This window comes from Dasypus novemcinctus, chromosome 1 (genome assembly GCF_030445035.2).
Source record: "Dasypus novemcinctus isolate mDasNov1 chromosome 1, mDasNov1.1.hap2, whole genome shotgun sequence".
Taxonomy (NCBI): domain Eukaryota; kingdom Metazoa; phylum Chordata; class Mammalia; order Cingulata; family Dasypodidae; genus Dasypus; species Dasypus novemcinctus.
The window spans coordinates 77077285-77149373 of record NC_080673.1 but is presented as its reverse complement, the minus strand read 5'-3'; the positions used below and the strand labels follow the sequence as shown (position 1 = coordinate 77149373).

Sequence of the window (72089 nt, the reverse complement as noted above, 5' to 3'; positions counted from 1 at the left end):
ATAAATGTTTACAATTGTTCTTTCTTCTTGAAAGATTATCCCTTTTACTAATATATAGTGTGCATCTTTATCTCTCACAATAGTTTTGCATTTAAAGTCTATTTTGTCTAATATTAGTATAGCTACTCCTGCCCTTTTTTGATTATTATTTGCTTTTAAGTTTCCTTTCCATCCATTCACTTTCAGCCTCCTTGAATCCCTGGGTCTAAGTGGGTTTCTTGAAGACAAGATATAGATGCTTCATATTTCCTTATCCATTCTGCCAATCTGTGTCTCTTGACTGGTGCATTTAATCCATTAACATTCAGTGTTATTACTGTCAAGGAATTACTTACATTTACCATATTTTCTTTGGGTTTATATATGTCACATGTTGTTTTTATTTCTTTTTTTTTTGTCTTCTTACTTGTTCTTATACTCTCCTTCAACTCTCTCCTGTTTTTTCCTTTCAACCTGAAGAACTCCCTTTAGTATTTCTCTTTTTTTTTAATTATTTATTTTTAAAAAGTACATTAAAAAAATATGAGGTCCCATTTAACCCCACCGCCCCCACCCCCCACTCCCCCCACAGCAACACTTGCTCCCATCATCGTGACACATCCATTGCACCTGGTAAGAACATCTCTGAGCATCACTACACCCCATAGTCAATGATCCACATCATAGCCCACACTCTCCCACGTTCAAAAATATGGAACGCTTCACGAATTTGCTTGTCATCCTTGAGCAGGGGCCATGCTAATCTTCTCTGTATCGTTCCAATTTTAGTATATGTGCTGCCGAAGCGAGCACCCTTTAGTATTTCTTGAAGGACAGGTTTATTATGGACATATTCTCTTAATTTCTGTTTATCTGTGACTATCTTGAACTCTCCTTCATTTTTGAATGCCAGTTTTGCGGGATAGAGAATTCTTCTCTGGAAGTTTTTTTTTTTAAACGCATGTTTTATTTATTTTTAAAAGGTGCTCAGACTACATAAAATGCTACAGAAAAAAAATCTGTTTTTTCTTCCAAGGCAGCAGGACACAATAGCCTGTGTGGGCGTTCCCTTTTGAAATTCAAATGGGACCTTGGCGGCTCTCAACCCTCTTCCAGATAACCTCCTCCTCCCAGGGGACCCTAAATAGGCTCTTAGAAGCTTAGTAAGCACTTCCTACTGCATGCCTCCTTTAGATTAGTTGAAATTTTGATAGTTTTCAGCACCAGATTAGTCAATTGCCTGACTCTGCCTTCTCCCAGGCCAAGTTTCTCATCCCAAATTGGTTAGATTAATCAGGATACTTCAGCAGATTCGTCTCTTCCCTCTTCCTGGTGCCAATTCGAGGCAGCTGGTATGCTCTTCAAAGCTCAAAAGGGGGTCCAGGCAACCAAACCACAGAAAGGAAACCCCTCTCCACCCTTTGCCAGAACCATTCCACTCTTGGAGAATGCTTCTTTTGGCTGGGTGGCCAGCAGGGGTCTTTTTGCCTTGAGGCTGGTGCATAGCTGTCCTGCAGTTCCAGCCTCAAGGGCAATAAACTCAGGATTTTACCTTGAGCAATTTATTTCTTTGTCAAGCTCTCTCCAGATCAATGCCCTGAAACCTTCTGCTCTGTGGGTTCCCAAAATAGCTTAGTCCAGCAGGATCTTGACCCCACTCAGTCATTTTTTGTGAGAGATATGGTGAGTACACACTTAAACTGGCATCATCTTGCCCCTCCCTCTCTTCACGCTCCTATAGTTTAAGTTTACTAAAAGAAATACCATCATCCCACTGAGTTTTAAAGCAGACCTCATTTGGTATATTTCCTATACAAAGGATTTCTATTTCCTCTGATTTATTTATTAACAACCTATCACAATGTAAATTATCAGTATATTCAAATAAGCACATCAGAAAAATAAGCAAGGGAATTAGACATGGGCTTTGCTGGTCTTATTTTATTGGAAATTTTCCAAGGTTGCTTCATTAAAATATCTTCTTAAGGGGCTTTGTTCACTGCAGGAGAAAACTGAAATGAGAATTATGGAGTTTCCCACTTTAAAATATAATAAAATATACTGCACAATGATCCAAGTTAATATTTTGACAGATCATCAAGTGTAACATTTGAATTGTCTAGCTCATTTGATTATGTTGGATCTGATTATTTTATATTACTAATTTATTTCTTCTTCCCTGCCTTGCCGCTTGCACTCGCTTCTGCTCTCTGTGTCCTTTTGATACACATTCTTGTCTGTCTGATTGTCTTCTCTTTTCATCTTCTCTTTAGGAATCACCTGGAACTGATCCTGGGACCTTCAACATGGTAGAGAGGCACTCAATCACTCGAGCCACCTCAGCTCCCTGGTTTATTGTGTCTCTCATTGTCTTTGCCACTGCGTCTCTTTTTTGTTTTATCCTCTACATGGGAGAGGTCTCCACACGGCCCAGCTTGCCTTCACCAGGAGGCCAGCTGGAACCAAACCCAGGACCTCCATATGGTAGAAGGGAGCCCAATTGCTTAAGCCATGTCCACTTCCCCTGATTATAGTCTTATAATGCTACCACCAGTCACACTTTCTGTTTTCAAAGATATTGTAAAGAAAAAATATGTATATATGGGTGTATATACATATCCCTCTCAATACCCATGACATAACCCTTTCGGCTTTAACTCCATCATTTATGGCTTATTAAGATATCATTTGCTTAAAACTAGAGAAAGTAACTCTGGCTGACCCAAGTGAGAAATTGATTGAAGAAAAATTGGGTAACTTACAGAAATGGCATGGAAGTTTTAGCTGCTCCTAGGAAAATTCCCTAAGGCACTCTGCTGACTTGAAATTCAAATTCCTTGAAAGGAGCATTCAATTGTCTTGGGTCTGGCCACATGGTTATCCCTTGCCAAGGAGAGGGCAGGACACTTTGTCGGCCTGGGTCCTGTGGGGAAAGAAGCAATTTTCCTAAAAGTCTTTGATGTGCTTTTCAAAAAACAGATGAAAAGGATGTTTGGAAAGCAAGAAAAGAATAAGTCTCTCTGATACCTTTAATAGTGTTAGGCTAGAATAACTTTCCTCACAGAACAGGGAAATTAGTTATTTTGTATCATCTTTTGAATATGCACATACAAAACAAACCAGAGATATATAAGGAAAGTAATTGCCTAGTAACTGAGTTTGTAACATAACTGACAAGGGGTGTCAGAATATGTCTAAAACTGAATTAATAGGAAGTATACTCATTTTATAAATGAGGATGTGAAGGATTAAAAAGTATATGAGTAAATGTGTGTATAATAGATTTACCTAATAGGAAAAAGCCTCCTCATTTTACATTTGCTAATATTTATCAAGTGATATATGTCTCCAAGGAACTGAAAAATAGGAATAAAATGCTAAATGAAACAGAGCATCTGGGAATGGAAAGACTTTGAATTTATGTCACACAGGTTCTAGGTTTTCCCCAAACTTTTTGCCAGAGAAATTTTTCTCAAGGGTAGAAGTATGACATGAGAAATGGGAGCAAAACAAAAGAAATATTGTTATTGTATATGTAACCCAAGTTTTAATGTTTAAATAGACAGGGAAATTTATTCCAGTACTGGGAAAAAATGATTTTCTTCACAAATATCTGTCAGAATTCTTCTTGGAACTTTCTTTCAACCAGAAGAATTGACTGCCATAGTTCTGGCTAATCATTTTAGAAATATTTTAATAGTGAACAGACTAGGAAGATAGTGTCTCCTTCCATCATAAATGGCAGACACATGTACAGTCCAGTATAATGAAGTTAATGCTTCCTTTTGGCACAAAGTCTAAGCATTTTTACTGCCCACTATTAAAGACTTGGTTTCTCTAAACTTAGAGCTCCTTTCCAGTAATGCAGCCCACTGTGTGTGTACATGTTTTCTGGCCCTTTTTACTTCACCCTTTGGGAATGAAGACTCAGGAAACTAAAACACAGACACACAAATGTTGATATTTTGTCTATTGCTATTGTTGTGAGAAATAGTCTTCATTCTCTGACCCAGGAGTCTTGTATCTTCTGCCAGTATCCATGAAACTGTGGCAGGCTAATTTGTTAGCTTGTAAGTGGGATAATATCAATGATCTTTCACAATTCTTGACAATATCTTATTAACCTTTTTCAACATTGACATTTTCTTTATAGACATGGAAGCCAAAGCATTTATGGAGTACCTACCATGTGCCAACCGCTGTGTTAAGCTCTTTGTATGCATCATATAATTCACCCCTTAAATAACTCCCTGAATTAATTACTGTTATCATGATTCTATGCCTCAGCACATGGAAAAATTGAATTATATTAGAATTCTCAGAAAAAGCCATCTGCTTGTGGGAAAAGTGGCCATGGTGGCTGATGGGTACGGGGAATGGGAGGAAGAGATGAGATGTGGAGGCGTTTTCGGGACTTGGAGTTGTCCTGGGTGGTGCTTCAGGGACAATTACCGGACATTGTAAATCCTCCCAGGGCCCACTGGATGGAACATGGGAGAGTATGGGCTATGATGTGGACCATTGACCATGAGGTGCAGAGATGCCCAGAGATGTACTTACCAAATGCAATGGATGTGTCATAATGATGGGAGTGAGTGTTGCTGGGCGGGGGGAGTGGTGGGGTGGGGGTGGTGGGGTTGAATGGGACCTCATATTTTTTGAATGTAATATTTTTACAAAATGAATAAAATTTAAAAAAAAAACATATGTGGAACAAAACAGCTAAAAGAAAAAGAAAGGAAAAAAAAAAAGAAAAAGTCATCTGCTTTTTCATTTATTTCTTTTTGTGATGAATTCACTGATAGTCTTCTTGTGTAGAATGTAAGACCTCAAGGATCCATATAAAAATAAGCAGCAGTCACTAAGTAGATAAGTTTATGACAAAGAGGAAATTTCTGTTGCTACTGAAGGGAGGGAAAACATCAGAAGTTAGAGAAAAGGGTCAGAGACTGGTCACTGAGTGGAAATACACAGAAGAGGAAGAGAAAAAAATAACAAAATTGCAGTGGAGGGAAAGATGAGGAAACAGATATGTTAGATAAGGAATTTTTGTGAAATGCTATGAAAGCAGTTCTCCTCATGCCCACACAAATCCTCAGGACAGACTGTACAAAAGATGACAAAATCATTTATTTGACTATATTTCTTGAGGCATTTCAGAAAGTTTCTGATATTTACATATGGGTTTACATTCATATTGACATGAGGTTTGGGGGTTGTAGCGGTTTGATATTACTGATGAATTCCAAAAAGAAATATTGGATTATGTTTGTAAATTGGTCTTTTCCTCTGGGCATATGAGATTATATTGGATTCAGTAGGGCATTGAGTGCCTGCCCCTTGGTGGGTGGGGACTTGAAGATAAAAGGCATGACAAACGACAGAGTTGAGGGTTCTTAATGTTGGAGTTTTGATGTCAGAGTTTGATGCTGGTCTTAAGCTGGAGCCCCGAGAAGAGACAGAGCTGTTCGCCTAATAGTCTACGGTCAACCTTGTGGGGAAAACAGAGGAACTGATCCCAGAGGAACCCAGGAAGCCTGAACCCTCACAAACGTTGGCAGCCATCTTGCTCCAATACGTGAAAATAGACTTTGGTGAGGGAAATAAATTAAGCTTTATGGCCGGTTATCTGTAAGCTCTTACCCCACATAAATAACCTTTATAAAAGCCAACCAATTTCTGGTATTTTGCATCAGCACTCCTTTGGCTGACTAATACAGGGTTCATGATAACATGTTAAAACTGATGGGAAGCCAAATCAGAAGGGCTGGAAGGCCACAACTAATATCTGGAAAACGTACTCAAGAAAACCTGGACTTAAGAAAGGTTAAATATTTTGGTCAAGCTCATGATGTTACTTATGGTGCTACATGTTGGAAATGTAAAAATACTGGGTTCTTTCTAAAAAATATATTTTTTATTTTTAAAAGATACATAGGTCACACAAAATGTTACATTAAAAAATGTAGGAGAGGGGGAAGCGGACTTGGTCCAGTGGTTAGGGCGTCCGTCTACCACATGGGAGGTCTGCGGTTCAAACCCTGGGCCTCGTTGACCCGTGTGGAGCTGGCCCATGTGCACTGCTGATGCGCACAAGGAGTGCTGTGCCATGCAGGGTTGTCCCCCGCGTAGGGAAGCCTCACGCACAAGGAGTTCACCCCATAAGGAGAGCCACCCAGAGCAAAAGAAAGTGCAGCCTGCCTAAGAATGGCGCCGCCCACATGGAGAGCTGACACAACAAGATGACGCAACAAAAAAAAACACAGATTCCTGTGCTGCTGACAACAACAGAAGCAGACAAAGAAGAAGATGCAGCAAATAGACACAGAGAACAGACAACCAGGTTGGGGAGGAAAGGGGAGAGAAATAAATAAATAAATAAATCTTAAAAAAAAATGTAGGAGATTCCCATACGTACCACCCCATACCCTCACTTTTCCCACAGCAACAACTTCTTTCATTAGTGTGGTACGTTCATTGCATTTGATGAATACATTTTGGAGCACTGCTACATTGTAGTTAACACTCTCTCCCAGTCCATTCAGTGGGTTATGGTAGGATATACAATGTCTTGCATCTGTCCCTGCAATTTCATTCAGTTCAACTCCAAGTTCTGAAAATACCCCCATATTACACATCTTTATCTCTCTCCCTGCCTTCAGCAATTCCAGTGGCCACTGTCTCAACATCAATGATACAATTTTCTTCCATTGATAGACTCACAATAATTCAATAGTAGAATACCAGTAAGTCCACTCTAGTCCATATTTTATTCCCCAATCCTGAGTATTCTGGGATGGTGTTGCTCACTCCACCTCTTAATTGAGAGGGGGCTTCAATACCACATGACTGATGGATGGGACTCTCCTGCTTGCAGTTGTAGACTCTCTTAGTTCCTTGGTGTGGTGGTTGTCCATCTTCACCTCTTTGTTTGTTGTGCTGGGTGAGTCCAGTGAACTGGAGAGTAGGTCTTGCAACTCCACAGTGGCTCAGGGTCCAGCTGGCACATGGACAAACCAGAGATTCAAGTCTCTTGGAAATATACATACCAACTCAAGCACCAGCTACAGGTTCAATAAAAGGGACTGAAGAGCCATGTGTAGAGAAGCCACAACTGTGTCCAATTCTGTCATACTTGGAGGCAAAACTCCAAAGTAGGGCCCCACTGGCAAGGCACCAAATTCTGGAGCTATCTGCCATGACCATAGGACATGGGTGTCTTGAGCCTTCAGGAGCACCACTATTTGGAGTAGTATCTACTTTGGCTGTCTATGAGATCCTGCTGAGACGTGCATAAGCATTACCTCTCTGATGACCTCCCAACTCTTATTTGAAGTCTCTTAGTCATGTAACCTCAATTGTCTTTACCATTTCCCCCTTTTATTCAAGGTCTTTTTCCAGTTGCATCACCAGCTGGTGCTTGGTAGTAATCCCTCAGTGCCAAGGAGGTTCATCCCTGGGAGTCATGCCCCATGCTTGCGGGAAGGTAACACTTTTATATACTGAGTTTGGCTTAGAGAGTGGCCACATTTGAGCAACATGGAGGCTCTCAGGAGGTAACTCTTAGGCATCCTACAGCACAGGGTCAAGTTGAAATTTCAAGTGCAAAAGGCTCGTAAGCATAGTCATCAGTATCAAGGGTCTATCATTGGACCTACTCTAGGTACTAATAGGCAAGCAAGGGAAGCAAGCATGTGAACAAATAGTTTGTAAAACAATGCTTTTAGTAAAATGATGGTTAAATGCATAGAGCAGAGCTCATTGGTAGCATACAAGAACAAATGAACAAGTACCTCAGTGAAGACTTCTCAGAGGAGAAGTTCTTTAATAGGCTAGGAAGAAGGCCATTGACTTGTATTGGGAGGAGGATGCTTGAGGAAGAACTCAGAGATTGTAAATTGTTTTTGGAAGCCTGAACGTGAAGTTTGTACTTTAATCTACAGACAATTGGTCTTTACAATTAAAAAAAAATTAAGTGAACCCCCTTTTGTCAAAGTACATTTAAATGGAGATCTAATCTACAAATCAGAGTAAAGTGAAGCTTCTCAATATGAAACAGAGGACCAGGTACCCTGATCACTTAACTCCCCATCACCCCTAGAGGTCACTCTTGAGACTGCTCAGGGAGAATTCCTGTTTTAAGCAATTTGAAAACAGTTATTTCTAAAGCCTTTGCCAATTTTATTGTGCTGTCAAAGGGTAGAACATAGACTATATATACAAAGTTTATTCTTTCATTTTCTTCACTTCTTCTATTTTCTATGAGTGGATGTAAGCTATAATGATTTATTTTTTCACCAACAAGAATTATATTCCCACACTGTCTTCTTACAGTGTAAATTAATTATGGAGTGTCTTAGTTATAAGTAATAATTTTCTTCAGCAAATGCTATAATAACATTCTAATTGGTCTCCCTAAACCACTTCCCTTCCAAATTTTTTGCTGCCCACTTGTATCTTACCTGATGGATGTTTGAGGAGATAAGGTTGAAGAAGCCATGTATACAGTTGAGGTAACACAGCATGGAGCAGAAGCAACACTGAGATGATCCACAAAACTGAACTCATTTAGCAGGGGCAGAAGCTCAGGGTCAGGTGCATCTAGAAAAATGTTGGCCCTTGCTGAAGAGATCAGGACTGGTACAAAGCCAGTTGCCCAACTGAAATTTGGATTACACTTATAGCCCAGGTGATGCAGGCATGACTCAGTGCAGGGGGTGAAGGATTTGGAGAGGAAGAAGAGAGCCAAAAAATACTGAGGCAGCTAGTTACTAGTAGAAGTGAGGCAGAGGGTAACATCTCGAAGGTTTCTGGTTTGGGTGATTAAATGAATAGGCAATTCTGTAAATCAAAATAAGGAATAAGAGAGAGTGTGCTTAGAAGGGAAGAGTCATTTCAATTGAGTTTGGGACATGCTGAATTCTCATTTAGGAGTGAAAAGAGATGTGTAGATTAAGAAATGGGAATTAGGAGAAAACAAGTAAACTACCACATCTCCTGAGAGAACTTGGGGTTTTACTATTTACATCTATTCTAACAGCCATCTTGCATTTTTCAAAGTTCAATTAGCTGAAAGAAGTATGAAAAAGAAATAAAGCAAATTTGATGAGAAAGGCATATGGGTTTGACCTAGAAAATAATTCAGGGACAGTCAAGAACGTAGAAGGCACAATTTAAACTGAATCGAAGAAGGAAAGAAGAGATGATTTGCATCCTTTACATATTAAATCTTGCACAATTTTGCAATCCCATGACAGGAATGCAAGGGATCTGAGCCAAGGCTAGTCTCAAACACATATTCCCTCAGGCTCTCTTCAAGGACAAGCCTAGAAGGTGGCAAAAGCACATGACGTGACACACTGAGCAATTTCTCTTAAAGTACACTCCAAATATGAGTCCGTCAGAATCAAGGACTGGTTTGCCCCTACTGATTCTCCCTTCCACATCCTTGTTCTCAGGCTTCATTATTCCTGTGAAGTGTTGCTTATGCTGACTTAACTTTCTCTTTCTTTAATGTAAGCCCTACAGCCTGGTTTGAGAGAGAAAACCAAAAGAAATGTTATCTTCTTTTGAATGTCTTTTCCAATTTTCTTCCACGTCTGCACAATCAGCCCTCCTACCTGCAGAGGCATCTCTGAGTGGAGGGGATCTTGTCCTTGACAGCTCTGTATGAGCCTGTGGTTGATCGATATGAATAATCATCCAGTACGTGACAGATGAGGAAGAGGGAGTCCTTGAATTTCCCCCCACAGATGTGCAAATGGAATGGCAAGTTGACCTAAACACACTCATGCCAGTAAAAAGCAGACTCAGAAAATATTAATAAGAGATTTTCTGACAAAATATTTTTTGATAATAAGCTAAGCATATTGGCTACCCCTGAAGATTGGGTTTAGTTTACCAGAACAATATTTCATTAAATTTATAAATTGTGCTTTTCCTTCAGATCTTGGAATAGAATAAAGTAGAAACAAACAGAGAGAAATTATTTTAATTTTTAAGTGCAGTACACCAATCAGTGAAATTCACACATGCTCCGCAAATACTAAAATTAAGTTCCCTCATATTACTCAGGATTTTTCTGACAAAGATAATTGGCTTTAGACCTCAGCATAATCATTTCCTGTAGGAGGCTTAGGATGGAGTTTGTCAGTATTCTTGTCAATACATAATATAGACAAAGATTTGAGATAAAATGGAAACAAATTGGCTTTATTATACAAATTTTTCAACCTGAATAAATCCCCCTAGTCACTATAGGAAAATAAAGACTCCTATAGTGTTGTCTACAAGTCTGGAGAGGCAGAGGAAGTGTGTGTGTGTGTGTGTGTGTGTGTGTGGTGGGGCTGATAGTTTACACATGCATATGTGTGTTTATATATATAATATGTGTTTAGTATGCTTGTGTGGTTTGTGTGGCATTTGTGTGTAGTATGTTTGCAAGTTGTGTATGTGTGGTGTGTGCATGTGTGTTGAGTGCATGTGTGTGTGTGAGGTGTGTACAGTGGTTATGTGATGCCTTTGTGATTTTTAGGTGTGTGGTATATGTACATGCTGTGTGTGGTGTTTGTGTATGATGTGTGAATGTGGTGTGTGAATGGAGTATGTGTGTGGTGTCTGTATGTGGTTTTTGTTTATGTATTGTGTGTGTTTGTGCTTTGTGTGTATGTGTGATTGTGTGACTGTGGTGTGTGTATGCCTAACAGATGTTTCCTTTTCTATGGAATCACAAAACCTGCAGCAAAAGATTGCAAAAGGTGAGAGACAAGAGGGATTATAAAATTATTGAAGAGGAGGAATTTTAATGAACATTTTTTTTCAAAATGTTTAATTGGGGCTTAATCAAATTTGAGCCAAGGAAAGAAGGATCATAGTGTGACAGCAAGAGTGAGACAGACAACTGATTTTAATGTTTATCTAAGATTTAATATTTTAGGGATCCTCAAAGTGACGGGAAGAAAATGTCAGAAATGAAAATGTGGCAAGGAGATGCTCAAATTGGGGAGAATGATAATAGCTGGTGAATGACTCTGGCTTCCCTTCCAAATACTGATTCAGCCAATTACAGTATATAGAGGCAGAAGTGGCATGAAATGTGTGCATCCTAGAAATGTTTGAAAATAAGTGGATATTTAAATAGTTGTTCCATTGAATTGGGAGATCATATAACTTTCAGGCTTGATTCTGCCAGTGATTAATCAACATTATTCACCAAATGCAATGAATGTCTCATGATGATGGAGGAGATGGTTGTTATGGGGGGAGGAGTGGGGGGAGGGAGGTAAGGGGTATGTGGGGACCTCATATTTTTTGAATGTAATATTAAAAAAATAAATAAGGACAAAGAATAGGTGGAGGGAAAAGATTTTAAAAAATATAATAAAAGTGTTGATATAAAAGCAATCATTTGGGACTATATAATACCATTTAATGGACTTTTTCAAAGTATATTTTTCTTATTCCATGAAGAAGTTTAGATCAGATAATACTTCTCTTAACTCAAGTGTTAACTTACAAATTCCATACAGCATAAAGTCTTTGTATGTGTAGAATGTATATGTATATACATAGGCTATATAGATTTACCTATAGAACATATGTGTGGAAACACTTACCAAAATATTTTCTCTTAAGAAGTACACTCCAGTAATACAACTTGATGAAAATGGAAGAATAAAATACATAAAATGTAGAGCTTGCCAGGGTAATCTAGAAAGCAGAAGAGTAGCATGCAAGGACCTGGGCAGCCCTAATCCAGGCAGTTAGAATCTTCGTTTCCCATTTACTTGCTGTGAGACCTTGGGGGAAATAAATCTCTCTTTGCCCCCAGATTAACCATCTGTAACATGGGTACAAGTATATCTCTTTTGCTGGAAACATTGGAAATTAGGCTGTTTTCAATAATGCTAGCAATGTAGTCCAAATGATTATTTTTTTGGTAAGGAAAATGGAGTTGGAAAACTCTGAGCCAGTTATGGGCAGAGGCTGGCCTAACTCCCAGACCTAAATACACTCCAAGGAAGGTTTTTCTTCTAACCTCACATCACAATCAAAACAAAGTGAGTGAATCCTTCTCTTCATGTGATACCGTCAAGTCAAAGAATAAATTCTCCGTGATCACCCAACTCCTGAAACATGCCTAGTTTTATGTCTCCCAAGTAAGAGACACTATGGATCTCCTTCTCCTTTCAGAGAGATACAGCTATTCCTCACACAATTTCCACAAATTTGAGTGATAATGAAGGCCAGAGGTGAGGGTATGACCCTTCTAATGAGTTGAGCCACAGAAGTCCCAGAACCAATGAAAGAGAGACAAAGGAGGGCTGGCTGACTCTAAGATGAGAGGGGTAGAAACCTCTCGAAGGACTGGCAGTGCACTCTGAGCAAGGGGGTCCTCTTTCCACATTTGTAGTCACCCACTGGGAATTAAAATTAAATTAGGTCTCATTTTAATTGGATTTTCTTCCATTACATTTGCTTCTGTGCAACCTTGCAATGTTTGGCAACTTGCTAATTAGTATAGAATATCTTCAGACTTTACAGTTAAATTATGTTTTACTGCTGTTGACTGACCTATAATGAGCCTATCAAGGGGTACGTTCTCGTATTTATGTTGTGTTTATTTTGGTGGGCACACCTCAGTTGGCAAGCTTAATCTACCACTAAAAGTTGACATTGAAATGATTTTTTTTTTCACTCATCTAAGACAATGGAAGTTTTTTTAAAAAAAATGCTCCAGAATGTTTCAATGTAGCTGACTTGTTAACTTTTGTTTTTCTGGCTTGCATATACTGAAGTATCTGTTGAAGTATTTATCTTTTTGATACATAATAGCAAAAACAAAACTTTGGGAATTAATGTAAGAGAGGGATTTTTTTTTCTCAAGTAAGTTTCCAGAGTAGCCAAAGGCTAAGGCTCAAAATATTTACTTCCCAAAGGTTTGTTCAACTTCACAACACCCAAAAGTTCATGTGTTTCCAGAAATGAAAACAAAATTAGTTTGAATTGGAATTAAGCTGGAAGTTGGGGTTAGATAGTCTCAGTAGTTGTCGAGATTGTTTTATTTGACTATGTATTCAGCTGATGGTCCTGGAAATTCTTTAGGTATTTCTAGAAACACAGTTATTTGGGTTGATATGGATTTCATACTCCTGTTATACATTTCCTCACAAAGAGGATCTCTAGTCGGTTTTAGCAGGATCCTTATTAAGTGGATGAACTCAAGTTTTTAAATCATGTAATCTTTGGACATTTGTCATGGCACTGTATAATTTAATTGCAATAAAAGTTGGATACATTCATTTTCCATGTTAATTAGTTTGAGAAGTTAAAGTTATGTTTTCCACTAATAATAATTTTCATCCATAGGAAGGAAAAACATAGATATAACCATCAAGTCAAATATCCCTGAAATAGTTTTTTAGGATATATAGACACAACAAAACCATCACCATCACATTAGGACTTTATTTTTCATAATCTGTTCTACCTGAAAATGATGTAGCCTCACAATTTCTCACCAATATATAGAAATGATCTGTTTAGTTTTAAGCTTACCATTTAAATAGTTTTAAGCTTACCATTTTATTCAGATTTTACCATTCATTTAATTTAAGAAAGTGGGTACCCCTTTTCAGTTCATCTTGCCGTTTCATTGAGGTCAACAGTGATAAACAAAGTCAAACAAATTGGCTTAAGAATTAAGCCCAGGGAAGCAGATGTGGCTGAACTGATAGAGCGTCCGCCTACCACATGGGAGGTCCAGGGTTCTATACCCAGGGCCTCCTTGACCCGTGTGATGAGCTGGCCCATGTGCAGTGCTGCCACGCGCAAGGAGTGTCCTGCCATGCAGGGGTGTCACCCGTGAAGGGAAGCTCCCTGTGCAAGGAATGTGCCCCATAAGGAGAGCCGCCCTCCGCAAGAAAAAAAAGAGCAGCCCGCCCAGAAGTGGCACCGCACACACGGAGAGCTGATGCAAGGTGATGCAACAAAACGAGACACAAATTCCTGGTGCCACTGACAAGAATACAAATGGACACAGAAGAACACACAGTGAATGGACACAGACAGCAGACAAAGGGCGGGTAGGGGAGAGAAATAAATAAAAATAAATCTTTAAAAAAAAATAAAAGAATTAAGCCCAGATTAAAAAAAATAGGAGCAATGTTAAAAATTTACAACAGCAGAAACTTCCCCCAGGGAATATATACGTATATATTTTAAATCAGCACACAATATCATTGCATGAAATGTGGAGTTGCTTAAATTATGGCATCCTCTTTGTAAATCCAACAGCAATATGCTGACGAGGGTTTCAAGGAATGGCATACAATCCATGTGCCAAGTCTCATTTCTAGGAAACTGGAAGCTGTTGTGTTTGGTTGGCTCTTCAGGCTGGATCAGGATCTCAGCTGTCAGGAGTCTTTTCCTCTATCTGTGCCAAAGGGAAACATTTCCAGGCACAAATAATGGAGTAGATGCTGTGCAGTTGTGGCAGAAACCAGCCACAGTAAAGATTTTTTTTTTAAAAGCGGGCCCATCGCCAAGCTCCGTCTGTGCCCATTGTGCTTCTCCGCTGGTATATACTTCTACTGATTGACTTTCCTTTCAGAGGAGAAACCTATGGAAAAAAGGAGGAAAATGTTTCAGATTTAAAATTTAAAATTAATTTCTCTTCTGACTTAGGGCTAACGTAAACCTTTAGGATGGCACAAAACAAAAAACAGAACAAAACAAAGCCTTTATTCCTGAGTTCCCCCCAAGTTTACACTGAGAAACAAAGAGGTGGGAAATGGAGGGTTATTATTTTAAGCACTGACATATGCTTACCATTTTGTGAAATCAATCGTGGCCTAGTTCTAATGGTGCCTGAAGAGAAATGTTCTATAAGACTTCTCATTCTTGCTGGCTTACAGTGGCTCAGGCATTTGCTTATGAAAGTAAGCCATATGCATTGCTATTAGATTCAGTAAAACTTACCTGACAGAAAGGTAACTTGACAAATAAACTGTCTTTTAAAACAGAGTGCTGTGTACATCATTGTTGAAGTCATAGAAAAGATCACAGTTCTTAAAATGTGATAATGTTTTTTGAAGACCAATATTAAAAATTTGGTGTATTTTAGTAAGACTAGGATAGAATGACATCTATCTACTTATGACAAAAGAAAAAATTATACAAATGCCAAGAACTGGTGTTTCCCTTATTTATGGTAACTTAAAATATATTAAGTGTTCTATACTTGCTTCCTTGCATTTGGTATATTAAAAACATGGTAAATTAATGTTTTGGTAATAAAAAAGCAAACAGAAAAATAGTAAGTTACTTTCCACGCATAAAAAATGTGCACCTGAGAACTGTGGTCGTTACATTAAAAAGATAACTATTACGTTGAGAGCGCAAGAGGCATAATGCAGTGAGTTAACCAATCCAAGGTTTAGAGTTAATCCATTAATGCTAACTATCCTTAGGTAGCTTTATTTTAAAACCAATTCCTTTTTTTCTAACATTCTTGTGAATGAATGAAGTAAATATAGAAGCAAGTGTCATTATCCCCATGTTTTATTTTATTTTATTTTTTTATCTCCACGTTTTAGAGGAAGAGGCAGTGCCCATGAGGTAACTTGGGGCAGAATGGAAATCTGAACAAAAGCCCGCATAGGTCTTCAATTACCTTGAAACATGGGGAGAGTTTCCCCACACAGTAAAGTGGGAGGAGAGATGCCACAAGGCAATCATGGAGTCCTCAGTGCCGGAAAGGGCCAGGTTTGTCTTATTGGCTGATGAAGAACTCTGTTCACTAATTGTGTGCCTGGTGAGTTATTCACTAATTGTAGCTATTATACACTATGCTTTTATGTTCACAAGAGTTCAAGTTAAATAGTATGATGCTGAAGTGATCTGAATATGTCTCACAGACCTTGGAAGCAGAGGCCATCTCTTGACTTCTCATCAAGGATCAGCTGAATCTGAAGCTTAACTGAAATTAGGAGGGAAGAATGCCTCTGCTGCAGGGTGGCTAAAGGGATTGTGTGAATCTGCTCTTACATGCCCACCAACCTCTAAGAATGTGGTTGCTTAGGCAGGAACAGTGAGGAAACCTAGGTAGATGAATGTTCTTCCCAGTTGGTATGCATATAAAATATACACCTTACTTTCCTGCCCTACAGGTTTTATCTGACATATATGAGAATTATTGCAATTTTATTTTACCTAGTGGAATTGTGACTATTCTAGGCTTATTATGTGCATTTTTCAAATCTAAACTCTCTCTCTCTCTCTCTATATATATATATATATACACACATACATATATATATGTTTATCATTGGGTTATAAATCCACAATCAAATAGAAATACACTTACCACTTGTATCTTTCTGTACATATAAATATATTTTTATATTATTTAATACTTCCTTAGCAAAATCACTGAATTTATGATTATAATTCTCTACTCTTTTTTAAAAATCTAGGAATAGGCATAAAGTTATTTGTCTATATTTTTGTTAATTTTTAGAATTAACCAATCACTGCTAAATTAACAAAGAAATGTATTTCATGAAGGAAAAATATTCTTAATACTTTATCCATATGTATCAAAAGTTACACTAAGTATATTTTTTAGGTTTCCTCTGTTTCTTATGTCTATTAAGCAGTTTTTACTATTTACACTGGTTCCTTTACCTCTTCATATGACCAGGAACTGAAAATCAACCACCATTCCAGCCATTTTGCTAACATAAATTTATCTGGAATGACGAGATAAAAGACAGTTGTGAAAAGGTACAAACTTAGAAAGAATCTAGCTTTCAGGTCAGTACCATAAGAATTTATTTGCCTGAAATACATTCCAACTGTGATACTTATATTTTTCTTGATATACAGCATAGAATTGTCCATATTGCTTACTAGTTATGAATGTGGGCTTTGCAGTCAAACTGCCTGGGTTGTCTATATCCTGCCCAATGACTAGCTGTGTGAACTTGGACAAGTTGCATTATCTCTCTGTGCCTCAGTTTTCCTCATTTATAAAATAAGGACAAGAGCAATACTCATTCCAAAGGATTCTCATAAGGTTTTGATGAGGTAATATGTATAAAGCACCTAAAATAGTTTCCAGTGCATAATTAGTACTGTTAATTAGTTATTTTTAGGCATTCATAAATATTTTGGCTTTGATCTTCTATATTATAAAGAATTATGTTTGTTCAAAACATAGTTCATATGTCTGCATTTCATGCCTTTCCAAATATGCAAGAATTGAGCTCCAGCTCATTAGATAAAGTTCAACTCAGCACTATATGAAAACTTTGGAAATGTACAGAAGTGAGTTGCATGCAAAATAATCAGAAAACATAGCTTTTTGACATTTTAGAAAGGAAGAAACAACATCTTTTCAAGGTTATAATAACTTCTGTAGCAGTGTGATATGGTTATGAATTCCAAAAATAGATATTGGACTATGTTTGTAATCTGGTCTGTACCTGGGCATGATTAAGTTATGATTAGGATTTTGATTAGGCCATGTCATTAGGGTGTTGAGTCCCCACACCTTGGTGGGTGGGGACTCAAAAGACATGGCTAAGGACAGATTTGAAGGTTTTTGATGTTGGAGTTTTGATGTTGGAGTTTGATGCTGAAGCCATAAGCTGGAGCCTTGGGAGTAAGTTCACAGAGGAAAGAGAAGCAGCCCCAGAAAGAGGAAATCTGAACCCAGATTGAAGCAAGACCCTGGAAGGAAGGAACACAGGAAACCTGAACCCTCGCAGCTGTCGGCATCCATCTTGCTCCAACATGTGAAAATAGACTTTGATGAGGGAAGTAACTTATGCTTTATGGCCTGGTATCTGTAAGCTCCTAGCCCAAATAAATACCCTTTATAAAAACCAACCAATTTCTGGTATTTTGCATCAGCACCCCTTTGGCTAATACAACTTCTATGTGATAGTTGTTCTAGAAACATGTAAGTCATTTACATCTCTTTCTGATAATATGATACAAGATTAAAATGCTCTTGGTAAAATTACATTTCTAAACAGAAATTATAACCTATTAACATCTGTGGATTTCAATGTATTAAAAATGCCTTTTTCAATGCTATGCAGAGAGAAAGCCAAGTAAGTCTCAAATGCTTTGAAATATTCATTTAAATCTTTAATTTTTAAAAGAACAGTTGATTTTCAATGCATGCTCAAAATATTCTAAAATAGCCATGGTCATTAAATTACAGGAAAGCTGAAAATTAGTTGACCTGAAGACTGCTTGATGTCGTACTGCCACCTTCAGACCTTAACCAGAGGGCCCTTCAGTAGGCCACTGTACTGTAGAGGACACAGCTCTCACCCCCCTCCAGGCATGCCCCTCTGTATTTGTATTTGTATTCTTGGCCCAGGCCTGGGGGATGTTAGAGGAGGGTCTGGTGATTTTTTCAACTTTAATCACCGATTACCTTCTATATTGTTTAAAATCCAACAAAACTGCTTCATTTAATGTGTAGACAGCAGAACTCCTGTTTTAGGTTAAATCATCATAAGAAGAATAATTATAAGGGAAGATAGTAGGATAAGAAAATAAATGTGCCGGGAAACGGATGTGGCTCAACCAATTGGGCCCCTGTCTACCACAAAGGAGGTCAGGGTTCGATCCCCAGGGCTTCCTGGTGAGAGGAAGCTGGCCCAAGTGGCCCCAGTGGCAAGCTTGCCCATGCAGAGTGCTGGCCCCCTAGGGAATGTGGCCCCATGCAATAGTGCCACCGTGTGTGAGAATGTCGCCCCCCCGCAGGAAAGCCGCCCCCACACAGGAGGGCTGGCTGACACAGAGAGCTGGTGCAGCAAGTTGACACAACAAGAGACATAGAGGAGAAAAAATAAGAAGACATAGCAGAACAGGGAGTTGAGGTGGCGCAAGGGAGTAATCACCTCTCTCCCACTCTGGAAGGTCCCAGGATCGCTTCCCAGAGCCACCTAATGAGAATATGAGCAGACACAGAAGAACACACAGCAAATGGACACAGAGAGCAGACAACAGAGAGAACAGGGGAAATGGGGGTGGGGGACAGGAATAAATTAAAAAAAATATTCCAAGGGAAAAAATACATATAATGTGACACAGGTTAGATAATAAACTTGTCAGGAGACAGAGAATTAACAGAAATGCAGAGAATTAATGGAACTGGAGAACTGGGACAATCTATAAAGCACAGCATGCTGATTAATATTAGTTAAAACATCCACACTTCTAAAAAGGTACCTTCTTTTACAAACAAGGAAAATGTTTGTTTGAATTGATCATGGCAGTAAATCTTACAGAATTTTAAAGAAACAATTTATATTTATAAATTATTACGGACAGAGTAATTTTTCCCACCTTTTCTCCTTTCATTATTTGAGTTTTAGTATTTCCAGTGAAAACATGGAGTTTACTGACTAGCAGGATATCTCGAATAGTGGAGGATAAATGTACAAGTCATACAATACAATGACTACTATCATGATAAAAATGTCTGTGTAATCAAAAGATTTCTAAACATGTAACTCCTTAATAATCAATACCACAAGATTATTTTACAAGAATTCTGAGCAATCGGGCTGGACCTACAGATCAAATGGAGCTTTCCAATTTAAATGAAACAAAAAAGAGCAAATGTTTTAAATTCTTCAATTTTGAATTAAACTATGTAATTAAGTAATGGCACATGAGAGATTTGTGACACGGGTGATTTCAGAGCTCCTTCCAATTCTTATGACCTGTCTTGAGCTTTGAAATAGCATCAGCTTAAGAAGCTAGAAGAAGGTTTTAGGAATCCCCAACAGGTAGATTTTTGAGTCAGGAATTTCTTTCTCTGGTGTTCCACAAAGCCATGACCAGCTCTCTTCACTGTTGCAGAAAAGCCACAGTCAGCTGCAGGGCTGTGTTGGTATGGAGGAAGACAGGTTTAAATGGTGGCATGCCCCTGTGAGGTTCCACTTGGGTTGTCCAAGCACAGATTTGTTTATTCTGTATTTATTATATACTTACTCTTAACAGTAAGAGTAAGTCTATACCTGTTTAAATGTCCAATGAGTAGCATAGATAATATATGCTGTGAGTTCATAGAAAGGAGAAATTGTCGAGTGTTAGAAACTAGTCTCCTAGACATGTTATTATCCCTGTTAATGTCCCCACCCTCATTTTGACATCTATAATTTTAGTAAGTTTTAATATAGTGAGAGGGGAAGGTCGGCAGGGGCACTGTAGCATATGGTCCAAAGCGCAGTTTTAGAATCCTATGCATCTGGTTTCTAATCCCAGTGTTAAATCTGTGCAGTTTGGGCATGTTACTTAAATTCTCCAAGCCTCAGTTTTCTCATCTGTAGCATGATATTATAATAAAACCTTCTATAAGCATTGTTGCAAAGATGAAAATGTATAATGTATTTAAAATAGGTCAGAACATAATAGAGACTTCTTTCTCATTGTATTTTTACATCTGTACATATAGTCACATGATATGTTCATACATCTAAAAGCTCATATTTCTTCCCAAGCAGACAAAACCCGGTAGGTCTCATATACTGACAATAACTCATCTTAATGTATTTGCTTTAATTTCTGAAGGTCATCACAACTCATTTTCATCTTATATAATTATTAGATTCTATTACATTGGTCCATGAAAAATCCAATAGTGATTCCTAAATGGCCTTAGGATATTACTAAATTCTCTACTGAGAAACAGTATTTTCTAATGATTAAACTACAACTCAGGGAGAAATATTCATTCCAGGCCAATTAGAAATGGAAAATTATAATTGGGTGTCAATTCAGCTATTATACAACGGTGGATTTCAGAAACACAGGCATTATGCATCAGTTGTTATTGTTAACAGCATGCCTTTCTAATGAAAGCTCCTCATTGTAACCTAAGAACTTCATGAAAACCAACGATTGTAGCTGTAGTAGGAAGAAAAGAAAAAGAAAGCCTTATCATTTTCTGGTAAATACCTGGATGTTTTATTATAGATTTTTTACTTTTTAAAATTTCTTCTTTATGATGTTACCATAAGTCATGGCCTTTGCACTTCTGGAACTGCTGTGTACAGCTGTCTAGGTTGTGCATTGCACAACTTCAGGAGGCTACTTTTACATAGGCTATTATAAAGAGTCTCTTGGATGTATGAAATTCATAACCCACAAAACTATATGTGATAGTCCTACTATCCACTCCATACTTCCACTCCATAATAAATTCCTTGTACTAAAAACTAAATTTCTGTTATCTCAATTCTGCATTAAATGAGATCAAATTTCAAGTATGGCTTTAAATCAGATTATCTATCATCTTCAGCATTTCTAGATGGATTCAAATCTCTAGATATTAACTAGTTAGTGTCAAAGGTCTATGTCATATGAGATTTTAAATATGTAGCAGACGTTCTTGATTTTTGATTATATATGATGAGAATACAAGTGGGATTATGATTATAGTCCAATTTATACAGCCCATTCCTGGGTGGCCTTATACTATTGAAATAAGCAGTAGAATGTGTAACAGATTCTGGAAAGATGCAGGAGATGGGTAAACCATTGAAAAATTAGAAAGTCCTCTTCATTGTGGATACTTTTAAGGTGACTTTAGATTTTCTGAGCAAATCAAGGTGGGAGCTGTGGGCAACCCTGGCCTAAGCTAAGAACACAGCCTTGGAGTCTGACGTTTAGTCATTAGGAAATAGTTCTGAGCCCCTGATTTCCTCTGTCTGTCTTCCAGTGACATTTAAAACATCTGTCTAGCAAACTCAGCGTGGAATATGGACATGGATCTGTCCTTTGTAGTAGAATCCCAGAGCTTTGTTGTTCTTATTATAATACAGCTCTGCTAAAGTTGTCATTTCTAACCCCAGATGGAATACTGACTTTGAGACTGGAATAGGAACAGAAGCCAGAATCAAGATTCATGCCTTTCTGCATCTGAACATTTTCTCTTTCTGAAGAAGTTCAATTTAACCCCAGGTGCACCAAATTAGAGTTGTGTATGCACCACAACTTTATAGTAAGTCCTCACTGAGTACGAATGAATGTCTGTTGAGTAAACATCCCAAAGAGATCCCATTAAAATGTAAACATGAAAGAATGTTCAATACAGCTGTGGTCTTACCATTTGCCTTCTGTTGCACATCTGGCGGAAACTGGTCAGGAGCATACCACTGATAGTCTGGCTGTGTGGAACAATAAAACATTATCATAGCAATATGGACTTCAAACAAAACATAGTGACATGTTAAAAATATAATTATATGATGTGGCTTTTATTACGGAGGCAACACAAAAGTAATTTCTATCCAAACCTGTTGCCAATTTTGCTCATCCCTCTGACCTTTCTCATACTACTACCATCTCCCCCTGCCCTTCTCCCAAATCCACCCTGTGTTTGGCTAGAATTTCTACTTCTTTGGTGTTGTGGCATGTTTCCTTTTTTTTTTCCTTCCCCAAAACAGATGTGTTTTGGATATCTGCAGAAGTATAAACACTTTTGTAAAACTTGCTATAGCCCATAAATAAAACAAAACAATTTACCATCAACAAATAATTCTTTTAAAACCTTCACACTGGAGGCAATGGGAAGGACAGGAAAACAATACAGGCTCTATGTTTTTGAGCATTAAAGGTAGAAATCTAAGCCAATAAATGGGGACATGGTATAGAGTGGTTCAGAATGGTGGAGAAGGACAAATCTTTCCATTTATACTGTTTTTTTTTGGTAGAAGAATTCTCTAAGTTGCTAGTGAGCCAGTGATTTTCCGGAGTAAGAAGAGGGTAAAACTTAAGGAAAATCTCTTGGGATTTTCTTCAATTAAGAACAGCTAGATAATTAATATCAGGGAACATGTCAAACAAATTACACTGAATAAATAATAAACTGTAGACCTGAATTATCAAGCTACAGTTCCAAAGCCAATAGCTTTGTGTTGAAACACTTGGATTGATGGAGGAATCTTAGCTTTACCTGTCCACAAAGTTGGTCTATCTCCCTGCTCCAAATCCTGCCCACACTCCCGCTCCTAGTCTCTCCCCCCAACCCCCACATTTTGTTCTATTACTCAATTACCTCCTGAAAATAACTCAGGAAAATTTCTCTAACAATGAGCCAATAGGGAGCTTTTAAGGGGCTGCCAGACCACTAAAAGTAGCCTAAAAATTCAATTACCTGACAGGTCACTGAAAAATACTGCATTTAGTATAGTCTGACCTCACTTTACCCCATTCTAACACCTAGACTTCTGGCTCCTTTTGGTCCACGAAAAAGCTAAAAGAGGAAATGAGATCACCTCTGTTTTTCATCTTCTCATTTATTTTTAGATGTCTCAAATAACACAGAATATAAGTGATGTGAGCCTCAGTTTAATATTCCAGGAGAGTTGCCAAAATAAGGTAAATACACTGTAATTTTACAAATATGGTTGTATGTGATTTAATTCAAGTTTAGATATACATATGAAACAATTTTTTTTTTCCAATTAACTCTAAGAGTCTTTCCAAAAAAATTCTATTTTTATACTGAGATTTCGTTTAACCAAATTCTGTTTGAAAATGTAGGCCATTCATTATACATGGCTTGGAATCCTTTTTCAAATCTAGACCTTTATTTGGTGATAATTTTTTGTGATCTGCATTGTTTTATTGCTTGTAATTGACAGAGAAAGTTTGATGAGCTACTATAATAGGTGAAGTCCTTCTATTTCCCCCCATAAATGGTTTGAAGAAAAGTCATTTTCACTCCTAAGTAAACTTGAATGACTGGTTTTATAGTTCACTGTTCATGAGAATATTTCTACCAACCCTCAAACTGCAGGAGCTAGCTAACTACTAAGTACATTTCTATCACTTCATGTTTCCTGCAATCTTACATGAACTCTACATTCCTGAAAAAATGAAAACATTTAAGGAAGGATATCTGTGTTTGGAGATTCCCAGAAATGTTTCTAGTAATGCTTGAAAAATAAGCAAAGAGGTAAAGAAAAAAAGAAAATGGGGGAGGGAGACGCAGACAGAAATAGCAAGGAAGCAAAACCGGAAAAGAACCACATTCTCAGCAGTATGCTCGTGTCACACCAGGGTCAAATAAAAGGTGCTTATTAAATTCTGACATCCTTCTACCACCCAAGAAGGCATTATCTCCTCCTTTGTGGCTCTGAGTCCCTCTCAGATACAAAGGTATGAGAGGGTTCAGGCAACAAAGAGATTCATGCTCTTCCTAAGTGAGCCACTAGGAAAATTCCAGTGAAAATCTCAGAGATTCTTTGCATAATTAGAAACACAGTTAATGAAAACCAAAGGGTATGGGGGAGTTGTCTGGGCAAAGTCCAAATGCAGAAAAATGCATAATTTTCTTTGTGGATAAAAGTTCTGTCTATGTAGGCAAAAAAAAAAAAAAAAAAAAGAAAAAGAGACAAGCATGCAGATCAGAGGAGGAGGGTGAGTGGAATACTGCTATTGAGAAGGAAGGAAGAAGGAAAGGCCTGACTTATTCAGGTTGCCTGTCCAAATCAATTCCACTCACAAATAATTACTGAACAGTTCATTTCATTTTGCCTGGGTAGACAGAGCCATGGAGAATAACTTAAATGGGTCACATTTTCTTGGATCCTTTAAAAAAATCCTTTCAATTGGAAACTGTCAAGAATTATTTTGCCCAGATGTAGCGAGAGCCATGGTAGGTCAATATAAGTTTACAACTGAAAAAGGCAGCATGGCAGTACCTCCCAGACTATTTTTCTATATCCGCTTTCCTTTTCTTTATATGTAAAAATGTCCTTTTGGTTAAGTCAGGTCTGCCATTAAAAATGACCCATATTTTATGTTACATTTTCAAGTGAGGAAATAGAGTTCAATTTGATATCTTTCAATTATTTTATTCATATCTTTGTGTCCTGTGGACACAGTGTCCCAAAGATAATTGTAGTGTGCATTGATTACTGTCACTTTATGAATCAGAGGTTGAGATAAAATAGAGACTCTTTCTGTAGACAATGTTATGTGCCCAAATTCCAGAGATGGACAGATGTCTAACAAAAGAAAATACTAAGCACTTGTTTGTAGGAACTTACTGGGTGCTTCTGTTGATCCTGCACAGCCCCAGGGCCTGTTGGTGTCCATGGATCTGGATGGTGGTAAACCAAGCCACAGTGGCAGGTTGGGAAATGCATCTGAGGAGAACAAAGCTGTTGGTTCACTGGACGTGGGTGAAATTGGGACGTCATGCTGCCACTTGCTTATATAACAACAAGGTTTGGTTTAAATCTTAGAATAAACCTGGCATAATTCTAATTCAGAAGAGTAAGTGTGTCAGTATAGAGTCAGGACTGATGCTGATGAGGCTTGCAGGCCAAACTATACCTATTTTTCCATTTTGAAGAAAGTAGAAGAAAGATATATGGAGTTAGCTTTATATTTACTAGTTGTCTTGACAGAGGGTACTCATTTAAGAACTATCCAACAAGCCATAAAATAAGTTTTCTTAAATTGGCAGCTAGCCTCCTGCAGCATAACTAAAGTCCAGGGAGGAAATTGGGAATTAAAAGAAATAATCTTCATTCTTTAAGGCCACTAGGAGTACCAATGGGATGGAATGCTTTGTTGTCCAAGAAGATAATTTATTTTTTCAAAAGAGGCAAGATACTTCAATGTAATTTTCCATTGTTAAATTGTGTAAGCTACTGCAAGAGATAGCAAGGAACTGAATTTCCCAGGTGTTTATGGTTCTATGAAGAAGTCTTCATCTGAGTGAGTACACACCAAGGTCTGTGCTACTGGTAACATGCACTGCAAACCATGTGTTTTTCATGAGTGTGAGAGTTGAGAGGCCTTGGCGGTTCCTAAGCACTATCTGTGCACTGATGTTATAGTAGATAATGAAAAGCATGGCTTGTTCCAGGCCATCCATAGCAGAGCTTGATCATGCCTTTTATTGAGACCTTGAGGAACTGCTGTACATGAGAAGATGCATGAGCGAAGCTTAAAGTTGCCATCTCAACTATGACAAGAAGGAGTGGTGAATCTAGGTAAGGATCAGCATACCTTTTTAAATTGCTTTTCTAGTTTGTCTTTCTCCACTTGGCAAGCTTTTATCTGTGGACAAAACAAAGGCATTTACTTATCAAAAAGAGTTCAAATCATTAGTTTCAAGGGTACTCTTACCCCAACTGTCAACAATCTTACTCTGGAGCCTGGAAGTATGGGGGGGTGGGGAGGGAGAAGGGGGGGAAGCAGGAAGGGGAAGCACTGATAGTGGTAATACCACTGAAAACAGGCACATGCTGTTTTTTCCAGACCTCACTGATTCTATATTGAAATGGATAGTTCTAAGTTGTTATTCCAATTTGGTGAGGTCATTATAATTTTTTCAGTTTTGGGTTGATCTATTTAGATTTATTTGTATATATAAATATAGATATAAATATAGACATAAAAACATCTTCCTTTGCTTTCTGAATGAAATTGGAATTGGTAAGCCTGACATCAAAGGCTTCCACAATACATCTTAGAAGTTGTATATGTTTGTAATATATTTCAGACACTGATTTAAGTGTGTTACTATAATAATTCATCGAATCCTCCTAACACCTTATTTGATATTATTATTATTACCATTTTACGAATGAAGACACTAAGATGTGGAGGTCTGAGTAATTTGTGCAAGGCCACTCTGCTAGGCTTTGCGACTTCTTGCCATTTGAGGCCCAACCTCTTCTCACATACCTTGGGTTCCCCCCACACCTGACACACCTGGAGAGAGATTGGTTCTTCTCCGATTGCCTAGTCATGCTATATCATCCCTTCATCCCGTGTTCCTCATCCCTGAGAGGAATGGTGAGATATCCCCTCCTTTATAATGCCTTTCCAGTCCCACCCATAGAATTGGTCTCTTTCTTCAGTCCTCCCATTTAGCATTGTGTATTACTACGTGACTATTTGTGGTCCTATGCGCGCTATGTATATGTCTCCCTAACTGCATTGTAAGCCCTTGAATAGCAAGGACCAGTCTTGCAGGCACACCTAACAGAGTGCATTGCCAAAAGTAAGCCTCAAAATTAGATGATAAGAACTGAAAGTAGCATCCTAATTAGATAGCTAAATGAAACAATTAAAAATGCTCCCTTACAATAAAACAAAATAATTTATTATTATACCTGTGAGTTGTGACCTGAGCTAGATTCTTTTAGAGATTTTTTCCCCCCACCAAATACTGAGAATAACTTTGTGAGATCATGAGGTAGGTACCATTATCTACATTTTACAGGTCAGTAAACTGAGGGAGGTTAAGTAAATTATTTTTAAAGACATAAAGGTTTTAGAATTATAAGAAACATTTTAGGGATCTGCTGGACCAGATTTGTCATTTTATAGACAAAGAAAGGGAAGCATAGAAATTTGAGGAACTTGCTCAAAGTCACCACCTACTGATGACTGAACACCTGATCTTTTACTACTGAGTCCCTCCTACCCCTAAGTACTTCAAGTCTCTTTCACTTCCCATGCTTCCTATGTTTACCAGTGTCCTTAGCTTAAAAAGTCTTCAGTGATAGAATGAATAAACTCTGTTAGGTAAGCAAGTAGTACAGGACTGATCTGACCTAAAAACTTCTTTTAGAACCCATTTGAACAACATAATATGCTATTCAAATAATGTAATGTCAGTTCTTTTTGTTATATCATAGTATTTAATCTGCTGTTGGTACATTTAACGTAGAATGTTATGCCATCTGCATAAAACAAATTTTGTGAATTTGTACCATCTTGTTACCAAAGTGAATGAGACCTTTGAAAAATAAATGAGTGGACTATCATTTAGCTTAAAGAAGAAATTTTGATAGTTTTAAGATAACCAGTTTTACTTGTCACTTTGTTAATAAGCATAATTATACCCTAATGTACTTGGGCAATACATTTATTTTGGGGACATCAATAAAAATTACTTTAAAAATGACACAGGAATGAAAATTACATGGGAATTATGGTTCTTTAAGTTAAGTAGATGGATATATATTCCTAATCAACTGAAACATCTGGAATGGCAATGACAATCTTGGACACTAGTAAATCTCTAATCTGAACTGAATATAATAGGGTGGTAAAATTAAAATTTGACAGGAAGTGAAATAATTTATAGTGACAACTGAAAAGAAATTAAGGCAGCTCTGCACGTAAGAAATAAAAATTGTGAGAGTAATTTGCTCGCCAAGAGTCATCAGCCCATTTTCTCATCCATTGTTGTATAATGTATGAATTACTTTTAGAAAATTATTAAATTATATTTTACCACTATTTTATTCCTTACTATTTCTTAGAGAGGAAATTGCTCAGCTAAAAAGTTTTTCCATGCAAAATTATGAATTTTAAGTTGATCCTTGAAAAAAATGTCAAATTAAATCTATAATTTACTTAGTAATAGGAAGATGAGGTTGACTAATGGTTTAAATTTTCTTCTATGACTAAGAAGCTTGAAGTAACATATCTGCCACAACAAGTCTCACAATAATTTCTTATTTTTTGAAAAGCACTGCATAATTTTGCATATAAAATTTTTGTGGTTTGATATTCTTAAACTAAAATTGTGTTAGCTACAATTTCCTTTATTAATATCAATATCCATCATGGAAAGTTCCTGAATCTACTTTTAATATACCACATTACACTTAATTGTAATTTGTTTACATTTAATATACCCTATTCCAATCCACTGGTTAATATTATCTGGTTTTCTTGAGAGTGTTCCAACTCCATTAAATCTGTGAACCCACCAAACGAAATTCTTGATTTCACAGGGCATATAAATGGAATTTAGATATATTTATGTTTTCAGATGACAAGAACATTCCAACATAGCATTTCAAAGAAAAAGACAAGAAGTTAGGAACCACTTCAATGCACCAGAGTGTTTTGAGTTTGAATTTGAGTACTAGGTAGTTCAAATCCCAATCCACTAAGATAAATATTATGAGAAAAAAAATCAAAAGAAGTGGAATTTATAAAACCCTTTGGAATCCAATTTCTTGGGTAACTTCTTTATATACTTAAGTTAAAAGAAACCTCCAGTCATTTTCATCTCCTTACAACATTTTTGAGGAATGATTTCATTCCAGGTGCTAATCTCTCAAAAAATCCAATGTCAATTAACAGAATTCAAAATGTCTTGATTTTTTAAAAGTGAGAAAATAAAAATAAAATGCACATGTGCTGGCAAAGATTATTTTGTTTTGACTTATACCTGAGAATTCAGCCTGTTTAATTGTGATTGAGAAGTTTCATTAATTTTCTGCAGCTCCTCTTTCTCTTGATTAAGTCTTTCTCGGTCTGATCGCTCCTTTTTGAAGTCTTCTTCATATATTTGCACCTAGGAAATAATGATTTGCTGTTACTGTTAGCTTCCTTTTTTTCTTAAGCTATTACTAATGATTTCAGAAGGGAGGCAATCCAGCTAGGCCTTTGCAATCTGAGGCTTTCCTATCTTCCTTTCATGAATATTGCTTAAAGGTGGGACTCCATCCTGGTACATATGACTTTGATTTTATCTTTCACTTTGGTAAAGTGGCAGTTCTCAACTTTTTCCTCCTTGAACACGTATTAGAAATTCAGAACTATACTAATAACATAAGTGACGTGGGAATATTATTCTGCTGTACACTTCACTCCATTATTGGGATGAACCTCCTGCCTAGTGTTAAGTGTCACTGTTTTGGAACAAGTCCTCTATTCTCAATGCAAGGCTTTGAGGTATAAATACTGCTTTAAGTTCTTAAAAATGATTTTCTGATAATAACTATTAAATGAAACCACTGAATATTGACATACTGGAATTTGCAAATATAAATTATAAGTTGAGCACAAAATAGAAATGAAAGGCTGATGTGTGGGGAAAAATAAAACAGGTTTTAAAAGGTATTCTCCAGGGTTATCCAAAAATTTATAAATTTAGGGTATATAATACAATAAATATAGTAATATTTTTATAGCACACTTCTTGAGAGGTACTCCAAATATTCCAGAATAGTGATCAAATTAAAACAAAAAACAGATTTAATGATTATTGTTTTTAATTGGCATAGTGTTGACTGATGTATTGGAGAACAGCATGTGATGGAATGAAAACAAAAGAAGCTTAGAGAATAAAGCATTCCTCCCTTCAAGGCAAATGAATTCCTTTTAAGACCATACTTTAAATTATAAATTGCTCTTTATATTGAAACCAAGTAGCAAGATTTTTGCCTATATTAACACTAACGTACACTGCACCTTCACTACCAACAGTGCAACAAATTTTAACTAGAGGTTGATCAACTTTAGATCAATAAGAAAAAAACAAAACGTAATATGCAGGAGAGGAAGAAATTACATATTTTATATAGATCTAAATCCAGATATACATATTTTATTTTATAAGCCTTTAGTTAGAAGAAGTCTTGCAAGTCTGACATTTTGTTTTTTTGGATTGAGAATTGTGGTTCAGTTCCAGACAAAGTCAAACTAATGAGCTGTAAACAATTACTATAGGCATTTTAAATAGGACAAGCCCATCGGATCAGAACCCAGTACTCTTTATGAAACCCAACACTGATGGCAACATCATACATTTATTCAGGAGGGTCCAAGATTCTAACTCAGTTTCTTTGCGAGTTAAAATCCTTTAGTGTTTCACTTGGCACTTGATGACTTGATTATGGGAGTCTGATTAGAAATGTGATTAGAAAGTATATTCAGAGAGTCAGCCGTAGAACCATACACAAACTAAGGAGCTAGATTCTGGTCTAGCTTTGAGGATTACGAAAAAAGGATGCCTGTCATTGTCTGTATCCAAATATGTGCTGAACCATTACTGTAAACTCCATGTGTAAGAGTGACTCTCTTGCATGTGGTGTACCTTAAACAAGAACGCTGAAGATGATGACGCAAGTGTCTGAATACAAGTGGGTTTGCTTTTCAGAAGAATTCTGGCTAGTGCCAACAGTGATTTAGGCGTTGAGAATTTGTCAGAGCTTTGAAACTTTTGAAAGTCACCCCTATCTTCATGGGTTTATTCCTGAAGATCTATATCTGATCCTGAATGTTTTTATGGAGTTGATTATTTAAATTGGATTGACAGAAGAGAAAATCCAATTTACTACCAAGTTGTGTGAATTTTCTTAGGTCTATTTACATATGGATTATTTCCAATGAAGTTAATAATCATAAAGTAAGTAACAGCAATATCACAATTGCTCAGTTCTTCCATGTATTACATCAAGAATCCTTATAAGTGGCACTTGCTCAGTATAATAGAGTTAACAAATCATACCCAGGGGCATCGGGAAAAGAGAAACGATGTGTATGGGTAGTCTCTCAGCTAAACAAACTCCATCTGGGTGAACTAAATTTAGACCCAAATAATTTAGGCCATGCTATATCCCCATAGCCCTGTGTGCAGAAGCCATAGAGAGTGCATTCTTCACTCTTGCCATCCACTTGGCAACAGTGTGGTGAAGTTGGGTGAGTGGGAGGGGGAAGCTGCTGTTCATCAATAAATTGCTGTGCTAGTCATATGAGTAGCTGAGCAGACCTAGCTGTCAATGATTATAATCATTGCAGAGTATTCCTTGTATTAACTGCCCTTGTTGTTCAAGGACCTAGAGGCCAGCAGCTGCAGAATCACAGCCTGCTACTAGGACACCTACTTTTCTTTAAAAATGTCTAGAAAACAGGTTTTAAAAAAAATAATGTTTGCAAAATAAATCATGTCTACAGCACTAAGAGAATCTCCCAATAAGTTGAATTAGTACAGCCCTCTTTAACCTGGGTAATCTTGGGAAAGCAATTTAACCCATCAGAACCTCAATTCCTTTTTTCATTAAATGTGTGAGTTGAACAAGCTGATATATATTATCCCAGCAAGTTTTAAGATAAGATAATTCTGATTAAAATAAATGCAAAAGCCTTTGGTAAAACATTTTGAATAGCAAGGTATCCAAAAATGTCCAAGAATTAATGAGCCCTATGTTCTCCACATGATCATGCTACTTCCAACATCTCACCTGATGTTTGAGAACTTCCATTTGGGTTCTCATCTCCTCACAGTTGCATTTCATTTCAGACTTCCCCAAACAATCCTCAGAAAATGAAGGACACTCTATCTTCAAGGCATCCTGAAGAGCCTATAAGATAACACATAATGTTGATCTTAGATTTACCACAGCATATGAATTCCTCCCCAGTTGTTATAATACTATGTCACATTCACCAGCAAGGTAGTAGGATTTCATTTTTATTGGTGCCTCACATGACTGAATAATTTTCCTCTTTCTGATTTTATAGCATATATGCATTTTCTCAGAATCTCTATCATTAATCCATGATGATGTTATTTGGAAGGACTTTGATGTTGGATCTCCCCACCCACCTAACCACGAAAGGAAATCACATTTATAGGATTTCTCTGGGTTCTTCTTCAATCAAATGTATACTCCATCAATGATCCTCAAATTTTAGCAAGCATCTAAATCACTCGGAGAGCTAGAGAATATGTCCCATCCTTGAGCACTGCCCCCAGAGGATCTGCATCACTAGGTCTAGGGTAGAGCCTCATAATCTGCATGTCTAAAAATAAAAAAAAGGTGATGTTTCTGGCCCAGATAACATTTTAAGAAATATTCTGATATATACCCATGTGATGGACCTGCTAGGAAAGAGGAAAATTAAGAGAAATGTAAATCCATGCAGATTCCTAATCTAGATTTGTTTGATTTTATAATCTTCTCTGTCTTTCTTCAGCACACTGTGCTTCAGTGTAGACACAGTCATATTTATTCTCTATTATAGCACCCATTAACTCAGTAAAGGGCGGAGAGATTCTGCTTTCTTGACTTCCAGTGCAAATTGTACTTTCACCATAGGGTGAGCAGGGGAAGGATATAAGAAGTACTTCCATTTTCCAAGAAGATTATCATCCTTGTTCATTAGCCCATGATGTGTTTATATATACTATACTTTGTCAAATCATACAAAAGGAAGACCCGTTCATGATGTTGTGGAAGCAGAGAGATTCAATAATTGCATATGGAAGGCCAGAACGCAGTAATAATTTTGGGAAGGAAAAATTTATTAAAGACTGGCCAGGCTCAGGAACTCTTGCTGAAAACCCAGAGCCCCAGATACAATTTTTGGGTTCTTTTCATACAGAGGATGTAGGAATGAAGAGTCAAACGGTGCTTTGTATGAGTGCTAGATAAGCTTGGGTTAACACATATTTCTCACATTCCACGTAAGCTTGAATTAACATATTTAGTTTCCATTCCTCCTGAATATTCAAAGTCTGTAGAGCCTATATTGCTTAATTGGCTTTCCAGGACTGGAGTGGTTGGCATGGTTATGAAGGGCAGGGCTGCAGTTTTTTATTGTTTGATACACATAACCCAGGTTATGAAGAGACTCACAGCCCCCACCAATAGCTCATATCAATGATGAGTTCAATAAAATGGCTTCCCAAAATTGTGATAGAACACACCTCATCCTGGCTTCAGAGCCCACAATATGACTAATTATACATTATCAAATGAGCTGTCTGTACAAATAGAAAAGGTTTATATTCATAGTGCCATAAAGAATTCACTTCCTCAGTGAGTAGTTCTTTAGTAGCTTCACTGAGGACTATTTGATGACACTGTTAGTAACTCTCTCCTCCACATTACTATGTAGTGTGGTCATAAAAGTAGGAAAGGAAAAGCGTATTTCTAGACTTTAATATGTGTGGATATTCTAGAAATTTCCTAATAGAATGGCTTACAATTTACTAATACCATTGAACATGCCATGGCTATCATTTTTCAGCAAGATATAAGAGAAGCAAAGAACTTTTTCCCTCCAGGAAGAATTTATAGAAATGACAAAACTTTTATTTCTGCTTTGTTAGAATGTGTTGTTAAGCTACATGGCTCTTAGAAATGTGATAATGGTAAAGTTATTATATTTTTAAATATGATATTAGTAGGAAGAATCTAGGTGGGGTGAGCTGAATGATTAAAGACAGCATACTCTGATTCCAGTTTCTATACCTATGGATAGACTACTATTGTGGGTCTTGCTATATTTGAATTTCCTGGTCTAACTTTCATGCTATTCAGACTTCTAGAAATTTTGCAAATGAGTCATAAATGGAAGGTGAGTCTAAATGACATTCATTCTATCTTGGGGTTTTCCAACTTCCTTGAACAAATACCCATAATGTACTCTGGAAGAGTTATTTACCATCAGCAAGCTATGCTGAACAGATCTACACATCTTCCAGTGGTGAGATATCAGACAAATTAATTTCACCTATGGCTGGCACTAGCTGGCTAGCCTCAGGTAATTTCTCTTACTCTGGTTAAACACCTGGCTTCTTTTCAAGACCTTCATGAAAACAATGCCCTTGGGTACTTTATTCAAAGCAAATAAAAGTTGAATTGATCACACACAGGGAAACATAGTTGTGTGAACTTCTGAAAACCATGTGTTAATTACTAAGCTGACATTACAAATTTCCAGGCTGAATGGACTTGTGCAAGTAGGGTGGGCCCAAAATTCTGTGCTGCAGCATTATGTGCACAATCAGCCACCCAAATCAACGTTTTAATTTTCATTTATTACAGTGGTAAAAAATAAAGGAAAAATCACAGTTAAAATAGAAAAATAACAATTTCTCACAGTTCACTAGACACTACTATAAGTGCTGAATGAGGAAAAATTTCTTTACATCACCTTATAACTATGCTTTTAAAAATGACTGTTTAAGGTATGGATGTAAGGGATAAACTCTTGTCTGGCTTTAAGCATCATTTTATTTTTCCTCATTACTCAAAGTAATATATTATGTCTTTTAAAGAATGGTCTAGAATTGGCTATTGAACATATTATGTACTAGCTAATAATATCATTCATTTATCATTCCATCATCCTTCTCTCCATCCATCCAATAAATATTTAAGTATGTACTATGAATAAGGCCCTGTTCTAGGCACTTGGGATACAGTAATGAACAAAACAGACAAACGTCAAGGTCCCATGATGACTGCTGCCTTTGTGGATTCCTTCCTCCATCAAAATTATACATTAAATTATATTTCACTATGGCATTGTGAAAAATACGAACATGTTGCTATTACATAGTAATACATCTTATTTAACCTAAAATTTCATTTTCTCTTCTGATTTTTAAGCAAACTAAAATATGTTCAGGGGCCTCTAAAAATATTGTGACTACTGTGCCTATTTTGCCTAATGGAAAAGTTGGCCCTGAAAAAACCCAAGCATCATGAACTTACAGTCAACATTGGGAGACTGAAAACAAATAAGCTAAGTAAATGTGAGGTTTAAACCTACATCATGTAGTAATACGTTCTGAAGGTAAGAATGAAGCAGGAAATAGCATGTATGGAAGTACATAACTTTAATTAAGATAGTGAGAAAAACCTTCTTTGAGAAGATGACATTGTTTAAAGACCTGAATTTTACTCAAACTAATTTTTCTCATTAAGATTTTGTGACTACAAACACCAGAATTATATAATAATTATTTTTCTAACTTTTAAACTTTCTCTTGACTATATATATAGACACACAAAGATGAAGTGTGCACATGGACATAAGCAAAGAGCAGAGCTCTTGGATGTTCTAATTTCTACAACTTCATATCCTTACGCTTAGCCTACCTTTAGGAACGTGAGCCAGAGAACGTAAGGAAACATAATAATATATCAAAAATGGGAGGGATTTCAGGTGTCATCTCAATTATCCTTAGTTCATCTAACTCATTTGTGGAAGGTTTTCCAGTGAAGAAAAAAAAGAGGAAATATACAAGTTTGCCCTTATTGTTTTTTATCTTAGAGGATAGAGGAGTTCTTTGTTTATGAAGTCATTCACCACTTTTCCATTTCCTGTTGAAGAATTACTTGTCCCTCAAACAGATCAGATGGAACATCACAGTTTGTAAAGCATCACGTCAACTACACAGGCACATACTCAACACTTTGGGTTTTTTTAAATGGCACCTTGGTATACCGTATTTTGCACAGGTGGCAACAGCCCAAAATATAGTACTGAACATGTGGTCAAGGCAAGCTGATCGCCTACTCTTGTCTTAGAAGATGATTTCTGTGATTTTGGCAAAGAAATATCTAGCTTGAATGATGCAGAGCTTCCTAACTCAACCATGCACTAGAAGGATTTCTCTGCTCCGCATATGACTTGGCTCCTGGAAAAGTTAATTTCCAAAGGCTTAATTTTTTCCCTACTCAACATGTCAGCTATTGTTTCCCCAAGCAAACTAAGCAGTTAGTACATAAAACACAACACACATACAGAAACTATTGTCATCCTAGCAGTTATAGACAGGCCCTTGAACAGTTAAATTGGAGCCAGGGTATAAACATTTTCCTAATAACCTTGACTTTTTCTTCTTACCTCCTCCTCAAAAAAGGTAGGTTTTAGGCTTATTCCTTGGAAAGGACACTGTCTTAGCCTTGGGTTTGGCATTTAGCATGCTTCCATACGGTCTGAATCATACCCAGTTCCGTAGTGATAATTTTAAAGAGCAGCTTGTTTCCTCAGGAAGCTTTTGTGGTTGACCAAGAGATACGTTATTGTTCGCTAACATTCACTTACTTTATGTGGTTCTTCTAACTAAAGCAATGTTGCTTACCGTCTTCTATAATTTCGCCTCCTTTTCTTTTTCATGTTGCTTCGGTGCTGGAATATACACTTTTTAAAGCCTCCTTAGCCAAGTGTGGCTGAAAGTTGCAGATAGAATGATTCATAAAATTACAGGGGATCTCCATGAGCAAGCCCCCAAGACTAGGAGACGCACTGCAATGTAGATTTTATTGTGACTCTCAGTCAGGACCTTTGTACAGGAATCTATTATTTGATCTCTTACTCTAGATCTGATCTCATACCTTATTGAGGCGCTTTATTTCACATTCATAATGTTCCTTCTTCTTGTTCGCAAGAGCATTTTTTTCCTTCAGAAGTTTATTTTCTTTCTTCAATTCATGTAATTCTTCATTTAGGTTTTCCTTCTTAAGTAAAAAGCAAAAAAGCAAAATCAATATCCATAAAATACAGATCAGATGATATTACAGAGATCCTGACGCATTAGCTGCTATAGGCAGACAGAGGGATCACTCTAATTGAAAAAGAATCGGCTAGATTTTCACTTATTATGCCATTAGGGAAATATTCTCAGGGTACAGGACAGGTTAACAGTCAAGAAATATTCTTTTTACCCTAGTGCTACTTAGACATTTCCTGATCCCAGATAAAAGATATCAAAATCCTTAACCCTCACTTTAAGGGACAAATGGGTCTACAGAATAAGCTCGTTACTCTAACAAGGTGATGGAGAAGCAATTCAATTGTAGTTGAAAGTTCTTTTAATAGGTATTATTACAACAAAAAATAATAAATTTCTCAAAGCCTGTTCCTGTATCCTTCTGCAGTGTAGTGAGGAGGACAAAATTTCAGGCAAAAAAGACCATTTATCACAGACAGTTATTTATAGCACTATAATAGAGTGATTCTTATCTTTAAAAGGTAGTGATCAACTAGCCCAATTGACAGCTCTCATCTCTGTTTTTGTTAATCACAATGAACTACAGAGTTTTATGGAATCGAAGCAAGGTCAATTGCTTAGACATGAAGTCTCTGGATTCAGACAAAATCTCTCATCTCCTAATTTTATATTCTAGATAGTAAACTTTTGTGGAGTGAATTGGATTCTTTGATGATGAATAAGATTAATATTTTAACTTAATAAAATAAATATTTCAGAATTTAGGAGCCTCAAAGTGAGAAAATAGCTATTACATGTGTTAAAGTATGTTAATTTAGTAACACTATTTTCAATACTATTACAATGGTCCCAACTGCTACATGGGAAAAATACATGGGTGAAAATGGCAAAGGAAATGACTGTTAGAAAAGGAATTGCTAAACCTTGTTTTCCACTGACTTCCTGTGACAAAGACATCCATAGCAGGGGAGGACAATTTGGAGGGGCATTCTTTTCACTGATTGATGATATTGCCTGAAGATTTGTGCATGTTTTAAAATAATTTCACATGATTCACATTACCAGCGAAATGACTTTGCCTGAGAATATTTACATCTCTTTTTTTTCTTAATTAATATTTTGTATTAATAAATGAGAGGCCATTAGTTTGACTTTCCTTCTATTTTCTGCTATATCCATGGAGTTCAATAACTGAAAGTAAAACCAGAATGAAAGAGTCTGTTATAGGAGAAACTGTCATCTCAGTTGTCATGGTCTGGTCCTTTGCAGGTATTAATGGAACCTTAGACTCTGGAGACTGTGTTTTTAAGTTCCACTCCACATGTACTACTTTATTAGCATTTGCAACTCAGCTAACTTCTTTTCACTCCAGTTTGTCATCTTCAGAATGGCAAAAATCATACCTTCCTTACAGCTGGGCTGAGAATGTAAAGTGAAATAATGAGGGTGAAATACTTTAAGAAGTGTTATGTTTTTGTGATTACAAAAGTAATACTCTTTGTAATGTTCCCTGTAAGCTGAAAAGCTGCTGTCCAAATACAAGATATTGCAATATTTTTATTAACACCATTAATAAAAAATAGACATGGAGGAAAACAAAATGAAAAATAGTAATTTTCTCCTGAACGCAAATGCCCTGGAAAGATATTACTAAATCTATGGATCAATGTTCTCTTTCCCGGTAGGACGTGGCAAATTACTGCGTGCCTATTTACGCAACCAGGAGGAAGAGGGCAGAGCATCTCCTTCCTTCTCCTTCCAGAGAAGCGCGGTTTTTTAGGGCTCTCATGGACTTGCGTAACCCCTGCAGCCTCGCGCATCAGTCATTGTGGAGCAGTAAGTCTGATTTTAGTAAAACGGTAAATTTTTAACAGGAACCACCGCACCCCCACCCCCACTCCAGGTTTCAATCAGATCACTGGGGAGGGGGGTCCTGCTCCTGAGGCCCGCTCACCTCTTCGCGCCGCCGCGGTTCCGGGGGTAGGTCACGCTGCCGCTCGCTCTCTCTCTGACACTGGTGCCGCTCCTTCTCCAGCATGCTGAGGAATCTTTCTGATGTGTCCAGTTTCGTTTTCAGCTCTGCGACCTGAGGAAATGGTTCAGAGACTGTTGCAGCACCTCCTCTGAAGCTTACACAGCTTGGGTTTATTCACAACCCACGCACTTGGGGACAGAAACGCCTCATTCCTGGGCATCTCGAAAGAAGAGGTTCTCTTTCCCACCGTCCGTAGCACAGATCAGGATATTTGCATTTATAAAAAGGAGCTTCATGGGCCCAGAAAACAGAATACCTGGCGCTAAAACCGCCCTCTGGCCTTCCCTCGTTCTGCCAAACCAACGGCACTTCAGAGGGAGTAAATACTATTACACCAGGGCCCGCTATGCTTGTCATCTCATTTTCAACTCTCAAAATGTGCTTTGCATGATCTTGAAAGGGCGGCGAGGGATAAGGGGTAAATAAAATATGACCACACCAGAGAAAGCAGACGTAGTCTTTAACTCATCAATAGCCTGCAGTGCTTGGCCTCCTAGTAGATGCCAAATTAGATGTGAGACTGATAATCAGCCTGTGAGAAGAGCCTTGGAGATGGACGTTTCTTCAGAGACAGAAATTATACCCATGTTAACTGTGACTCTTCACACACCTACAAGCCATTTAGGAGGGCTGTTCACACATTCTTCCTCACAATATCTTTAAAATTTGAATATCTTTAAAATTTGAAGATCCAAAGTACCCCAAGGCGGAGGCAGACTTGGCCCAATGGATAGGGTATCCGCCTACCACACCTAGAGGTCCGTGGTTCAAACCCCCAGCCTCCTTGACCCAGTGTGGAGCTGGCCCATGTGCAGTGCTGATGCGTGCAAGGAGTGCCGAGCCACTGCAGGGGTGTCCCCCACGTAGGGGAGACCCACGCGTAAGGAGTGCGCCCCGTAAGGAGAGCCGCCCAGCGCGAAAGAAAGTGCAGCCTGCCCAGGAATGGCGCCGCCCACACGGAGAGCTGACGCAGCAAGATGAGGCAGCAAAAGAAACACAGATTCCCCTGCTGCTGATAAGGATAGAAGAGTCACAGAAGAACACACAGCGAATGGACACAGAGAGCAGACAACTGGGGTGGGGAGGGGGAGAGGAGAAAAATAAATAAATAAAAAATAAATCTTAAACAAAACAAAACAAAAAAACACAAAGTACCCCAGGGCACATGTTGCAAGGTGACCTGACCATGGCTGGCTTAGTTGGAACATTATGCTCCATCGTCTACATTTCATACTTTTGGGTATCAAAATGGGGAAGAAAAGAGCAATGCTGCTGAATTACTCACTTGTGGTCCAGGTTCTGAATTCTGAATTATTTAGGGGAATTTACTTTTTATTTTTTCTCATTGATGATAGAATGATTTTAATTTATAAATTGACTTTTAACTATTAAAGGATATTTTCTCTAAGACAGATTCTTTCTCACCAAAGCAAAAATTCTTGGCAGTAAACATGCTTTAGAGAGAAGAGGGGATGCCCCCTTTTCCTCACACTTTCACTCTTACCACTTTTCGTTTCTTTATCTGTGGAAAATAACATATACAATCTAATTAAAGTATTAGAGAGCTTGCCTTGCAAAAACCACTGAACTTTAAACCATCCCTCACCTCGCATCTAACCTTGTGTATTTGTGGCTGCTCTTAAGAAAGCTGAGGTCAGGAATACTCTATGGGGCATGATAAATGCACATGTGAACCCTGGAGCATGTACCATGTTTTACAATTTTCTTTAGCGAAGCTCAAGACATTTCACTGACACTGTTCATTAATCTTCAGTACCAAAAGACCAATAAAGAACTTAACACCCTTTTCCCCACATTATTCAACAGTTGGATATCCATTGATATCCTCAAATAGATGCAATCAGTGAGAGTCTCCACATACTTGGTCCCACCAGGATTACTGATTCAAAGCAAATACCCAACAGAGAGAAGTAGTTACCTTTCTTTCATATAACTCTTTCATACTTCTAAATTGGTGATCCCATTGCTGGTTAACTTCCAGGAGCTGAAATTATTAAGTTTGATGAATCAATAAAATATTTATGCCCATTTGGAAATTTGGCAAAGCAAAATTACTTTTTTGAGGTTATTGAAATTTTGGAAACATCAGGCATAGACAGTATTTCTTTCACTGAGTTCTGGTTGCATTTTGATGATTTAATTGGACAGACCTTTTCATAACTAGTTCACATATGAAAAACTTTTAAGTCTTTTAAGTCTTGGGTAAAAACTTTTTACCTTGACTAATGAGCTGAATGATTGATGAGTCCCTTTTAACTTTTCTTAGTTATTTGAATTTTCATCTTCTTTATTTAATTCGGCCAGAATCTGGCAACAATTTTTAAGTATTGATGGGTTTTTGTATGATTTATTAATATACAAAGAGTTGTTTTGCTATATCTTTCTGTATTTTCTATGTGGCTAACATTGGTTATTATAATGAAATATTTCTTACAGCTTTTTAAAATCACAAGTTATATTAACAGATTCCAGACCCCATTAACTGGTAATTGTTTACTTGCAATAATATGCTTTTTAAAATTATCAATGATTTGTAATACATTTCCAAATAATGAAGAAAATCACCTTTATTGAAGTACAGATTTTCAGTAAATGATATTTTTGTCACAAGACAATATTCTGAAATATTTTAGGTTGCAAACAATTTTAAGATTTTAAAATTATGTGCTAAATGGAAAGAGTAATGCTGCTGTATTACTCATATACTATGATCAGTTTTTAGTTTTCCTTTATGGGAAGTTTGCAACTTCCTACATTAAGAGACATTTCAACACTTATCAATATGGGCAAACACCCAGAAGATAAAAAATAGCAAGACTCTCTCCTAATTAAAATACAAAATGCCTAATCCAGAATAGCAATTACTAGGTAACTTTTATGCTGGAAATAGTTCTGGATGTTTAGTATAAAACTATGCAATATTATTATATAAAAAGATCTGCTCTGTTGAGATTTTAGGAATTAATCTTTCTGAGCTACAGTAACATTACTCTGAAAGTAGTTGTGTAATTTTCCAGAAGGGCACAATATTGTATGCAGTAGCAAAGAGGAATAGAAGGCACCATAAAAAAGAACATGAAGGACAAAACACCAAGAATGATTTAGAAAAGGAATTTAAAAATAGAAACATATACAGTACTAAAGTTATTACACTTTTCACCTATTCTGTCAAAAATTGAGTTGAGGTTCTAACATTTTTAGACTCAGAAAAATAGAATTAATGGTATATTATCCATCATAGTCCCAATAACTTTCTAGAAAAACATTTTTATGACAGCACTGTGTTTGGGTATACAAACACTGAAGTTATAGCATCTTAAGTCAAATATACTAAAAACTATGTCATGTCGCATTCATCATCATATAAACACAGAGAATCAGTGAACAAGATGTGTGAATAAGAATAAAGCTTCTTTCCTCAAAAAATGCAATCCCAATTTATTTCCAGTATTTGGAGATAAATACTATGAACCAATTACAAAAATAAAAAGGAAGGTTATATATCCTGTTTTACTCTCAGCATTAATTCATGGCACATTTGGGTCAACTTTTATTTCTAAATTACCTCTTTCCTCTGCTTTTCCAAACACCTTATCTTACGTTCAAGAGAATTCGTCAAGTTCTTTTTTCTTGATGATTGAATACACTTTAAAAAAGAAGATTGAAACAAGATAATTTCCAAAGTAGATAGGAGAAATACTGTACTTTGCAAACCCCATGCATTTGGTCAACTCTAATATTATTTAAAGAAATGACTGATTCCAGCAATATCAATTCTCATACCAGTAGTAGTTGGTAAAAACCTGTGGATTGGGAGCAGGTGTAGCTCAGTGGTTGAACACCTACTTCTCATCTATGAGGTCCGGTTTCAATTCCCGGTACCTCCTAAAAAACCCATATTTAAAAAATATAAAACAAAATAGTTTAGACTCCTTTAGATGAATTGATTACCAAATTAATAATTTCTTAAAATTTAAATGTATCTTTATAATAATCAAGGCAGAAAGCAGAATTTCATGGACTTAGATTTCAATCTTTTCCCAAGGTACACTTCACAGTCTAATGGCTTATAGAAGTCAGGTATGTTTCGTGGATATATTTTAGGTTTTTATGTGATTAACAGTTTCCAATAAGTCATTTTGGTAGATGTGCCCATGAATATGTTGCTAGAAATATTCTGAATAGTCACCCTGGCAAAAATCAGAGGAGTCATAGAAAAAAAAGAAAAAAGGAGAGCACGTACAGCAAAAATGTGTTAAACTGATTCCAAGGCTAAAGCAAATTTTCTACCTCAATAACCATGACACAAGTAAACTCATGCAGATTATCTGTTACTGTGCAATTCTAACCAGTCTTGGAATAAAGCCACTAGATTGCATATTTAGAGTAAAAACAAATCATTTGTTATAGTGAACATTTAACTAGCTTTCTTTTAGAAAATTTTTTCAGGTGGCAGGTGTTCATTTAAAGAAAGTACAAAATAGCTGGAAACTCTGCTTCCAATCTGCTTAAATTGACCACTAACAAAACCCACTTAAGTAAAGGATTTATTTCCCTATTGTAACTCAATTGTCTTACTAGTCTTTCATCTAAGTCGAATAAGTAATAGAATGAGTCAGACAATTACAGTAATACCTAAATCTGCTATTCAGTTTCAGGCTCAGTAGTTATTATGGACCATGAAATTGCTTAAAGATATTCTTGGATAATTAAGACATATTTTCAAAGTATGTTGGTCTTTGCCAGAAACGTTTACAATCAATTAGCTCTTTTGAAATTATCATGGGATTTCAAGGACTATTTTCTTTAGAAATTATTTGTAAATAATGTCTGCATTGTCTATCTTTCCTGTACTTAACATATATATCCCTTCTTTAGCATTTGATGATATTTTATACCTCTTTAGATATTATTCCTTAGATCTCTCAACTTCTTATTTAGACCCAGTACATAGATAAGGTCACATTTTAAAGGAGACATTCTTCCATGGATCATTAAACTCAGAATGATCATAATTGAACTCGACCTCAAGAAGCTGGTTTGGCGGATCACCAAGAGTGACGGTAAAACTCAGGTGGCAAGTATGCTGGGTTCTGAAATTGGGTCTTTCTGTTTCTTGGAGGGCTTCCAAGACACTGATTCCATTTTATACTGGAACAGACTAAACATTAGGTATATTTGATCTGGAAAATGCCATGAGTCAATTTTACTTAATGCAAAAAGGAAGAAGTGAGACTGAATTTCAGACCAGTTGCTCTCACCACAAGAGTGCATCAGAGTCACTCCAGGAGCTTGGTAAACCTAAGGCACCTAGAACACTAAATCAGAACTTCTGAAGGTGGAGAAAGGACTGCTCTATTTTTAACAAATTTCTTGTTTTTATGATTCCTACTAAAGTTTAAGATTCCTCATTTCAGACTAATGTTTGGCACATGAATTTTTGGTCTTCAAAAATTCTCCCCTCTATTCATGATGTAGACAAAATTTGTGACGCTCAAACATTTCTACGTTCCTGACTTCTGGAAATTCATTCCAGAAGTGAGGCAATCAGAAAATGTGCGTTTTTATTTTTGTTATCATAGATAATTTTCACTGAAAAAAAGATAGAATATTTTTACCCTAGATTTTTATTTTATAATTAAGTATTCCAGAAATGCTAGATATTAAACCTGGAAAACAATCTATTTGTAACTATAGAAGTACTATTTTCTGAAACTCAGAAGTAATACGCATTTTAAGGGGGTAGGATAGAAAACACAATGATGAGAATTGCTTGTAATTTATAATACATCATCAGAAATTTCTCTTGTGATTGGTCACCATTTTAGTATGGTTCATATGTTTCAGGTGTGTATTAAAATGAAGTAAAATCAAGCAAATAAAAAGGTCTGATGAAAACTTTTAATTCGGATATGCTTTGCTTTCCACTTGCTAATGAAGGCATCTGCTATTGTAATAAACATAAAGACTTTATCATTGGTTCTAAGAAGAGCTTGGTTACAGAACAGTTACTTCTAAAAAGTATAATTTGTGTGGTTGTATCTGGGCATTTCTTTCTTATTTACCAAACACCCATATAACTTATAAATATTCAAGTTTTGGCATTGCTCAATTAAATACCAAAGTGAACAAATGAGTTCCACTTAGTTTCCCATTATACTTTGGTTTTCACTAAAATACTTAAAAAAAGCATTTTCTGCCATTCATTCATTCAGTGTCTATTGTACCACTCTAATCTAGTAGGAGGCAGTAACTGAACAGAACTTACTATATCAACTGAATATATGTAAGTGTTTTACTATAGATATCTTATTGCTATAATATGTTCTTTTTCTAATCATCACAGGGTAGGTTCCTTTTTAATTTTGGCATTTAATCAAACTCCTCTAAATCAAACATAAAGTATAGAACCCATAGAATTTGGAAGCTGAGAGGTACCTGGAGAGGATTTAAACCTTTAATTTTATAAAAGAAGAAATGTAGCACAGAGGCATTAAAGGAAATGCAACAATCACCCAGATACTTTTTCATCCTTAAATAACCTTGGTCAAAAATACAGAGCAGCTCTTAGCCATAGAAAGAAAGTTAGTCATATTCTACTCTTATTACTTACACATTAACAATTAGAAATGCTATTGATGCTAGATATGGTCAGTTCATCCCCTAGAATGTGCTCTTACCTCTGTGTGCTCTGTAGAACTCTCTGCACCACTCATTTTAGCTGTGCCTTGTATAAAATGTGCCAGGGAAGCTGTTTTTCCTGGAGTCTTGGAAAGCAGAAAGAGAAAGAGAAAAAATATATCTCTTATGTTATTCTTCAGGGTGATATCAAATATATAAAAAATATATAAAAAGCCTACAGTTCATCCATAATGGAAAATAGCAACACTTTTTCATTAAAAGCAAACAAATGACTCTGCATGTGAACCACACAGAATAAGATTATAAGCACAGCAACCGTGTTTTTAACTTTTGTTCTCTTCCAAACAGGGATTTCCCAGGATGTCTCAAGTAGGCAGGCTGTGACTAAGATGTGGGGCAGATTAGCCTTGCTATAGTATGTAAATTGTCATTCTTCCTTTACTGGCAATTTCTCCCACTGGATGAGGAAGTTGCAGCAGAAAGCCTGGGAAAACCAAGTCTTCTCTCAGTAACCTAACTGCTATAACTTTATCGTTACTTCCCAGAGCAATTAGGTAACTGTTGACTTTTTAACAGCTTGATTTCTTGCTTTCCTATAGGCAAGATTTTCTGGCAATACGTTCTAAACGTGAGCTTAGCTGTGTAGAACTTAATGACTCATAGATAGTTATATAAGTGCTACTAAGTCTTACAGAACTAAAAGAGAAAATAATTAATTACGAAGAAAAATGGGCACTTGTTTGCAAGGCTAATTCATACTGACAGCAAGGTTGTTGGTTAAAAAACGTTTCTATAGGTCAAGTCCAGATTTTCTCCATGACTCCTTTGGAGTTAAATCTTTTTCCTACTATCATTTTAGTTTGAATTAGTTGACTACTGTTATTTAACAGGGTTTGAGGGAAGAAAACACTAGGAAGGTTATTACTGAAAATATCTTGGAAATTACAGAGATTTGGAGCTGCACAAATGGACCATGATGGAGCAGAAGACCCTAAATGAGTCTTGGAGGACAAGGAGCAAAGGAAGAGAAAAGAACACCTGAAGGGCAGAATATGTTGTGGAAAGGATTATAGAAAGAATCTGAAGTCAATAAGTTAATTTACATTCTTCTTTAGACTTTTCTATGGGATAACCACATATATGTAGGATACAGCCTAAAAAATACCAACTCTTTAAATGTCTAAGATTTGGCCTTCTCTTTTCTCCTTAATATCTCTCACCATTCTGAAACTCTCAATCTGAGCTCCAGCTCTCTGAATTATCCCCAGTCCCGAAATGACTCCTGTTGCTCTCCATCCCTGTGCCTTTGTAGATGCTGTGCTCTCTGCCTACAATGTCCCCTCCCTTGGTCTTCCACCCAATGGGATGGCCTGGAAGACCCAGCTGTCTCTCCTGTCCTGTGATCTTCTACTGTCCTTCTCTCTCCAGCCAAGCAGGGCACTTTACCAAGAATTACAAAGGTTTATTTACATGTTCCTGTGTTTATCTCTGTATCCACAGGACTTAGTGGAGTACATGGGAGAGCAGGCATTCAACATTTTTTGTTCAATTAATGAATCCCTGTATAATTACATTACACACTGATTGGGACTGAACTTATGTCCCCCATAAAGACATATTCAAGGTTTGGCCAAATTGAATCAGGGTGAGCCTTATTCTATTTGACTGGAGCCCTTAGAGAGAATTCAGGCACAGTCAGAGAAAGCCATGTAAAGAAGCCAAAAGTCAGAAGAAGGCAAAGAGGAGAGAGAGATGGCCGTGTGAGAAGGGACTACTGTCATCAGACTGCTCCAGACTCTGGGAAAAAGTATGGCTTTGTAGACATAATGATTTAGGACTTCTAACCTCCAAACTATGACCCAATAAATTATCTACGTCTAAGCCAACTTGTTGTGTGGTATTTTTCATAGCAGCTTTGGGAAATAAGACATACACCAAATTTATAAAGTTTTTGCTAGTTTTTGTGCTTTTTACATTTTGTTGGATTTTTGATCTCTTTTGGATTAGGCTTAAGTAAAAAGGTATTGACACTGACATTTCCTTAAGGCAATATTCAGAAATACAGGTGGGAATCAAATTTTTCATTCAGAGTTCTAGAAGTAAAAGTATGAGTCACATGTGATCTGGTTTCATGATATAGAAGCACAGCTACCCTGGAGAGTGATACTTCATTTACATGAAAGTTTGCTCATCAGGAAAAAAATATCCTATAGTAAAAATATTTTTCTTCCAGTAAAAATGAAACTTGGTTATATATAATTCGAGGTTCCCTTAAGCCTTACTTGGGTATTCAGTAATAAAACCCAATGTATGTTGTAACTATGACCTAGAGAAATGGTTTGAAAGAACAATCTCTTGCTGGGAAATACTATCCTTGCAATTGTTCTTTTAAGTCTCCCCTGTAAAGATATCTTTAATGTGGACTTATTGCTAAGTGTGATAGCTTCTTTTGAACAGAAATCCTATACCATTGCATTTTTCACCACAATCTCTTTGCCTCTTCTGCTATACAGGTTAGCTCACCCAGATTTTCCATTAGCTTCAGGCAGCCTTGTGGAGGTTTAAGGATAAATGATAACTCCTCTAGAGAACCCCATGTTTGGTTTGATAAAAATGGAACTCTGAATAGGCCAGTCCTAGGAACTGGACAGTTTTCTGTTATATATGCCCTATTCTTACCACCACCCCCTCTCACATGTGCTATAAACTTCAAGAGTTTGGCTTTTACACGTGTTTTGTCATGAGAAGTATTACTAGCTGAAATAGCTTTAAGAGAAACAGAGATGTGACTCCATGTTTCCAAGGATTTTTGAATAGTCCTCATTTCTTTTTACAGTATGTAGCAGTTTGATATGGCTATTAATTCCAAAAAGATACTGGATTATGTTTCTAATCTCATCTGTACCTGGGCATGACTTAATTATGATTAGGGCATTGAGTCCCTACCTCTTGGTGGGTGGGGACTCACAGATAAAGGACAGAGTTGGAGCTTTTGATGCTAGGGTCTCTGATGTTGGAGTTTTGATGTTAGACTTTGATGCTGGTCTTAAGCTGGAGTCTCAGGGAGAGAGACAGAGCCGTTCGCTTGCTAGTCTACAGCTGACCTTATGGAGAGAGGCAAAGCCTAGAGAGCCTCATAGTCTACAGCTGACCTTGTGGAAAAAATAGATGAGCTGAGCCCAGAGGAACCCAGGAAGCCTGAACCCTGGCAGGTGTCAGCAGCCATCTTGGTCCAACACATGAAAATAGACTTTGGTGAGGGAAGTAATTTATGCCTTATGGCCTGGTATCTGTAAGCTCCTACCCCAATTAAATACCTTTTATAAAAACCAACCAATTTCTGATATTTGCATCAGCACCCCTTTGGCTGACTAATACATGTTATTAGCAATACTTTTATTGAATATATTATCTAACAACTCTGGTTAATAAATATAAACTAAACAGTAATCTTTCCTTGATAGCTTTTCATTTCTAAGTATTTATAAATATAACATGCATGTCACTCAATTTTACTTTTCTACCATTTTGAATTATAATGAAATCATGTTAAAGTTCTTCATGTTCAATCATAAAATTTTTTTAAAGTCCAAATACAATAATTATATGGATATTACATTTTCCTAGGTGAATACTGAATATTTTTAAGACTCAAGGCACTAAGAATAAAAGTTATATGAAATAAGTATTAGCTTTGCTTTTAAAAAACAAATTCAAAATTATCTATTCTCCCAGAATTACTTGCAATTCAGAATTACTTTTATTTTTTAGGTGGAATAAGGTGATAGGTGTTTGATTATCCAGTCCAAAAAGATTTCCACTGGTACTGCTACATCCTTTTCCTGAACCTGATTATGTGGCACAGTCCATAGTCTGCCTTTACTTCATCAATTCTTGTTTTAGCAGTTCAAAGCACACTTACATGATAACATTCTAGGATCTGAGTCATAAAAGAAACGGCACAAACCTTTTGAAAAAGTCAGCAATCCTTCAAATCCTCATTTCTGAAGTGACTAGAATATTTTGAGAGAGAGAGAGAAAGAGAAGCAAATAGGAAAGTAACAAGGAATGACTGGGCACTGTTCTGTAAATACCAATAGAGTTGACAATGATTTTCTCAAAATTAGTCCTAGAAGTGAGTGTCACATTTCTACAAATGCTTGGAGGCATTCTTTAATGGTTGAAGTAAATATGACCTTTTCTTTAATAACCTTTTAAAAATGTCATTTGAAAATCCATCTATGCTTCCTGGATGCATTTGTAAGAATTTAAAAATGAATGTGCTGTCTAGATAGAAGAGGGGTATCTAGTGGTGACTAAAAGATGTCTGGGGCGTTGGACTTGGCCCAGTGGATAGGGCATCCATCTACCACATGGGAGGTCCGCAGTTCAAACCCCGGGCCTCCTGGACCCGTGTGGAGCGGGCCCATGCACAGTGCTGATGCGTGCAAGGAGTGCCCTGCCACGCAGGGGTGCCCCCCATGTAGGGGAGCCCCACGCGCAAGGAGTGCGCCCCGTAAGGAGAGCCGCCCAGTGCGAAAGAAAGTGCAGCCTGCCTAGGAATGGTGCTGTACACACAGAGAGCTGACACAAGATGATGCAGCAAAAAGAAACAGATTCCCATGCTCCTGACAACAACAGAAGTGGACAAAGAAGATGCAGCAAATAGACACAGAGAACAGACAACCGGGGGGGGGGGGGGGGGAAGGGAGAGAAATAAATAAATAAATCTAAAAAATAAATAAATAAAAGATGTCTGGAATTAAATCATCTGGATTCATATTCTGACTCCACCAACGTAACCTCAGGCAAGATGCTTGTGACTTTAGACAAGATGCTTAAACTCTCTAAACTCAATTTCCTTATTTGTATGATAGGGAGATGGTAATTTTGTCATTCTTTTAGATTTTCCATCTGTAATAATGTTTATAAGATCTTAGGTAGTAATAATATGATATTAAAGATAAGGCCATCAATCAAATGTTTATGCAACAAAAAACATGACTTAGGGAAAGGGCCATCAATCAACAAATACTTATATGCCACTTACTATGTGCATATGCAAAACTTTCTGTTTCTAATGAAATTAATACAAATATGCCATAAAAAAACAGTAATAAAAAAGCCAGCAAATAAGTGATATAACAGTAAAACCTCCAAGAATTCAGAGATGGAGTTCATTCTCAGCTTTAATATTTATGGAAGGAGTTAGAATTCCCACTATGTCTTGAAGGATGGAGTAAGGTGAGAAATATTCATGTAAGGAAAGCAACTTAAGAACAGAGTTGGACAAACCTAAGAATGAAGATGAGGATTCTAATAAGCCCATTATAACTAGAGTAGGACTTGTGGTATACCTAAAGCTGATTCAAATCCAATTGTGAAAGGCTTTAAATTTTGTAGTAAGGAATCTGGGCCTTATTTCATATGTATGGGAAGCTACTAAAGACCCATGAGTAAAGGAATTACGTGATCAGTGTGGCTTTTCAGTAAAATTCAACCTGGAGATGTGCATCATGTACTAAATGGGAGAGACTGGCAACTGCAATACCAATTAGTAAACATTCTGCAGAGTAATATTCAAAACATTGAATTACTTGTGACAATTGAAATACTTAACAATCAGTTCACCATGGCCACTCAGAATGGACCATATCCCTGCACTCTGGACTCCAATATTAATTGCCTGCTTGTCGTCTCTACTTGGATGGCTAATAGGTACTCCCTTCTTAAAACATACTGATCTTCTTCATGAAATTTGACTCCTATTTTTCTTTCAGAGCCTGCACCTAATTTATGAGAATATTTTTGTAGGTGCTTCAAAAATACATCCAGAAAGAAGAACAGCACATTGTTGCAAGAGCCTAGAGACTTACTTCCCAGTTTAATGGGAGAGTGGCAAGGTGAAATAAACATGCTGCTTTACAACTTTTTAAAGTGGAAGGTTTTATTATTGTCTTTATTTTATCACATGAATTTTTAAATAAGAATGTCCAGTGGCTGAGATCTGGCTCTGTGCCAAAACTCAGATCTACCACGTACTAGTTATATGATTTTGGGCAAGCAGATGTTTAGCATCTTTGGACCAATAAGAAACTACTATTGTCTCTCACCTGGATAACAGTCTCCATGCTTCCATTTTTGCCTACCCCCTTCCCAATCTATTCTCAATAAAGTAACTATTGTGAGCCTTTTAGAACATGCCATTTCATGGCAGTTGTCTGCTCAAAAGTTTCCAATGGCTTCCTAGCTTATGAGTGAAAGCAGAATGCCTTACAGTGGCCATCAAAGTCTGAAACAATCTAGCAGATGCCTTTCTGACCTCTTTCCCAGCGTTCTTCCATTTGCTCACTGTGCTCAATGTCCAGGGTACATTGCTGTTCTTTGAATACATAAGCACACTTCCTGCTATCTCTGCCCAGAACTATCTTTCCTCCAGATACCCATTAGCTCATCCCCTCATCTTTAATAGGTTATTGTTTAAAAGCCATCTGTTTATTGAGGTCTTACCTGGCCTCCATATTTAAAATTACTCCCTCAGCACATTTTATCCACCTTGTCTGCTTATTTTTCCACCTTCTATTGCACATGTAATATACTATATACTTTTCTTCTGTGGTCATTGGTACTCTCCCACTACTAGAATGGAAAGTTCTTACTAGCAATTTTTGTCTTCTCTTTTCTGTCCTTATTTTTCAGGCTGAAATAGTCCCTACCACATAGTAGATGCTCAATGAATATTAGTTGACTAAATAAATGAATACATATGTAGTTCTCTGGGGTAAGGTAATCATGTAAGGAGCCATCAGATAATGTACGGAGTCTGTTATAAACAATGTACTACAAGAAAAATGGGTCTTAAAAATATCTGCTCAGATACCGTCATATTTGAGTTGTTTTTATTGGCTTTCTACAGCTGTTTTATGTCTATCTTGAGAAGGTAAAACGGTGACACAAATATGGCCTTTTGACACAGAGACACCTAAATCTAAATTTTTACTCTACTCAGCTACTCTAAGTGTGATTCTGGGGACCTTAAATTCCTTATATGTAAAATGGAGACATTTTACCCAACTCTAGGTGACTGTTTTCAAGAACTGTGAAAGGTCTGAGATGTTACTTGCAGCCTAACAAGTTAATCTGCTACATATTGCTGGCAGAAGATATGAGATTCATGGATCAGAGACAAAGGACTTTATTACTTACAACACAGTCAGAAGCATGAGCTTGTTCATGCTTCATGTTGGTTCCCCATGCTTCCCCAAGTTGACATGGGCAGTGCCAAAATGCTCAGGTGAATATGGTGCCTAAATAGATTTATGTCAAGTCAAGAAATTCCAAGCTTTTCCCAAGATTTAGGAAACCAACTCTTTTATAATGGGCAGTAAACAAACCTACTCAGCATTTGCCCCAGAGGGAAATCTTATCTATATTATACTGGGCAGCAAAAAGATCTGCCCACTGCTCTGGAAGAAGTTATGCTCTATCTTCCAGTGCTATTTCCTCTGCAAACATACTTGAAAAGATAGTCCAGGACTTGTCTTGGTATCTTCAATAGTAGTTCCTACATTTGCAAAATGATTAAAGACATGAGATAAATCATGTAAATAAACATGGCAATGACTGTTCACTAGATCTGCAGAAGCTAGAGCGACCCAGGGAGAATTATCTCTTAACATTTCTGAAGACTAAATCAGATGAATTTGTAAACTACTTGGCATAGCTAAAAGTGAGGTATTATGTTAGAAATGTGGTAACCTCACTCTACATTCCACATGAAAAATATTTTAGTTTTCAATAAATGTAGATAAATAACATTTCTACAGTATAGTCTCCATTTGAGAAGGTGTTGATCTTGTGAAAATCAGTCATTCAGAGAACTTCTTGGGGAAATATTCAGGAGGTAATAGGCTAGGATAATCCATCAATACCCAGAAATAGCACATATTTTGCTAAATGGTCTTGGCAAATATTAGATTATTTTTCCTACTAGTCAGTTTCTGCTTCAAAAATTTCCCATACCCTTTCTTAATACCTTTGAGAAATGCAAGGTAGACATTGCTACCACTCCTTTATCCACACATGCATGCATGTGCACATAAAGTGCACACACACATATGTGGCCCTCCCCATCAAAAACAAATTTATAATGTTCCTGAATCAGATACCTTCTCAAAAGTATGTAAAATATCAAAAGATCACAAACTCCTGTCCCTTATTTCCTAAACCAGTATATCACCTCTTTTGGGCTTAGACCAGGGAAGTCAGGTGAGAAGGGTGTCCCAGATTCCACAGCCTCATGGGGGATATATGCTTGTGTGTCTCCAGGATGGAACTCTGAATCAATTCTCCCACACAATTTAGTGACATTACTTGTAGTCTGTTTCAATGAGTGCTTTTAATTTTAGCACATATCAGGTATATTGTAGGACAAATTGGCTTTGGTTGAATAATTTAGAAAACTATACTATGCCTATACAAAAACTTTCAGTCAAAAGATGTCTCAGTATTCCACAAAGCTGGAAACAATCTGACTCAGCATCAGCTCTTCTTTGAAGCTCCTCTGCATCTCCAGAGGAGAGTGAGGGGCTTCCACCTTTGTGAACCCATGACACTTTGTGACACATTGACTCCAGCACTTATACTCAAGTACTATAGTTAAAATTATATACTATTCTCCCCTGAGAGGCTGCATGCTTCTTGAATGTAGGGTCTATATCTTATCGTTTTAGCCTTGAGAACAAACATTACCTGTCACAGAGCAGTATATGTTTCATTGAATGAAATTCATTTATGTATGAATCGTTTGTAGAAAATCATAGCATACCTTTATTTCTCACAATGCATCCCAGAAGAGAATGATCAAGTAATGATATCAGCCCATTTTTAAACAGCTGTTCTATTTCAGTGTATTTTCTTTGTTTTTAGTTTATAGAGGAATAAAAAGGTGATGGAAAGATAAAACAAGACTGCGGTGATAACTCTAATGGAAACAGAGTGATACAAAGATTGCTTGTTAGGAGTGTTTTATGCAAAAAATGAGCATGACTCAAAAGAAAATCTCTCAGTATGCTAGGTTTAAGAATTGTAAACCTTTGCTAACTGATCCTTAATAATAAAGGGTAATTTATTTTAAAAGGTAATTAGGAAATAGACCAGGACCAAGTTGGCAGTATAAGATGCTCTAGCGTGTTATTCTCCACAGAATCTCTGAACAACTAGAAAATCCTACCAGAGACATCTTCCTCAAAATTCCAGAAAACAGGTAAAGCATTGTAGTAACTGGGGAGGTGCCAAGTCAAGAAACACAGCTTTAAAAACAGTAGGAGAAGTTTCTGGATCCAGCCTGCACTCCTTTCTTGGGTTCTTGGCCCTGTTCTGAAGGGAACAAAGTAACACCTATGCACATACGGGGGTGCCTATATGCAGATGCCAATCTATCAGATGGCATCCTGGAAACCTGAATTAGGAATTCACCTGGAGCTCATTTTCCCTGAACTTGTCATGAAGGCAGAAGCAAGTTCTGAACTGCAAACACAGTATAAGAAACAATTCAGTCAAAGTGACCCGGGGAAAAGGATTACCAGCTTTACGTCATATCATAGAGCAACCGGAAGGAAAAGTCTATTTCATAGAGAGTAGAGGGGACATTCAAATTCCTGTAAATGGGGGAATTACTAAGGCCATGAGTAAGCATGAGCATAAGACAAGATGCAGGCTCAGAAAAGACTGAAAGGACCCTGTGCTTCCCATTCACCTTGGGCCGATCTTGATAGGAGAGCTGAACTCTACAGAGCAGAACCAGTCAATGCAGAGCCAGTTTGCAAAGACTGTGAAAGTTGTTTATTGTGTTGCTCTGCTTGTTTTTGCTAGCTCCAGGCAATCAAGGAAATCCCTGTCATATCACTAGCTGAATACAAACTTAAGAAACAGCTCAGGGACTAAATCCCAGAGTTAACACTTTAAAATATAAAAATATGCAGTGTGCAACAAAAGATTATAAGACAAACAAAGAAAACGGGAAATTATGGTCCATCCAAACAAGGTCAAAATCCAGAAACCATCAAAGAAGATGAACAGACATTGGACATATTGGACAAATACTTTTAAAAAAATGATCCTCAACCTGTTTAGGAGAGGAAGGAAAATAGAAAGAAAGAACTAAAGAATATCAGGATATTACAGAAGGAACAAATGAACACCTCAAAAAAGAGAATTTTAAAAAGGAACCAAACATAAATATTGGAGTTGAAGACTACAAAAAAATGAAATAAAAAATTCCCTACAGCATTTCAACACAAGATTAGCACTAGCAGTAGAAAGAATCAGTGATCTCAAAGACAAGATAATTGAAATGATTTAGGCTGAGTAGCAGAAAGAAAGAAAGAAAATTAATAATTCCTAAAAGACCTGTGGGACATCATCAAGCCTATCACTTTGTGCATTTGCTTATCATGTGAGTCACATAAGGAGAAGAAAGATAGTACAAAATAAGATTAAAAGAAGTTTATAACACATTTCATCTAGAATGTGGTATTAGTGAGAGATGAGCATTCATCAGTAGCACTGACAGTGCCCATTTTGCTAGAACTTTTCCTACATACATTTAAAAAATGTTTTCAATAATACTAGAAATGGGAAGGTTTGTTTTGAAAAGAGTCTTGTTGAGGCATTAGATTCCAAAAACCCATTTTCATTTGGAATTCCCTATGAGAGATCCATATCCTGTGACAAAGCTAAACAGATCATGGCCATAAAAAATACATTTGCTAACACTATGAACTTATTATTCATGGTATCTCACAAATCAAATATTCTGCATCCTTAATGTTGTCATGAGTAAACATGTTTCTTAACCCAAATGGCTTATCCTATTCTTCTTGCATAAAAATCAAGACATATCTAATAGTTTTCCAAATTTTCTTATTCAATTTACACAAGTCAGAGAAAACTAATAAAAGGAAGAGTGATAATTCCAAATAATACATTTGACTCCAAGTGCCTATTCAGTAGAAACTCTGAGACCCAGTATTCTTTCTTCTCTTTGCAAAGTTCTGAGTTTCTTCTTTTCATTCCCCTCCCTCCCTTTGCTTTAAGTTTTAGAAACTGTGATAAATATATACTTAATCATTTTTAAGTCTATAGTTCAGTGGTATTAGTTACTTTTAAAATGTGTGCTACATCACCACCTTCCATTTCTAAAACTTTTCATAACCCAAAAGAGAAATTCTACTCATTAAACAATAACTCCCAAATTCCCTTATCCCTAGGCCCTGGTAACCTCTAATTCACTTTCTCTCTCTGTATTTGCTTATTCTCAGTATTTTACATATATGCAATAACACAATATTTGTCTTTTGGAGTCTGGCTTATTTCACTCAACATTATGTCTTCAAGTTCATCCATTGGTAGCCTGTATCACATCTTCATTCCTTTTAAAAAGTTGACTACTATCCCATTGTGTGACTATACCACATTTTATTTATTCCTTCTGTTGATGGGCATTTGATCCTTACATTCTTTTAATGAGCTATTATCATTTTCACACAGATACCACTCTTCACTTCAAGTATTGATGATTTCCTGAGTAGCTGTCACCTTCACCAATCACCCTAGTTTTGTATTGCTGATGCCCTGGTCACCCAATGATCCATACTGGAAATGCCAATAATATTGTTTTCACTGAGGCAAGGGAGTCCTCATCCAACTACTGCTTATATCTTCCAAAGGACAACCTGCCTCTTTCAGTTTTCTACAAATCCTTCTTCTTTGGAACTTGGGGCAAATTTTTCTAGGGATGGAACAGATAATGTTTAAGAAAGAAAGTGTTCCACTCAAAAGTGTCTCTAACCAAACCAAAAGGGAGTCCAAGTTTACATCCTAATTACCTCACTTCTTCTATCCTGTAGAAAATCTTGTCTGATAAAGAAATGCCTCTCAAAATTAGGGAGTACCATTGGTGCTCTTCTTTATTAAGAATTTTAATTCTTCTGTGTTTGAGCAAATTTTAGCTTACAGACCCATTTATTTTCCTACAATGCCTGATGGTATACCTTATTATAAAATAGAGTTCAAGGTGAACACACACAGCAAGATCTTTTTATCTTGATATATATCTGAAATTCATGAACAGTGGAAGCCTTTTAAAATTCTTACAGCAAATGGAAGGAGGAATAATGTGACAGATTATCCATGAGATCAAAATAATTGTATGATGTTATTTTGGGAAACACAACCTGGCCTCTTCCACTAATCTGCTTAGTGTTGGGTTTAATTATTCTTTTAGAATTAGAAGACTAAAAACTAATAGTCAAACTTCATAGATAAGAGAGAGATACATGGTTCATTTAAATGTTTTATCCAAGATATCAACTGCGAGCTTCAAATGCCACAAGATGATGTACCTGAGCTAAGGCAGGCCTTGTCATTGCTTGAAAACTTGCAGGAAGTACTGTTCTAGCCAGCTGTGAAGGCACTTTCTAATTAAAGGTAAACAGATTCTCACATGATAATCTGGAATTTTTTTTCCTAATATAAAAAAAAAGCATAAAATAGTCTACAATTATAACCCCCAAAATTAGATTACGGAATTCAGTGAGGAAGGCCGTCATCAGCTGTGGAGATTTGCCACACGATTGTTTAAAAAACATTAAAGAAAATCTTCAGGTTCAAGTTAATCCTACTAGCATTGTAATAATAATTATAGTAGTAATAATAATATTGTAGTTATTTAGCACTTTAAATTTACAAAGTACTTTCCCATTTTCACTCATTTTATATTTTTATATATGAACATGAGAAAACAAAATTTTGATAATCAAACTTTCATTTTGATACAGAATAGCTAATTTAACCTTCAAAAAAAGAAAATAAGGAAATGGATACTGGATCTTTGATTTTTCAACAGTATGGTTACAGAAATTGTATGTCACCTTACTGTAGTTTGCCAGAAGTTTTTCCCTCATAATCTTTCAAAGTGTCATAAATTCATATTACTCTCTGAATCATCCAAAGCATTTTCTTAAAGTTTTTACCTTAGGAAGAATGTATAGATGTAGAATTTGTTCCATCAGCTGGAAGAACCACTGCAATTCTTAACTAAAGTTATTCAAAGTCAATTTTTGGTGCTGAATCTTGGTTAAAATCAGAAAAACTAAATAGAATCCCAAGTCAGGACAAAGTTCTTAAACAAACTCAATTCTGGTAGTTTTCTTTCACACCCCCAAATTTCATCCTTGTTTCCGAGTATTACTGTAACACATTTGCCCAAGAAATACATTTCAAGCTTCCCGTCTCTCCTTCCTTTTGTATTTGAGGTGAAACTCTTATGGGGTCATATATTAATGCTTACATATGAATTTTCCCATAGAATTAAAACAATGCCTTGTTTTAGTAATTTAACATTGCTTTTGGAATCTGAATATTCTCACTTAGGCAATTTGTTTTCCTTTGTTTACAAGGTCTTAAATATCTTTTGTTTTGTTTTCCAACTTTCTGTTTCAACTGTCCCAGAATATTAAAGCATGCTTTCATGCCGATGAAGTTCCTCACGTTCATCAATAATGTTGTCGTGTTTCCTCAAATCAGTGAGTCAGCCCATTCATTTCTCTTGTAGTAATCTCCCTCTTTCCTTATTCTTGGCAGTGTAACTAAAGTAGTTGGGCAAAAAGGGAACTTGACATATGTCTCAGGTCCCTACATTAAATCATATCTTTTTTATTCAGCTACATCTTTCCCAGCTCATGAAGTCATAAAATAATTCATTTCCTGCTCCTGGAAATGGAGTCCACCTTATCATTTTTCTGCTTACATCATATAGTGGGAAATTGAGAGAAGTCCCTCACAGTCCCTCTGTCATCCTTGTCTTACCAAAACACAAATTTCTTTACAGATTTTTCAGTTCTAGCAATATCTCTTGCTGAGATATTGATATTGAAAAATGTTTTATGTTTTGTTTTGACTGTAGGATTTCCTTTCTGCAGAATGCTATCATGTAAACAGTAAATCAGCAGAACTTCCAGATTGAAGCTAAGCTGCATTTATACAAGGACTCAAATATTTGAAGACAATCATTGAACAGTACAGTAGAACCGCATAATTCATGGTTTCTGTATTTGTGAGTTTATCTACTTATTAAAGTTTATTTGTACCACCAAAATCCATATTCACTGTACTTCCATAGTCATTTGTGGACAGCAGCAAAAACTTTCAGCTGCCCCTCCTGCAAGTTCCCAACTGAGGTTAAACAAGGTGATACTCTGCCTTCAGGTTTTAGCTCTCTTTTGTAAACAAGTGTCCTTTGCCTGCTGTATTTAGTCCCATGTTTTTTGCATTTTTGTTCTCTTTATTGGTAATTTGCTATTTAAAATGGCCCCCAAGTTAGTGCTGAAGTGCTACCTATTGTTCTTAAGGTAAAGAAGTCTATGATGTGCTTTATGGAGACTATATATGTGTTAAGTAAGCTTTGTCTAGACATGAGGTGCAATGTTATTGACTCTGAGGTCAGTGTTGATGAATCAACACCTTATTTTTTAAAAATATATTTTTATTTTTAAAAGATACATAGATCACACAAAATGTTACATTAAAAAATATAGGAGATTCCCATCTGCCCCACTTCCCACATGCCCCACTTTTCCCACATCGAGAACTTCTTTCATTAGTGTGGTACGTTCATTACAATTGATGAACACATTTGGAGCATTGTTACACAGTATGAATTATTGTTTACATCGTAGTTTACACTCTCTCCCACTCCATTCTGTACATTATACCAGGATATATAATGTCCTGCATCTGTCCCTGCAACAGCATTCAAAACAACTCCAAATCCCGCAAATACCTCCATATTATACCTCTTTTTCCCTGTCCCTGCCTTCAGCAACTCCAGTGGCCACTGTCTCTACATCAATGATATAATTTATTCCTTTGCTAGAATCACAATAATTCCATAGTAGAATACCAGTAAGTCCACTCTAGTCCATACTTTATTTCCCAATACTGAGGACTCTGGGATGGTCAACACATTATTAATGAGCTCCAATTACCTGTCCCTCAATGACATATATTATTAAATTTGCTGAAATTTATGTTCATAGGTTTTGTTTAAATATTGCTCAAAAAACTTCCTGAAGTCAATGATATTGTTTCTCAGTGGGGTTATATGGTGGTAATCTCCAAGAGACTGGTGAAATAAAGAAATTCCCAGGGAATCAGAGCATGCAGATTTAAAGAGGAGGCAAAAGATATAAGGTATATTTAAACAGAAACACACATAAAACAAGGTAATACTGATTGCTTGAGGAAATCTTGTGACCAGAGGCTCACAGGAACCCAACCGTGTATTTCCCCTAGGGGCAATGGTTCAGTATTTGCTATTTCAGTGTTCCTGGTGAACTTAGAGAACATAATTATTGTGGATAATGAGAATCTAGTGTATATGATAGAGATCTATTGGGATGAAGAATAGAAATTCCCAGAGGCTGTTCCAGGGAGATTTAACCATAGGAGAAGAGTAAAGGCACAGAAGCTTGATCCAAAGATGATATCATTTTTCCTGACACCAGCTTGAGTTCTGGCCCAGTTCTCAAATGACTATTTTGGAAAGGAGGAGGGAAGTAAGAGCAGTATGTATAGCACAATGGTTTGAGACAGACAGATCTGACCTTAGTCCCAGGCTCAATTTCTATTAGGCATTTAGATTTACTGAGTCTTAGTTTTCCCATCTGTAGAGAGGTAAGGATTAAATGGACTGATATATGGAAATGCTTCACAAAGTGCCAGCTCCAGGTAGGTACTCAGTAAATGGCAGCTAAGAGCCAAACAATGGAAAACTGACAGACTGTTAACTTCTGTCTCTGGTAAAACTTGGAAGTACAATGTAGCACTGGGGACCTGTGTAGCCAAAGTTGGGGAAGATGTATTTATAGATCACTGGAAAGAGCAGTGACGGATGTGCACCTAACAGTCACCTGGAGGTTTCAGCAGTCAATGACTTCAGAGTAACAGAATGGACAAGACCAAATGATAGTTGCCTTACAAGAGGTGGGAGACAGGGTTTATGACTGTACATTCAATGTTTCCTTGTAGACACCAAGAACTATTCTAAGGCTAGGCTGATTTTAACTTTGGCTTTACCAGTGTGGCTCAGGAAATTAAACAAGCTATTTAATACTGCTATGTTTTGGAAAAATCTATGTTGTGACACTTTATACTTTCATGTAGCATGTTATATCCCATAATGAAGAAGTCCATGGAGGAGGGACAGATACATAAATGATGACAAAACAGAAGTGATAAAGCCTATGAATGAGGTATAAAGAAGGCAAAGATTGAAGACAAAGCAGGGAAGGACCTGAGTAACTCCATGCAGGACTAGAGAGGAAGGTACCATGAAAGGTTTGGATTTGCATAAAGGATAGTTCATCCAGTGGGCAAGGAGTCAAGGGTCTTCCAGAAAGGGTAAAGATCATGTGAAAAGGCATAGTACATGAAAATGCATGGCCTATTAAAGGATCATGAGGTGGCTAGAACGTAAAGATTTGGGAAGTGGCAGAATACCTAGAAAGTGACATGAAACTGAAAAGTAAAACAATTACAAACTTGGCTTCATATTCTGAGATTAGCACTTAACAACTATGTGAATTTAGGGAACATTAAAAAATTTCCATGAACTTTAGTTTCCTCATCTGGAAAGGGGATTAAAGTATGTTAAATATGATTAAGATAACCATATTAAATGTTGTAGATATCAAACAAAATACAAAATGTTTATTTCAACACCTGTTATTTAACGTGCTCAACAAATATTAAATCTTCTTCCTAATTTTTGGTTCTAAATGTTGGCAGGTGCTAGATCATGAAGGATTTTATATCTCACACAAAGGAATTTGGACTTTATGATGCAGATGAAAGCGTTCTACTTTTAATTTTTAAGCAGTGTAGCATAACATAAGCAGATTTATGCTTTTGCAAGATCTATGCCGGTAGAGATGAATTGATGTGGGGCAAAACTGAGGCAAGGCAACCATCTTCTAATGATAGTCCAGGCAAGAGAAAATAAGTATCTGAACTAAGTCATAGCAATCAGAATAGAAGAAGGGAGAAGTCCAGAGATATTAAAAAAGTAGAATATGCAAGTCCCTAAAGAAAGGGTACAGAGTGAAGGAAAGATGGCACTACTCTATAAATGGTGCCTTCTGGAGTTATGCAGCATGGCAGTCCTGGAGGAAGCCATGGTTATGTCCAAGTTTGGAAGACTGGCTTATTAGAGATCTATCACCCAGAATAGGAAATGTTGAAAGAAAATAAGCAGATTCTGTAAGAGGATATTGAGTTCACTTTTGGAAATGCTGAGTGAAATTGATGTGCATGGGGAAAAGAAGTATATGTGTAAGTATATGTGTATTTAGTAAGTATATGTGTCTGGAGTCATAAGCATATATATTGGGTAACACTAATATAACACTAATATAATACAGGAAGGACATGTAAGAGAATCCAATGAAGGTGAATTAGAAAGAGAGGCCAGAAATAAAAGGAAGTGGGGAGAATTGAGACATTAATGTTATAAATGTCAACAGAATAAGAATTTTAAGGAAGTTGAATTAGAGAATAGTACCAAATGCTAATGAGAGGGCAAGTAAAAATTAAGAGACAAATAAATTCTGGATTTAGCAAATTAGTGATTATTAGTGGGAAATGAAGTGATAAGGGGGAAGATCTTAGAAGCTGTGATGGTTATAGGTTGGCTAGAAAGTGAAAAGTGAGTTAGAACATTATCCATGAAATAATGTAGCGTCTTATTCTCTGTATAGATATATTAAAGGTGGGAGAGAATTGAACATGTTTTAACCTGGTGAGAATTGATGTAGATACTAAAGAAGTAGGAGAAGTCCCCAAACTGTTGAGTGATTGGTGTTGTCTGTTATCATAAAGTGGTAGTCTTTAAACTCAACTTCGTTATTTCTGATGTTCAACAATTCAATTTAGTTTTGCTTTCTTCTGTCTCCCTGTGTCCCAACAGCTATTTCATATTTTCTCTGATTTCCTTCAACTTTCTTGCTTTCTGTAGTTGTCTTTAACTTGCACTTCACAGGAAAAAGAAAAGATACTCAGCTAGGAATTTGCTATCCTTTTCCTGGGTGTTTGGAATATAGGAGAATGAGCAAATTTCATCAAAGCGGTGGTAAGGGAAACAGTATCTGAGAGGGGACCCAAGTTTCATTAAGGTCCCCAAAGTGAGGGAATTTATTACCAAAAGAATGGTGTTGGGGTTTGGGAGAGGTCTGTGACAGTTTGAAGTTGGATGAACCCAGAAAATTATCTTCTTAAAGCAAATTCATTCCTGTGGGTGTAACTTATTGTAGGTGGGTCCTTTTAATTAGGTTACTTCAGTTAAGCACCTTTTGATTAGCTTACATCAATTAAGGCATGACCCAGAGTGGGTATTAATCCTCTTACTGGGATCCTTTATAAACAGGATTAATACAGAGAGAAAGCCTGAAGCCAGAAGTTGAAAGCAATGAAACACGGAAGAGAAGGGAGAGACCAGCAGACACTTCCACATGCCTTGCATATGACAGAGTTGTCTAGGATTGCCAACAGTTGGTCTTCAGGAAAAAAACATCACCTTGATTGTGCCTTGATTTGGGCATTTTCATGGACTCATTGTAAAAGCCAACCTATTTTATGGTATCTGCATTTCAGCAGATTAGCAAACTAAAACAAGGCCTTTTTTCCCAACAGAAAGAAAGAACAGAATTGGGAAGGTGGTCCTCCATGAGGAAATGGATTTTAGGAGATGATAATCAGAAAATATGAAGATCGGGATACTGGAAAGGATTAAAATTTTCATTATTAAATATCTTCCTGGAGTTAGACAAGAGGACATTGAATAAAACACAGTTCCTTGAAGGAATAAAGTTCCACCTGGGACTTAGGGTGTCAGTATGAGTGCTGGGAGTCAGGGTGAAAAGGGGAGAAGGGAAGGGGAGACAGAAGTCTTCCTTTACCCCTGACCATTAGCAGACATTTATTTTGTCACCTCAAAAATAAGGACAGCCGTTTCAGGAAGAAGTGAGTTTCTAAACAGTAAAAGTACCTAGATGCAGAATGCGTGAAATCCTATCTGTTCATAAATGAATGAATGAGAAAGGAACAGAAGTATCCACAACATATTATTACATGAAAGAAAGTAGGTTCCAAAACAGGCGTGTGTGTGTGTGTGTGTGTGTTTGTGTGTGTGTGAAAGAGAAACAGAGAGAGACCCAAATGTTTGCGTTGCCATCAGGGAGTGCTGGGCCCAGAAGTGACTTCAGAGACAGATCTAGGTTTAATGAGTTTTACACAAATCAGGGACCTCTTTTAAGAAATGTGAATTAGATACAAAAGTAAATATTTGTTTAGGAGAGCCCAAGCTTCATTAGTTCTACAGTAAGTCTGTCTCTAGGTGAATTTTATAGTTTTCCTTATTCTTGTCCATATAAATTTTCTACAATGAGATTAATAAATAAAAACCAAAATAGAAGTAGAATTTACTTAATTTTTTGTGACCTCAAATTTTCTTATATTCAATTTTTGTAATGATCATGAAAAGATTTCTAATCAGGACGGTTCCAAAGCTTAAGAGTTTATGTTGTCATTTATGACTCATTTCTAAAAAGTCATCTACAAAATTCTTAGCTGAAACTTATCCTTAGATTTTATTTCCTTACACAGAGTATTTTTGGTAAATATCCTGAGAAAAGAGGAAATTCAGTCAAACAGCTCCTTTAATTAGTAAATTTTCCCTTAAAGCATGGACATTACTTGTGCTGATTTTAGTAACTCAAATTTTTGGATTGTCACTGTATTAAACATACTTTTCAATAGCATGGGCTCCTCATTTTCCTGTAGTCATAGCTGCTTGATATCACACTTTAAACAGTAAAGTGCTTTCGCTGAAGGGTTTCTTTAGTAACAGGAAGTGACTATGTAAAGAGACGTTTTATACTGGTGCATAAGCTTTATCCTCAGCCATCAAGGAAGTACTTGACTAACTGGAAATGGTTTGGGGACAGTCCCCATAACTTCTTCTTAGTGAGCAAACTCTTTAAGAGTATATTGAGAAAAATTAGAAAGGTGTTTTCTTACCTTTAGAGGACATGAATTTCGATGACTTGACATGGCCTCTTGGGTGACCCCTTTTGGATAAAAAGAAGAATTCTTCTTGATCAGATCGCAGATTTTATTGTCCAGCTCCATGCTTTCACATCTGTCCAGAAGGATGTGTGAGAGTTATATTTACAAAGGTAATTAAATTATTCAAGGGCACAGTAAGTTTGTGAATGACGTATTATTTGTGTACATTTCTCTAGCATTTCCAGATCTCTAATCTCATTTAGAGTACTTTGAAAAAGAGTATTGGAAATTAATTTTCACGTACTTGCACATTTATACAAAGGGATAAAAAGACAGAAAGTTTTAGGATTTTTCACAGTCTGATCATAAAAACAAGAATTGAGCAATCAGAGTAAGTCAGGAGTTTTACATGCATTTTCTTATTCAGTGGTCACAACAGCCCATTGAAGTAGTCACTGTTTCCTGCATTTTACAGATGACCAAACTTGGGCTTTTACGGGAGTTAAATAATTTACTAACTTAACATGAGGTCAAACTGTTATGATTGGCAGGGCCAAGATCAATCCAGATTTATAGCATTCTATAGTCCATCTTGTAACCATTTTTGTTGTTCAATAAATCTGAGAATAAATTCCTAAGCAATTGTTCTCACCAAATGGAAATATAAGAGTCTAATAGCGTCTGGAAGTTACCTGAAAGAGAATTTAGTCCAACTGTTGCTTTTAGCTGTGAGCTGAATTGCTCAATGTCACATGACCACTGTTGGATTACATTAAGAGATTTAAACTAGAATTATGTCCATTTTTCTTTCCCTTTATACTATGTGGGCATGAAAGAGAAATTTTCTCTTTAAAAACAAAGATCAGGGAGCTGATGTGTTTTAGTGGTTGAGCACTAGCCTCCCACATATGAGGTCCCAGGTTCAATCCCCTGTTCCTATACCTCAAAACAAAACAAATTGCAGCCATTTTGTGGTTTTTCTTTACATAGTTGTTGTGTTTTTCTGCCTTCCTCATAATTTTCCTCCTCCTAAAAATCACCCCTTGCATTGGGAGGAGAGGGCCTTACATGAATACTTCTCAGGATTATCTCCAAATAAAATAAATATATAGATGGGTGATCTAACAGGTCTGCATGGCAGATGTTGCTTGGCTTGCCTGCACCACCCACATTCTGTTTTGAGAGTGACTCCTGATGGTAGGCTGGTACAGTCATAATCGTCATTCCTTGACCTTGCTTCCTTGGTTATAATGGACTGTGCTAACAAGGAACAGCTGATCCCAGCTTGGTCAATCAGATTCTCTTCTGTGTAAAGAGACAACTGAGAATGAAGCAGATGAGTAGTAAAAAGCAAGATGGAGAGAGTCCTGACAATTTTCCAGTTCTGAATCAGAATTTGTAGGGCCTAGTTGCTTTCTGGCTCTTGGATTCTCTGAACTACCTCTCATCTTTATAATGGCTATCCCTCACTTCTTTTTTAGTTACCTTTACTTGGTTTCTGCTATTTGTAATTAAAGATCCTTCAATAATGCACCTCGACCTTCATATATGTATTCTTTCTTTCAAACTGCGAAATGTCTGTACCTCATGTTCTACACTTGATGCCATTCGAAGATACAGATTAATGGGTCTAGAGCAAATCCTCCATGGCCCAACAAGTTGCATTAGCACAGCATTGAGTTTGTACCTACTTCCAGGTCCCACAATCCTCTGAGGAGATTCACAGAATGCCTTTAGTGACTTAGATGAATTAGATTCCTTCAGATGAATTAGATTCCTAGTAATACTAGAATCTGGCTAAACTGTAAATTGAGCCCCCTGAAACAGCTTTCTGAGGTATTCTAAACCAGACCTGCTTGCTAGGCGATCACATCTTCTGGTGGTATATCCCTTTCTGGCAAACATATTAACCGAACCATTTCAAAATCCAGAAAGGGTAATTTTGTTGTGACCGCCTATAGCCTACAAGTCTCCGTAGATCTGGCTCTGTGACTATCTTTCTGATCTCATTCTCTACTTCCTCTTCCTTGCTCTCTGCCCCACACCACCCACAGCCACGCTTTCCCCATCACTGTTTCTGGAACAGGCCTAGCCCAGTTCCCACATCAGGGCCTTTGTATTTGCTCTACCCTTCACGTGACTTGCTCCGCCACTTAATTCTACCTCTGGCTCAAATGTCCCTTTATCAGGAAAGCTTCCCCTGACTAACTGTAGGAAAGAGCTTCCTCACCCTCATCTCTAACTGTCCCCTAATTCTGTTTAATTTTCTTCTAGATTTTTAAAATTATAATTTCTTAATTATTTGTTTACTGTTCCCTTTCTGCAGTAACTTGCCTCAGATAAGCCCTGTGAAAGCAGGGTCTCTGTTTTTATTCACTGCTCTGTCCCCTAGTACGTAGGAGACTAACAATTAATATTTGTAATTGAATAAATATGACTCCATGATGAGGTTGAATGCAAAACACCTAGCCATTAGCATGCCCATTCAATTAGGTGGTCTTTTCAAATATATACAAGTAACCTCGAACACGTAAAACCGATAAAAGTTGGAACTCAAATTATTAGGCACAGAAACGCTAACGTAGCTTCAATTGTCACTGCTTTTGTGGTTGCCTTATTCTTTTACACTGGAAGCACACGTTTTTAATTTTTTTTAAATTCAACAACAATTCGTTGAGTTTCCACTATTGGAAGGTAGTGACTTTTCACAGAAATAATCATAGGTGATGATGATTCTCATACTCGTTCAACTTCAGCACTGATCGCTTTGCTTTCCTGTTTCATTTGGGAGGTGGGGTGAAGGTTCTGCCGCAGAGCTGGGAGTCTCCTTCTCTGGTGAGTGTGATTCAGTACATGCCCCTCAGACGACAGCCAAAGATGGAGGGGGAGCGCGGGCTGGGGGTGGGCATGGTGATGGTGGTAGTAAGTTCCTAGACTTGCTACAGAATGTGCTTTAGTGTGGGGTCTGCAGATTTGATGACTTTGGCAACTACAGGAAAAAGAGAAGTGACAGTAAAGAAGATGAGAACCACATGGGAGTCTCGGTGGTGCCAGCCATGGCAGGGACAGAGTGTGAGCACACAGGAACGCAGATGGGAACGGGAAGGTCACGGAAGGGTGGACGCTCCAGGATCATGCCTCAGTGGTACTTGTGCTTGCTTTCTCTTCCCCTTGTCATTGTTATGGCTATTGTCATTGTTGCTATAATGAGTGTGCCCCAGAACTTTGATACGAAGCTTCTGAGAGAGGCATTGTGATGTATTCGAAAGTAAATAATAGTGACACTGCAGGTTCGTCCCGTAACTTATATGAATCTTATTGGCCTGGTTTGTAAAAAGAGAATAATATTGTGAGGCTTTTGGTGGGATTAGTGATAACATAGGTAGAATGCCTGCCACAATATCAGGCATGCCATAGCTTCTCAATAATTGATACTGCTTATGTTGAGGGTCTGGCATAGGTAAAAAAACATGCTAATAAATGAGTTTGGAAAGTAGGCACCAGAAATTTAGTATACTTCTGAGATGAAAAGAAAAAGCCTTGAAAACTCTCAACAAAATTTCACTTGGGTTCAAAAGATAATCCCAAATTTAGATATCCCTTGGATAAAAGATAGCTATATCGTCTACTTGCTTTTTAAATAACGTTTTTAGCAAATTCTTTTAGTTTATTCCTATACTAATAGGAATTTAGTGGATGAAATCATTTCACATTCTTTATTAGTGCAACTCATTATGTTTCATGACTTTCAATCTGCTCCTAATGTATTCTACTAACAAAGATGTATTTATCAAGGTTTATTTCTCTCCTATAAAGCTCAATATTCTGATAATTGAGAGGCAGAATTAATTAAAGTTAGCAACCCTGCTTTTCCCTTTATGTGACTAGATAATTGCACCTGACATAGTTATTCTCTCACTATAACATTATGACCTGAGAAGTGGTTTACAGAAGATTAAAAAAAAGAAAAAGGCCCTACCAAACTCAAACAGAACACATTGGACATAATCTTTGCATTAGTTTTGCTCTGAGTCTACATAATATCCTTACCTTGGAATCTCTTCCCTGATTCTACTCCACTGATTAGGAACCATCTGTGACTCCAGTGACCTATGCTCTGGGCCCTATCTTTTAGTCATACTTATTTTGCAGATAAGAACCTTGAGACTTAGTGAGGTTGAGTAATTTCCCTAAGGTCATATGCTCATAAGGAACAGGGCAGGGATGCACTCTGAAACTCATGACTTTTTACTTGACATTGGATTGTTTTGTGATTGAGGAATAAGGTATTATGATATGGACCACAGAGCACTACACTATTTCGAAATAGTTGGCTTTAGGTTTTCCATTTTGACAGGCCTTATGCTATGGGTTTCTACCCCAGTTACAAAGAAAACAAACTTTTGGTGCCTCCAATTGAAATGTACCTGATTTTGAAAGTCAGATATTAGGTTTGGAGACAAGATATGGAGACCAGGTATTACATTCATGTCATTGTTTATGTGACTCCTTACTGTTTTGAGTTGTATGGTTTTGACCAAGGCTGGGATTCAGGGAGTCCATGAAACATCCCAAACAAATTAAATAGAAAATGATACATATGCTACATGCTCCTTATTTATTTATTGTCTTTTTATAAAGAGAGAAAAGATCCATAGATTTTATTAAATTTCTGACCTACCAAAAACTAAGAAACACTGGCCCAACATTAGTTACCATCATGAGTGACTACTTTAAAGTCAAAACTTATTGTGGTTTTGTCTAAGGGTGCACTTTTACTTTTACTTTTTTTGACCATGGAGGAAATATGACAATTCAGAAATGACTCTTTATATCAAACACATTAATAAAATCTTTGAGGTGGCCTCTTAATCGAATTATAGAGGCAACATTGTTTGAATAAGGGTTCACTTATTGAATAAGGAACTCACTGGGAGTTCACTGAGATGACAGTGACAAAAAATTAAATGAAACTCAGTAAATCCCGGTAGGGCTTTTGGTTTAATCAGAGCTAATTTTGAGCTTATATGGATACAGACCTCCTTGATTACCATTCCTCCTTCCTATTCTTCATTTGCAAGAATAAGCCAAAATAGAAAGTAAACAGAAATACTGTTATTATAAGCTAGAATTCACCAGTAGGATAATGAGTAATGGAAATGAAGCTTATTTAAAAATAATTTCACCTAGGTTATATATGCCATGCTTTCCTATATCCATTACTACCATTGGGAATTAGTGATCTGCCTAGTAACCCCAGGGAGAACTAGAGAGAACAAGAAAAGAGGTATGATTCTCAAATATATTTTCTAGCCCTCTTACTTATATTTTTAAGGAGCTCCAGTACAGAAGTCTCCAAAAATTATCCAGTAAAGCAAAGAATGTTCTTTCAATGTCATTATTTAACAGGTTATCCAAAGGTTATTTAATAATTTAAATTTTACTATTTTTTTTAGATTACAGGAACTGAAGTTATATGCTAACTAGTAGATTTTCATCCTGTTGAAAAGTTAACCCCAAATGTTTCTAGTCTAGCCAACTTATTCTAATATTCCTTTATCAAATTATGTGTCAGGATCCTACTCTTCAAATGACCTTTGAATGAATCCAGCTATATTTATAGATTCATTTTTCATTAATGAGTTGAATAAAACTTTGGGCATGTGTTCATTTCATATTTTACAGTCAGGTTTTAAAAATTTTAGAAAATTATACATTAATGCCTTTAGATAGCTATACTTTAAGAATACAGAATTTCTAATGGACAATAATGACTCATGGTTAGCATGTAACCCAAACCCACAAGACTTGGTCTTTATGGTTAAATGCTATGGTTGCCTCATTTGTATTGGCAAATAGTGTAAATTCCTGAAAGAAAATAATTATACTCAATAGACAAAGCAGATAACCACAATCTTGGAAATGACTTAAAAATCATTTAATTTACCTCCTGTATTTAGATGACAGAGAAATGAGGCTCACGGGGTTAAACGAGAACTAGCAAAGCCAGGCCAAGAATTTAGGACTCTGGTGTTTTTCCTTCCTCCACACAACTCGCCCACCTCAAATGTCCACATTTCCTCCCAACCCCACTGCCAAGGTCACATTTTCTACTTTGATCTTCTATCCTAAGTGAGATCTTCTTAGGGGAGATTCTGGAGAACAAAGCACTTATTCAAATATGAAACAAGGAGAAGTCTATAGCAGGTACTTCTATAATAGAAATGCTTCCAGATGCTC

General features: G+C 36.8%; 1 protein-coding gene and 1 non-coding gene across 3 annotated transcripts; both read right to left on the bottom strand.

The window, feature by feature from the left end:
• Positions 1–685: 685 nt before the first annotated feature.
• On the bottom strand, positions 686–792 carry LOC111758897 (U6 spliceosomal RNA). Its single transcript, XR_002793028.2, has one exon. It is a non-coding gene; the product is annotated as a U6 spliceosomal RNA (small nuclear RNA).
• Positions 793–13426: 12634 nt separating this feature from the next.
• On the bottom strand, positions 13427–65922 carry TNIP3 (TNFAIP3 interacting protein 3). 2 transcript variants are annotated; one of them, XM_012530610.3, is made up of 12 exons: positions 65862–65922; positions 45767–45853; positions 42652–42732; positions 41005–41070; positions 38985–39116; positions 36915–37037; positions 32022–32141; positions 29225–29350; positions 26035–26085; positions 25065–25163; positions 22115–22175; positions 13427–14599 (listed from the first exon to the last, which is right to left on the bottom strand). In XM_012530610.3, exons 1-12 carry the CDS (start codon positions 65892–65894, stop codon positions 14568–14570), a joined length of 1011 nt encoding a protein of 336 aa, XP_012386064.3. In that variant the 5' UTR covers positions 65895–65922; the 3' UTR covers positions 13427–14567. The 2 variants fall into 2 exon arrangements, with proteins under 2 accessions (XP_012386064.3, XP_071070998.1); XM_071214897.1 differs by having other exon boundaries at positions 36915–37034.
• Positions 65923–72089: the final 6167 nt, after the last annotated feature.

What these genes read in the sequence shown, in the direction of transcription:
- TNIP3 (XM_012530610.3), bottom strand. Translation starts at nt 65,894, where the DNA reads ATGTCAAGTCATCGAAATTCATGTCCTCTAAAG. An exon ending in TGGAAGTTCTCAAACATCAG is followed by an intron (nt 29,351 to 32,021) that starts GTGAGATGTTGG and finishes ATTATTTCCTAG; the next exon opens with GTGCAAATATATGAAGAAGA. An exon ending in TAAACAGGCTGAATTCTCAG is followed by an intron (nt 26,086 to 29,224) that starts GTATAAGTCAAA and finishes TTTTGTCCACAG; the next exon opens with ATAAAAGCTTGCCAAGTGGA.